This window comes from Engystomops pustulosus, chromosome 9 (genome assembly GCF_040894005.1).
Source record: "Engystomops pustulosus chromosome 9, aEngPut4.maternal, whole genome shotgun sequence".
NCBI classification, from domain to species: domain Eukaryota; kingdom Metazoa; phylum Chordata; class Amphibia; order Anura; family Leptodactylidae; genus Engystomops; species Engystomops pustulosus.
In genome coordinates this window covers 5209813-5281901 of record NC_092419.1, presented here as the reverse complement: position 1 = coordinate 5281901, position 72089 = coordinate 5209813, and the positions used below count along the sequence as shown (strand labels likewise).

General features: G+C 47.7%; 1 protein-coding gene across 1 annotated transcript; it reads left to right on the top strand.

Annotated features, from left to right (window-relative positions):
- Window positions 1-29370: 29370 nt before the first annotated feature.
- PPP1R14A (protein phosphatase 1 regulatory inhibitor subunit 14A) lies at window positions 29371-55002 on the top strand. The gene is made up of 4 exons (XM_072123870.1): window positions 29371-29998; window positions 48783-48863; window positions 51828-51860; window positions 54220-55002. Exons 1-4 carry the CDS (start codon window positions 29807-29809, stop codon window positions 54328-54330), a joined length of 417 nt encoding a protein of 138 aa, XP_071979971.1. The 5' UTR covers window positions 29371-29806; the 3' UTR covers window positions 54331-55002.
- Window positions 55003-72089: the final 17087 nt, after the last annotated feature.

Here is a 72089-nt window from a genome sequence, read left to right as displayed (position 1 = left end):
CCACTAGAGCGGCACTGCTGAGGCATCATAGAGTTTCATTAGGTGACGGTAGGAAGAGACACGATCTGCAGTTCCTCTTCCAGTCTGTGTATACGGAACACTGGAAATATCCGGCCACATTAGAAAATCCTGCAATAGTGTCCCTGTAATAATACAATTATTATTCATAACTATAGATACATGACAAAATAAATCAATGAATAAAAGTAGAAGATAAAATCTAAATACAAGAACAAAAAAATATCAATAAAAACTAGTCAATCAAGTTTGAAATTGAAATGAAGGAGCTCTGGACTGTTTGGATATTCTCTGGACCGCACCCAGGATATATTCCGGAGGAGGAAACTAATTATGGGATGTCGGGTGCACACAACAAAGGTGTTTGCCAAACATAAGATAATGAACTCATCTATCCCAGGCCCAATCTGCTTTTATTTTACTTTCTGCTTAATCCAAAGCAAAGGAATGGGATAGTCTCCTCAACACTATATATATCCTACCCAAAACACTGCACACCCCACCTAATGCCCTAGTCACATGACCATATTTGTGGCTGTGATAGAGACCTATGGCACCCAGTCATGGTGTGGTGAGCAGACAGTGGGGCACATTCACTTTTAAATTTACAGTTGCGATCCGGCGGTGCGTTGTCCGATTCGGATCTGCCGGGATTGACTAAGATCGTGCGCCGATATCCAGCAGGTGTCACAGCTGCGCCGACGTCCGCCAGAGTTCACCTTCTTCGTCCCGATGTATGTGAGTGCTGATCTTGCGACACACATCACTTTTTAAATATCATATTTTTTCCGAATCCATCAGGTTGTGCGACAGCCACGCCCCCTGATTTCTGTTGCGTGAAAGCGTGCGCCAAAAACCCGGGGCAGTTCGCCGCAAAACGGAAATCATCAGGAAACCCGAGGAAAGTGCATCCGACGGACCCTTAGTAAATGAGCCCCAGGGTGTCAGTGCACCGTGACCGAGGGGTGAGAAGCACTTACCCCCGACCCTTCTCTCCCCAGCTTTTCCCAGGATCTGGTCCGACGAACACACGGTCGTGTGAATGTGACCTATGAGGCAATAGTTGTAGAGCCAACAAGCAGCTGTAATGGTGAAGTTTGGAGGCCATGTGCCACATATAATTCCGGTGACTTCTCCTGTGGCAGGGTGACCCTGGGGCAGGGGTGTGACTGCTACATTTGCCTTTCTTTCCAAGTGTCTTGTTTTTTTGCGGTACTGTCCCACAAAGTGGTTTGCCAAGTCCGCGGGTGTGGGTGCGTATTGGGTGTTCCTGTGAGGAGGTGGACCTTCCATCTTCTGATTACTAAGGGTTGGGCTGCCCCATCGAGGTACCAGTGAGGCCATGCTCTTAAGTCAGTAATATCTGGTGTCTTGATCTACAATTCAAGCAAAGGAGAATGAAATATGATCATATGTGAAGGTTTATCAGGTCGGAGTATACATGTTGCCTGTGGGGGCATCACTACTGCAGGCTCCATATGATGACTGGAGCTCAGACTATAGAGAGGGATCACCATGGTTTTATAAAACAGGGGTAGTTAGCTGGTTTAGTTTTGGTGGGGAAAAAAATTCCCTCCAAAAATGGTGTCCATCCTGTCCTTGGTTCAGCCAAGCTGCCGGTTGGTCAAAATATTTGACCTATAAGGTTCTGTCCCCAGGAAATTCATCCAATGGGGTTAGTCACCAGGGGAGAGTCACTGGATGGAAGCAGGGGCAGGTGATTTGGGGCAACTAGTATATATTTGTCTTATCTCATAACAACTGTGTCACAAGTGCCCCTGCAACACCCATTTGCCTCCCTGTGCCCCCTCAGCATTGCCGTGGGCTCACTCACCTGTCCGCGATACAGCGCTGGTCCCACGATCCGGCACGCGCGTCCAGCCTCCTAGGGCATGCACGTTTCTTGAGATTTAAAGGGCCAGCGTGATGCTAATTGGTGCTGGCCATATGGCAATCTAATAAGTGGCCAGCCTCTTCCCTCATGCCCCCGCCGGATCTTTGTGCCTCGTGCCTCAGGGAAATCTTGTCCCTTATGCCTAATGTTCGTCTTGTGATCTCGGTTCCATCCCTGACTATGCTCCTCTGCTGCCTGCCCTGACCTCCTGCTTTGCCTTTGATGTTGATTCTGTGCTGCCCGTTCTGACCTCCTGCCTGTCCCCAACTACGATTCTGCCTGACGACTCTGTACCTCACCTTGGCTGCCACCGCGGACAAAGTCATGCCTGTGGAGCAACCTTGTGGTACCACGCCGCAACAAGTCCAACCCGCTTTGCGGTGGGCTCTGGTGAAAATGCAGTGGTCCGGTGGGTCCACTACCTCTGAACCCAGAAAAACTGGAAGTCTGGACCTGTGACACCCCTGCTGCCCTCCTTATTTCTTAATCTTTTCTTGAATCTTTCTGTTGTCATGGCCTTCTTGGCTTTCAGGACTTTTTTGGTATTTCTATGCTGAAATTCCAAACAACATACTTTAAAAAAAAAAAAATCTGAAATATGAGTACTTGTTTTTTGCTGTAAGAGTCGTATTTTCCAGTGACCTCAATTTTAGAGTAAAATAGGAAAAAATTATCAATCCTTTCCTGTGGAGGAACAAAATAAAACAGCGATTCCACTTCTGGTAACATCTACAGTATAAAACAGGAGAAGAAAATGACTCTGTAGGTCAGTGCAATTACGTAGATACCAAACATGTACAAGTTTTCTTATGTTTTACTACTTTAGCAAATAAAGGCGCCTTTTGGGGGAAAATTCATATATTTATGTTTCATCACAGTCTGAGAAATACAACTTTTTAATTCCTCAATCAAAAATCATTAGTAGGGCCTGTTTATTGCAGGATAAGATCATGTATAGTTTAATAGTATTTTGGGGGAACAACTGAAATTTTCAATCACTTTTTATTACAATTTTATAGGAGGTAGAAATCTCTAAAATGACAATTTTGAAATAGTTTTTAAAATATTTTTTATGCCCTTCACAGTTCAGGGATAATAACATGATGTCCTCTTAGCCGAGGTCACTACTGACGCGGCAATACCCGTTCTAAGGGGTTTTTCTCATTTATTATATTTTTTAACCTGTTATATACTTGCTTATGAGGAAATGAGTGATTTTTGTGTGTTTTTTTAATTTACTTTTTATTGCTTAAAGAGGACCTGTCACCCCATTTATCGGCACTAGGAGATGTTACTAAGGTAAGCCGCTCCTAGTGCTTGATCAAACGCTGCAGTGTTAGAGTGATAGCGTTATCGGAAACCTCCTATCTAACACTGCGGCGGGGTAGGATGTAATTGTCGGACAGCTCGCAAAGCTGTCCGAGGTATTCATGAGGGGGCGGGGTTGGGGCGTGACTAGCGCGCGGCAGTCACTGCCGGCCTATGGAGCGAGCGGGGCGGTCCGGGGTAGAGGCAGCGCTTCGGACCGCCCCCTCATGAATACGTCGGACAGCTTTGCAAGCTGTCCGATGATTACATCCTACCCCGCCTCAGTGGGGGTTTCCGGTAACGCTATCCCTCTAACACTGCGGCGTTTGATCAAGCACTAGGAGCTGCTTACTTTAGTAACATCTCCTAGTGCCGATAAATGGGGTGACAGGTCCTCTTTAAAACGTTGTTTATTATTTTTTTATTACTATCCCACCTCTAGGGCTCGTTTACTTGGGATAACTTGATATCTCTCTTACTTCTGTAATGCAATGTATAGTAATTGTTAGTATTACTCAGCAGGACAATTATGCTCGTCCTTAATGCTGCAGTGTACCACGGATTAGGAGGGGGAATACTCGTCCTATGTCGTCAAACTGTTTCCCGTTAAAATGATGAGTTTGATGATTTGAATTCATGCTTTGAGCTTATGGTGTTAGCGTTATGTTAACTTCAGCTTAAAATTATTATGATGCTGAGATTATTACAATGTTATTTTGATGTTAAATAATACATTTTGTGGCCAATTGATCCACCATCAAGAGTCGTTTACTTATTGTGTGAATGTCATCAATTGTTCTTGTATTGTTGTATCTTTCCAGTAAATTTGCCATATAATCCCCTTTGCTAATCCCCATGACGGGAATAATAATGACAAAAGGATTTTGGAGCGGATCCTATATGTTGTGTGTATATATATATATACATATAGGACGTCCTGCGCTATGGTTTAATCATGTCAGACACGTTGTATTAGTCACCCTGTCTAAGTGTCATTATCTGACGTCACACTTTACAGGCTAACCCCAGCCTGCAGGGGAATAAGGTTATACTGCGGTCAATTTCTACAAACATCAGGCAGAGAATTCCAGTCCTTTGATATTACCATAGCCTTAGTATGTCACTGATTCACCACCAGTGATGACCGGCAAGGTTCAGAAAATGCTCAGCACTCTGTAAGGCATTTTACTGGGATTAGTGTCCGGCTCCAGGTGTAGTGGACCCACTGGACCACCGCGGACGATGACGTAAGCCGACACCTGAGACCAGAATCTAAGCGGCACCCAGTTTTCACCAGAGCCCACCTTGAAGTGGGTTGGACTTGCTGAGGCGTGGTACCACCAGGTCGTTCCACAGGTGCGACTTTGTCCATAGTGGCAGCCAAGACGAAGTACAAAGACGTTAGGCAGAATCGTAGTCGGGGAAAGGCAGGAGGTCAGGACGGGCAGCACAAGATCAGAGTTGGGGACGTAGCAACAGGTCAGACAGGCAGTGGAGGAGCGTAGGCAGGAACGGAACCGGCGTCACAATGGGAAATCACAAAAACAGCAAAAGCTTTCTCTAAGGCACGAGGCACGAAGATCCGGCAGAGCGTACAGGGAGAGGCTGATTTATATAGAATTCTGGGAAATGGCCAGTGCCAATTAACGATGTGCTGGCCCTTTAAATGTTCTGAAGCCGGCGCGCCCTAAAAGACGGGGACGAGCATGTACGGCCGGAGGACCGGAAACAGGAGCAGGGACAGGTAAGGTAACAGGACAGGGCAGGTAAGAAGGGCACATGGAGGGGCATGGGTGAGCCTGTGACTCGAGATAGGGGTCGTGGGAGCAACCGTGACAATTAGAAAGGATTTCTTTACAGTTGCCCCATTTGGGGATCTACCTATAGTCTTGATCTGATAGCTATCTAAGGCTCAATACATGAGTAGACGTGTGCTGTGAGCCTCAAGCCGGCTGGAGAAGGAGGGATGAATGCTGGTCAGCCCTCCCCTCTCCATAGGAGTCTCAGCAGCTGTGCCGAGCAGTTGATCAGGGATAGGATCTGCCCTATGATTTGCTAATTGCAGACGTGTACATGGAGTGTAAGGTGTATGACGATATTTGCCCCACCAGTGCTCTTTTAGGCTTCATGTACACAGCTGGGTGAAGGAGAGGAGGGGTGAGCTCTCCTCACCCCTCTCCTCTCTATTGAAAGCTGTAGGGCTGCTTTCCGGCTCGGTCACAGTGTGGTGAGACAGTATAACAGCGCTATAACCTGGTGCCATAGACCTTTTTTGGGGCTGTGATCACAGAGCCCCATTTTTTCATGTGCATGAGGCTTTACTCTGTCCTTTCCTGTATTTTAAGTGTTATCCTGACATCCACAAGTAGGACAATAAAACGTGGCAAAAAGGAGATGGAGTCCAGACCTTATAGCCGACCCCATAGATCATAGATATTGTACCTGTTCTACACTCTCTATATTCATATCATAGTTTATATGGTCTCATATGGCACAGCCCGGCTAAACTTGTCTCAAGGGCTCCGGAGGTATAGACCTAACAAATATCTCCTGTAAGGACACAGTAACCACTAGTGATGGAATTAATCCAACAAATAGATTCCTAGCGGTGAGTGAAATAAGGGTCATCATAGTTCAGTGACTTCATCTCTCCCTGGGAAGTGTCCAAGAATGACACAGTTTGAAACATTCATTATATAATGTATAATATAGTAACAGTGTAATTCTTAGATTCTCCTATGGGGGTGCTGTAGGGAGATTGAACGCTCGGTGTAAAGGTCTTCTTCATGTTGTAGCTTAGGAAACCAGTATTCTGCATATTTTCACAGTAAAGGTTCATCCTCTAACCCCTAGTATATTATAGGCAGAGTCGAAAACTGGACTTTATGTTGTCAGACTCGGTGTTGCTGTTACTGTAGATGTGACAATATTTTCTGTGTCCAGGAAAGTTCTGAAGCCGCGCACAAGGAAGTTTATGAGTCGTTTAAGATTCAGCCCAGCAACAGGCACAGAGGGTGGAAACCCGTCAGTCCGGTTATTCTGTGAAGCTCCCAAAGAAAGGTCACTACAAGCAGGTTTATCATTAACCCTTTTACTGCCTGACGCCGTGACAATAAGAGCTCCTGATTGGGTGTAATCCACTGAAAAGGCTTTGTGAATGCAGAAGTGGGGACTGAGTGATTAGTTTAGCCAAATTCCACTTGTTGGTCTTAGTTTCGGGGCCCTGAACTGATCAATGATTGGTTTCAGGATGAGACCGGGAAACAGGTTTGATCTTCGTTGTTCATTGATACACAGTCAGTTACATTCTAGGCAGAGATACAGGGGACTTGCCATAAGGAGGTCTCCTGGGCAGTGTCTATGGGCATCTTGTTACCCTTGAGTGCTGAGTAGCAATAGTTTGCCCAGTTGCTACATATGGCAAAACCGTATTTGGTTATGGTTATCCCAGGGTCAGACTTTCTAGGATTTTCCTTGGAAACCTCATAATTGTCATATGACTTACATAATGCAAATGTTGGCACTGACTCGTCACTCAATCGCCTAAATTGTGCCCAGTAGTTAAGCTTAGATACAGTGTGGCCTATGGAAATGTTGCTTTAAAGGGAACCTGTCAGCACATTTGCACATATACAGCCTATGGAGCTCTATTCACTGACTGACCCCCTTCTTTTAGCTAAAAATTGTTTCGCTTACATCCACATAAATCACCTTTTATCTTACATTCCCTGGCATCAAAGGGGGGCGTGTCCTCTGTGACTGGCCCCTCCCATCTACTCCTCCTTATGCTTCCTTACTGGTCACAGTTGATGTCATGTGCCCAGAGTGATATCATCTCAGGTCCTTTAGACTCTTAATAATAGCAAACTGTACCCCATGCTTGTGTCTGACCACATGAAGTCACAGCAGCCTCCATGGACTTCTACTCCTCCTCATCCTCTATTAAGGCTGCTGTGATCTCATGCAACCACATACATGATGTACAGTTTGCTATTGTTAGAAGGTTAAAGGACCTGCAATGATGTCACTGGTCACATGTCATGAATGTAACATAAGGCACCGTGTAAAAAGATTGACACAATATTTCCCATCTGTACATAGAGATTTATATGTCTGAAGCTGAATATTAGCAGACGGTCCCTAAGTACAAGGAGGCAGAGCAGGGATTTGAAGAGGCACAGAACTGTCAGTCAGAATAATGGGAGAGAGAAGAGTCACAGACACCAGAGATGAGTCACAAAAGCTAATTTGCATATCAGAAAAACATCTGTAATTAAGGTACAGTTCCCCACTGGCAGCTAATTTTAGGTGATATAGGGAGGGCTTTAACCCTTTATCAGCAGTCATTGTTAGTCATGGGGGGCAAAATCTGGTGACAGGTCCTCTTTAAGACAGTTCATGGTTGGGCCTGTCTGGTACCTGTAGGACATTAAATAGGGGGGCGCCGTCTTCTAGATTCTTGGGAAATAGCAGGTGATTTTCAAGGACATATTGGGGCAGATTTACTTACCCGGCCCATTCGCGATCCAGCGGCGCGTTCTCTGCGGTGGATTCGGGTCCAGGCCGGAATTCACTAAGGTAGTTCCTCCGCCGTCCACCAGATGGCGCTGCTGCGCTGAAGTCCGCCGAGTTCCGCCGGAATGCCCTGAAATTCACCGGCCTATTCCTAGTGAAGGTAAGTGCAATTTTCGCAACACATTTTTTTTTTTAAATGCGGCGATTTTTCCGAATTCGTTGGGTTTTCGTTCGGCCACGCCCCCCCGATTTCCGTCGCGTGCATGCCGGCACCGATGCGCCACAATCCGATCGCGTGCGCCAAAATCCCAGGGCAATTCAGGGGAAATCGGCGCAAATCAGAAATATTCGGGTAACATGTCGGGAAAACGCGAATCGGGCCCTTAGTAAATGACCCCCATTATCTAGATATCACTGATAACACTAACAAAAGAGAAGTAATTGTAAGCTCCTGGAATTGGAGAAGCCGGCGATCTCTGACCTACAGATTCTGGCTACTTTCTTCCTAAAAAATGCTCCACACGTGACCATGCAGCATTGTGACCACACGCAGCTCCACACGTGACCATGTCTTGTTCCAGTATTACAGCTCAGCTGCATAGAGATGAATGGAGCCGAGGGTGCGGTCACATGTTCAGTTTTTAGATACAGTTATTGAAGCCAAAAGCAAAATGTGTGAGAACATATAAGTGAGTGAGAGCCGCTGCTCCTCTCCTGATTTGGACATCAAGAGCGGCATCTGAAAACCTGATCGAGTGACTGCAGCGGAGGCTGTAATACCATGCACTGCCCATAATCTGCATGCTTTCCGATCCCCAGACAACCCCTTTAAGTATGTGGGTGATATAAATATAGAGACAGATCCAATTCTCAGCTTCTTTTCGATTTCTTAAAAGTGAATGTTACAGTTGTTTCAGACAGTGTCCGCACTTTGCAATCATTGTGACTGGCAGAAAAAGTTTCAAGGTCGTGACGACGTGGTCACAAACCCAGCGTACTGGGGCGGGTCTCGACCCGATCGATTATGCATTTCTATAGAAACACATGCAATCGGTAACCAGAACCCAGTGGGGCTCATTTACTAAGGGTCCACAGTCTGCTCTATCGTCGGAATACCGAACGATTTCCGATGTGCGCCGCATTTATGAAAGGATTTTGGAGCACATGATCAGACTTTGGCGCAAAGGCACCGGCTTTCACGCAACACAAATCTGGGGCAGGCCGTCGGACAATCTGACGGATTTGGACAACGCACGGGATTTAACAAAGCAATTTGTGTCGCAAGACACGCACTTACATGCATGCAGGAACTCGGGCACACGAGCTACGTTAATCGCCCCGGACTTCATCTTCGTCGGACAGTCCGTATCGGGGATCGCGACAGGACCGGGTAAGTAAATTTACCCCAGTGTCTTGCAATAAAACAATGCAGGATCTGGCTACAGAACGCATATGCAATCGGGCCGAGGCCACACCCTGAAAGCCCGGCCCGTCACATTTCCTATAGCCTCTGACGGATAACCAGGTCCGAGTTTGCGCCTATCTGATCTTGAAACGCCAAGATAAACGTGTGGGATCAGGCAGCGAGGTGCAGAGCGGGGGTTGGGGGGTCTGCATATATTTTCAGGTGATGTAGCCGGAGCACCTGTGGCTCATCTACATATTTTTAAAAAGACATTTTCTGCACTTATCTGGACGTTCCTGAAGATAATGAAGATGTTTCCATCCCCTGGAGTAAAGGAAGAGCAGGTAAGTATTCTGATTGGTAGGTTACTGGTGGTAGATTCCTTTAAATTTGTTTCATACACATTCGCAGCTTTGCTGAAAGTAGATGTGTAGGAAATGGAGATAAGAAGAGGATTGGGCAGGTGAATTTCAACATGTCTGATCTCCCCCGAGATCAAAGGAGAGATAGATATAAATAGGTGGCGTCCAAATTCAGCGATTTTCATAGAATAAAGCTCCATAGTGGATGACCTATCCTAATCCCATCACAACATTTAGGAAATTGCCAGAAGCCGCTGCATTTACTAAAGAAGATGCCTTCTAATACTGTTGCAAAGCAATGACAATTATGTTGCTATTAAGGGAACAATAAGTACATTAAAGGAGAGGGTCAACATCTGCAAAGAGTTTGCATGTTCTCTCCGTGTTTGTGTGGGTTTCCCCCGGGTCCTCCGGTTTCCTCCCACACTCTAAAACATACTGGTAGGTGATTAGATTGTGAGCCCCATTTTGGACAGGGACTGATTTAGCGAGTTCTGTGCAGCGCTGTGGTATCTGTGTGCACTATATAAATACAGGAATTATTATTATGAAGCTGTTTCTTAAATGGGACTGCAGCTCCTGTTACTCTACTTCCAATAGGAGATATCAGCACTGAGCTATGCTGCCCCCTACTGGATACAATCATTATCACTCTAGCACTATAGAAAAGAATAACTATTGCGATTCCCCTCTGGAGCCTGGAGGATGAGCAGCACTGACTGTGCATGTTGTTAGGTTGATATGTGATGCGTCCTTATATTTCCCAGCTATAAACAATTCTCCAGTACATATAATACCCTCATATATTAATAATATCCTATGTAACACCCCCATATCAATTTCACCTTTATATTAAAATGTTCCATATACAGTAATGCCCCCCCCCCTTCATAATTGTTCTATATTGTCCTTTTATATAAAGTCCCATATACACTCACCGGCCACTTTATTAGGTACACCTGTCCAACTGCTCGTTAACACTTAATTTCTAATCAGCCAATCACATGGCGGCAGCTCAGTGCATTTAGGCATGTAGACATGGTCAAGACAATCTCCTGCAGTTCTCCCGAGCATCAGTATGGGGAAGAAAGGTGATTTGTGGCCTTTGAACGTGGCATGGTTGTTGGTGCCAGAAGGGCTGGTCTGAGTATTTCAGAAACTGCTGATCTACTGGGATTTTCACGTACAACCATCTCTAGGGTTTACAGAGAATGGTCCGAAAAAGAAAAAACATCCAGTGAGCGGCAGTTCTGTGGGCGGAAATGCCTTGTTGATGCCAGAGGTCAGAGGAGAATGGGCAGACTGGTTCGAGCTGATAGAAAGGCAACAGTGACTCAAATCACCACCCGTTACAACCAAGGTAGGCAGAAGAGCATCTCTGAACGCACAGTACGTCCAACTTTGAGGCAGATGGGCTACAGCAGCAGACCACACCGGGTGCCACTCCTTTCAGCTAAGAACAGGAAACTGAGGCTACAATTTGCACAAGCTCATGGAAATTGGACAGTAGAAGATTGGAAAAACGTTGCCTGGTCTGATGAGTCTCGATTTCTGCTGCGACATTCGGATGGTAGGGTCAGAATTTGGTACAACAACATGAAAGCATGGATCCATCCTGCCTTGTATCAGCGGCTCAGGCTGGTGGTGGTGGTGTCATGGATCCATCCTGCCTTGTATCAGCGGCTCAGGCTGGTGGTGGTGGTGTCATGGATCCATCCTGCCTTGTATCAGGGGGTCAGGCTGGTGGTGGTGGTGTCATGGTGTCTTTGGGCCCCTTGGTAACACCACAGCCTACCTGAGTATTGTTGCTGCCCATGTCCATCCCTTTATGAGCACAATGTACCCTGTAACATCTGATGGCTACTTTCAGCAGGATAATGCGCCATGTCATAAAGCTGGAATCATCTCAGACTGGTTTCTTGAACATGACAATGAGGTCACTGGACACAAATGGCTCCACAGTCACCAGATCTCAATCCAATAGAGCATCTTTGGGATGTGGTGGAACGGGAGATTGGCATCATGGATGTGCAGCCGACAAATCTGCGGCAACTGTGTGATGCCATCATGTCACTATGGAGCAAAATCTCTGAGGAGCTTCCAGCACCTTGTTGTATCTATGCCACGAAGAATTGAGGCAGTTCTGAAGGCAAAAGGGGGTCCAACCCGTTACTAGCATGGTGGACCTAATAAAGTGGCCGCTGAGTGAATATTGTGCTCCTTATATAATGCCCCTATAAATACTGTCTTCCTTTAAGTTAGGCTTCAATATAATATAAATTCCCCTTTTATCAATCATGACCATGAATCTAATGCCTTCTATATATATATACTGGATGTAGAGAATAAAGGGGTTGGCCACTTTTGCATAAATCCCTTCTATTAGACAGGTCTCTGCAGGTACCGGTGTCATTGCCTCCCTTGAAAGCTGCAGCCTTTCCCTGCCCTCTGCATACTGTATATAGACACAGCTTCCCCTCTCTCACTTCTCTAGGTCATATACATATAACATCTCCCACTGTATCTTTCTTCTAACAGTCCTTTCTCACTGACAGAGACAGGGAAAGGGGGAGGGAGCAGGATGACTCATACTCTCCTGCTGCAGCTCCTTCTATTCAGCAGAGCTCAGACATCTAAACAAAGAATCATGGAGACACAGCAGAGAAGTAAGTAGCAGGAATACTGAATCACTTGATCAACATTCAGAGATTATCCATAAGGCAGTAAAGGCACATGGGCAACTTCTGTAAAAGAGTGGCCAACCCCTTTAAAGAACACAACCAGGCGAGGAGACTCCCATGTGCTTTAAATAGGTTATTTAGCTGCTGTAGTTAAAATACAACCTTTGCTAATCTTTGATCGTCCATGGATCACGTGAGCTGGTGTCCATTGTAACCCTAATGAACAGAGAACCTGGTCATCCTTGCTTGTCTATCTCTGTCAGCGCCATAAACAGTGAATGGGGCGACAGCGTTTCCAACCCGCTGCTCTGTTCTTTTGGGGGTATAACAGGGGTACAATGGGCGCATGTGTTTGTCATCCAAGAGAATCCAAACAATGGATAGGGGAAAATTCTTATGACTGGGAAACCCCTACAAGCCAAGTTACATTTCTGAAATAGAAATACATTTTCACAGTCCTGCTGCTACTAACAACACCATAGAAATGTATGGTTACACGGATAACCAGGGCTGCTAGCCATTTGGTCAAAAAGTCCCTTAATCACTTATCATACTCCTTCCTTCCATCCCCTTTAATCTGCATTTTACACCACTGAATTTCCTCTTGCTGTCAAGATGAACATAAGCTCAAATCCCATAGAGGTTCTATGCAGAGGGCAGTAGTCAGGCACAGCAGGTAGGTCTCCTCCCAGCAGCTCAGAGTGGACTGCAAATTACAGACGCAGATGGCTGGGGAAAACAGTGCGCCATGTACAGCGGACTACTCACACAAGGCGCGCTGCAGGCTGCGTTACACCTTGAGGATCCTGTAGGGTACGTGGGCATCACAGCAGGGCTGGGCGAGGTATTTTAGTGCATTGCATTGTCACGCACTGTTTTTCCCCTTGTTTGCTTTAGTCTAAAAAATACATTTTTGTCACAAACTGCAGCAGCAGAGATTGTTTATAAAAATGTGAAAAATGCTTTGAAAAAATATTGTGGTGACTCATCTCGTGATGAATTATGGAGGACAAAATGTGAATTACAGCCTGAGAAAAGAATAAAACATGTAAAAAAATTACTGTATATACTGGAGAATAAGCCGAGTTTTTCAGCACAAAATTTGTGCTCAAAAACCATAACTCGGCTTATACTCGAGTCAAGAAAAAAATTGAAACTCCCCCGTAGGTCCTATGCTTGTTTCGAGGCTCCAGTGCCGCCTCGGGTCCTTTGGATCCTCTTCGGGAAGTTCCGCTCCTCTCTGACTCCTCTTCAGGACGTTCTGCTCCTCTCCGGGTCCCCTCGCGATGCCGGCGGCTCACAAACAATGATGTCATGCCAAGCGTGAAGACCCGAAGAGGAGCAGAATGTCCTGAAGAGGAGCGGAAGAATAAGAGGAGGACCCAAGGACCCAAGGCAGCAGCGGAGCATCGGAGAAAGGTGAGTACAGTGTTATTTTTTTTTCCTACTACAGGGGCTGGGCAGGCTGTATACTACAGGGGTTGTGCATGCTGTATACTACAGGGGCTGGGCAGGCTATATACTACAGGGGCTGGCAGGCTGTATACTACAGGGGCTGGGCAGGCTGTATACTACAGGGGCTGGGCAGGCTATATACTACAGGGGTTGTGCATGCTGTATACTACAGGGGCTGGCAGGCTGTATACTACAGGGGCTGGGCAGGCTGTATACTACAGGGGCTGGGCAGGCTATATACTACAGGGGCTGGGCAGGCTGTATACTACAGGGGCTGGGCAGGCTATATACTACAGGGGCTGGCAGGCTGTATACTACAGGGGCTGGGCAGGTTGTATACTACAGGGGGCTGGCAGGCTATATACTACAGGTGCTGGGCAGGCTATATACTACAGGGGCGGGGCAGGCTATATACTAAAGGTGCTGGGCAGGCTGTATACTACAGGGGCGGGGCAGGCTGTATACTACAGGGGCTGGGCAGGCTGTATACTACAGGGGCTGGGCAGGCTGTATACTACAGGTGCTGGGCAGGCTATATACTACAGGTGCTGGGCAGGCTATATACTACAGGGGCTGGGCAGGCTGTATACTACAGGGGGCTGGGCAGGCTGTATACTACAGGTGCTGGGCAGGCTGTATACTACAGGGGCTGGGCAGGCTGTATACTACAGGGGCTGGCAGGCTGTATACTACAGGGGCTGGCAGGCTGTATACTACAGGGGCTGGGCAGGCTGTATACTACAGGTGCTGGGCATGCTGTATACTACAGGGGCTGGGCAGGCTGTATACTACAGGGGCTGGGCAGGCTGTATACTACAGGGGCTGGGCAGGCTATATACTACAGGGGCTGGCAGGCTATATACTACAGGCTGGCAGGCTATATACTACAGGGGCTGGGCAGGCTGTATACTACAAGTGCTGGGCAGGCTATATACTACAGGGGTTGGGCATGCTGTATACTACAGGGGCTGGGCAGGCTGTATGCTACAGGGGCTGGGAAGGCTGTATACTACAGGGGCTGGGCAGGCTGTATACTACAGGGGCTGGGCAGGCTGTATACTACAGGGGCTGGGCAGGCTGTATACTACAGGGGCTGGGCAGGCTATATACTACAGGGGTTGGGCAGGCTGTATACTACAGGGGCTGGGCAGGCTGTATACTACAGGGGCTGGCAGACTGTATACTACAGGGGCTGGCAGGCTGTATACTACAGGGGCTGGCAGGCTATATATTACAGGGGCTGGCAGGCTATATACTACAGGCTGGCAGGCTATATACTACAGGGGCTGGGCAGGCTGTATACTACAGGTGCTGGGCAGGCTATATACTACAGGGGTTGGGCATGCTGTATACTACAGGGGCTGGGCAGGCTGTATGCTACAGGGGCTGGGAAGGCTGTATACTACAGGGGCTGGGCAGGCTGTATACTACAGGGGCTGGGCAGGCTGTATACTACAGGGGCTGGGCAGGCTGTATACTACAGGGGCTGGGCAGGCTATATACTACAGGGGTTGGGCAGGCTGTATACTACAGGTGCTGGGCAGGCTATATACTACAGGTGCTGGGCAGGCTATATACTACAGGGGCTGGGCAGGCTGTATACTACAGGGGGCTGGGCAGGCTGTATACTACAGGTGCTGGGCAGGCTGTATACTACAGGGGCTGGGCAGGCTGTATACTACAGGGGCTGGCAGGCTGTATACTACAGGGGCTGGGCAGGCTGTATACTACAGGGGCAGGGCAGGCTGTATACTACAGGGGCTGGGCATGCTGTATACTACAGGGGCTGGGCAGGCTGTATACTACAGGGGCTGGGCAGGCTGTATACTACAGGGGCTGGGCAGGCTATATACTACAGGGGCTGGCAGGCTATATACTACAGGCTGGCAGGCTGTATACTACAGGGGCTGGGCAGGCTGTATACTACAGGGGCTGGGCAGGCTGTATACTACAGGGGCTGGGCAGGCTATATACTACAGGGGTTGGGCAGGCTGTATACTACAGGGGCCGGGCAGGCTATATACTACAGGCTGGCAGGCTATATACTACAGGGGCTGGGCAGGCTGTATACTACAGGGGCTGGGCAGGCTGTATACTACAGGTGCTAGGCAGGCTATATACTACAGGCTGGCAGGCTATATACTACATGGGCTGGGCAGCCTATATACTACATGGGCTGGGCAGCCTATATACTACAGGGGCTGGGCAGGCTGTATACTACAGGTGCTGGGCAGGCTATATACTACAGGCTGGCTGGCTATATACTACAAGGGCTGGCAGGCTATATACTACAGGGGCTGGCAGGCTATATACTACAGGCTGGCAGGCTATATACTACAGGGGCTGGGCAGGCTGTATACTACAGGGGCTGGGCAGGCTGTATACTACAGGTGCTGGGCAGGCTATATACTACAGGGGTTGGGCATGCTGTATACTACAGGGGCTGGGCAGGCTGTATGCTACAGGGGCTGGGCAGGCTGTATACTACAGGGGCTGGGCAGGCTGTATACTACAGGGGCTGGGCAGGCTGTATACTACAGGGGCTGGGCAGGCTGTATACTACAGGGGCTGGGCAGGCTATATACTACAGGGGTTGGGCAGGCTGTATACTACAGGTGCTGGGCAGGCTATATACTACAGGTGCTGGGCAGGCTATATACTACAGGGGCTGGGCAGGCTGTATACTACAGGGGGCTGGGCAGGCTGTATACTACAGGTGCTGGGCAGGCTGTATACTACAGGGGCTGGGCAGGCTGTATACTACAGGGGCTGGCAGGCTGTATACTACAGGGGCTGGGCAGGCTGTATACTACAGGGGCAGGGCAGGCTGTATACTACAGGGGCTGGGCATGCTGTATACTACAGGGGCTGGGCAGGCTGTATACTACAGGGGCTGGGCAGGCTGTATACTACAGGGGCTGGGCAGGCTATATACTACAGGGGCTGGCAGGCTATATACTACAGGCTGGCAGGCTATATACTACAGGGGCTGGGCAGGCTGTATACTACAGGTGCTGGGCAGGCTATATACTACAGGGGTTGGGCATGCTGTATACTACAGGGGCTGGGCAGGCTGTATGCTACAGGGGCTGGGCAGGCTGTATACTACAGGGGCTGGGCAGGCTGTATACTACAGGGGCTGGGCAGGCTGTATACTACAGGGGCTGGGCAGGCTGTATACTACAGGGGCTGGGCAGGCTATATACTACAGGGGTTGGGCAGGCTGTATACTACAGGGGCTGGGCAGGCTATATACTGCAGGCTGGCAGGCTATATACTACAGGGGCTGGGCAGGCTGTATACTACAGGGGCTGGGCAGGCTGTATACTACAGGTGCTAGGCAGGCTATATACTACAGGCTGGCAGGCTATATACTACATGGGCTGGGCAGCCTATATACTACATGGGCTGGGCAGCCTATATACTACAGGGGCTGGGCAGGCTGTATACTACAGGTGCTGGGCAGGCTATATACTACAGGCTGGCTGGCTATATACTACAAGGGCTGGCAGGCTATATACTACAGGGGCTGGCAGGCTATATACTACAGGCTGGCAGGCTATATACTACAGGGGCTGGGCAGGCTGTATACTACAGGGGCTGGGCAGGCTGTATACTACAGGGGCTGGGCAGGCTGTATACTACAGGTGCTGGGCAGGCTATATACTACAGGCTGGCAGGCTATATACTACAGGTGCTGGGCAGGCTGTATACTACAGAGGCTGGGCAGGCTGTATACTACAGGGGCTGGGCAGGCTGTATACTACAGGGGCTGGGCAGGCTGTATACTACAGGGGCTGGGCAGGCTGTATACTACAGGTGCTGGGCAGGCTGTATACTACAGGTGCTGGGCAGGCTGTATACTACAGGGGCTGGGCAGGCTGTATACTACTGGGGGCTGGCAGGCTGTATACTACAGGGGGGCTGGCAGGCTGAATACTACAGGGGGCTGGGCACGCTGTATACTACAGGGGGCTGGGCAGGCTGTATACTACAGGTGCTGGGCAGGCTGTATACTACAGGGGCTGGGCAGGCTGTATACTACAGGGGCTGGCAGGCTGTATACTACAGGGGCTGGGCAGGCTGTATACTACAGGGGCTGGGCAGGCTGTATACTACAGGGGCTGGGCATGCTGTATACTACAGGGGCTGGGCATGCTGTATACTACAGGGGCTGGGCAGGCTGTATACTACAGGGGCTGGGCAGGCTGTATACTACAGGGGCTGGGCAGGCTGTATACTACAGGGGCTGGGCATGCTGTATACTACAGGGGCTGGGCAGGCTGTATACTACAGGGGCTGGGCAGGCTGTATACTACAGGGGGGCTGGGCAGGCTATATACTACAGGGGCTGGCAGGCTATATACTACACTCTGGCAGGCTATACACTACAGGGGCTGGGCAGGCTGTATACTACAGGGGCTGGGCAGGCTGTATACTACAGGGGCTGGGCAGGCTATATACTACAGGGGTTGGGCAGGCTGTATACTACAGGGGCTGGGCAGGCTATATACTACAGGCTGGAAGGCTATATACTACATGGGCTGGGCAGCCTATATACTACAGGGGCTGGGCAGGCTGTATACTACAGGTGCTGGGCAGGCTATATACTACAGGCTGGCTGGCTATATACTACAAGGGCTGACAGGCTATATACTACAGGGGCTGACAGGCTATATACTACAGGCTGGCAGGCTATATACTACAGGGGCTGGGCAGGCTGTATACTACAGGGGCTGGGCAGGCTGTATACTACAGGGGTTGGGCATGCTGTATACTACAGGGGCTGGGCAGGCTGTATACTACAGGGGCTGGGCAGGCTGTATACTACAGGTGCTGGGCAGGCTGTATACTACAGGCTGGCAGGCTATATACTACAGATGCTGGGCAGGCTGTATACTACAGGGGCTGGGCAGGCTGTATACTACAGGGGCTGGGCAGGCTGTATACTACAGGGGCTGGGCAGGCTGTATACTACAGGGGCTGGGCAGGCTGTATACTACAGGGGCTGGGCAGGCTGTATACTACAGGGGCTGGGCAGGCTGTATACTACAGGTGCTGGGCAGGCTGTATACTACAGGTGCTGGGCAGGCTATATACTACAGGGGTTGGGCATGCTGTATACTACAGGGGCTGGGCAGGCTGTATGCTACAGGGGCTGGGCAGGCTGTATACTACAGGGGCTGGGCAGGCTGTATACTACAGGGGCTGGGCAGGCTGTATACTACAGGGGCTGGGCAGGCTATATACTACAGGGGTTGGGCAGGCTGTATACTACAGGGGCTGGGCAGGCTATATAATACAGGCTGGCAGGCTATATACTACAGGGGCTGGGCAGGCTGTATACTACAGGGGCTGGGCAGGCTGTATACTACAGGTGCTAGGCAGGCTATATACTACAGGCTGGCAGGCTATATAATACATGGGCTGGGCAGCCTATATACTACAGGGGCTGGGCAGGCTGTATACTACAGGTGCTGGGCAGGCTATATACTACAGGCTGGCTGGCTATATACTACAAGGGCTGGCAGGCTATATACTACAGGGGCTGGCAGGCTATATACTACAGGATGGCAGGCTATATACTACAGGGGCTGGGCAGGCTGTATACTACAGGGGCTGGGCAGGCTGTATACTACAGGGGTTGGGCATGCTGTATACTACAGGGGCTGGGCAGGCTGTATACTACAGGGGCTGGGCAGGCTGTATACTACAGGTGCTGGGCAGGCTATATACTACAGGCTGGCAGGCTATATACTACAGGTGCTGGGCAGGCTGTATACTACAGGGGCTGGGCAGGCTGTATACTACAGGGGCGGGGCAGGCTGTATACTACAGGTGCTGGGCAGGCTGTATACTACAGGTGCTGGGCAGGCTGTATACTACAGGGGCTGGGCAGGCTGTATACTACTGGGGGCTGGCAGGCTGTATACTACAGGGGGGCTGGCAGGCTGAATACTACAGGGGGCTGGGCAGGCTGTATACTACAGGGGGCTGGGCAGGCTGTATACTACAGGTGCTGGGCAGGCTGTATACTACAGGGGCTGGGCAGGCTGTATACTACAGGGGCTGGCAGGCTGTATACTACAGGGGCTGGGCAGGCTGTATACTACAGGGGCTGGGCAGGCTGTATACTACAGGGGCTGGGCATGCTGTATACTACAGGGGCTGGGCATGCTGTATACTACAGGGGCTGGGCAGGCTGTATACTACAGGGGCTGGGCAGGCTGTATACTACAGGGGCTGGGCAGGCTGTATACTACAGGGGCTGGGCATGCTGTATACTACAGGGGCTGGGTAGGCTGTATACTACAGGGGCTGGGCAGGCTGTATACTACAGGGGCTGGGCAGGCTATATACTACAGGGGCTGGCAGGCTATATACTACAGTCTGGCAGGCTATACACTACAGGGGCTGGGCAGGCTGTATACTACAGGGGCTGGGCAGGCTGTATACTACAGGGGCTGGGCAGGCTATATACTACAGGGGTTGGGCAGGCTGTATACTACAGGGGCTGGGCAGGCTATATACTACAGGCTGGAAGGCTATATACTACATGGGCTGGGCAGCCTATATACTACAGGGGCTGGGCAGGCTGTATACTACAGGTGCTGGGCAGGCTATATACTACAGGCTGGCTGGCTATATACTACAAGGGCTGGCAGGCTATATACTACAGGGGCTGGCAGGCTATATACTACAGGCTGGCAGGCTATATACTACAGGGGCTGGGCAGGCTGTATACTACAGGGGCTGGGCAGGCTATATACTACAGGCTGGCAGGCTATATACTACAGGGGCTGGGCATGCTGTATACTACAGGGGCTGGGCAGGCTGTATACTACAGGGGCTGGGCAGGCTGTATACTACTGGTGCTGGGCAGGCTATATACTACAGGCTGGCAGGCTATATACTACAGGTGCTTAGCAGGCTGTATACTACAGGGGCTGGGCAGGCTGTATACTACAGGGGCTGGGCAGGCTGTATACTACAGGGGCTGGGTAGGCTGTATACTACAGGGGCGGGGCAGGCTGTATACTACAGGTGCTGGGCAGGCTGTATACTACAGGTGCTGGGCAGGCTGTATACTACAGGGGCTGGGCAGGCTGTATACTACTGGGGGCTGGCAGGCTGTATACTACAGGGGGGCTGGCAGGCTGAATACTACAGGGGGCTGGGCAGGCTGTATACTACAGGGGCTGGGCAGGCTATATACTACAGGTGCTGGCAGGCTGTAAACTACAGGGGCTGGGCAGGCTGTATACTACAGGGGCTGGGCAGGCTGTATACTACAGGGGCTGGGCAGGCTGTATACTACAGGGGCTAGGCAAGCTGTATACTACAGGGGCTGGGCAGGCTGTATACTACAGGGGCTAGGCAGGCTGTATACTACAGGGGCTAGGCAGGCTGTATACTACAGGGGCTACGCAGGCTGTATACTACAGGGGCTGGGCAGGCTGTATACTACAGGGGTTGGGCAGGCTGTATACTACAGGGGCTGGCAGGCTGTATACTACAGGGGCTGGCAGGCTATATACCACAGGTGCTGGCAGGCTGTATACTACAGGGGTTGGGCATGCTTTATACTACAGGGGCTGGCAGGCTGTATACTACAGGGGGCTGGCAGGCTATATACTACAGGCTGGCAGGCTGTATACTACAGGGGCTTGGCAGGCTGTATACTACAGGGGGCTGGCAGGCTATATACTACAGGTGCTGGGCAGGCTATATACTACAGGGGCGGGGCAGGCTATATACTACAGGTGCTGGGCAGGCTGTATACTACAGGGGCGGGGCAGGCTGTATACTACAGGGGCTGGGCAGGCTATATACTACAGGGGCTGGGCAGGCTGTATACTACAGGTGCTGGGCAGGCTGTATACTACAGGGGCGGGGCAGGCTGTATACTACAGGGGCGGGGCAGGCTATATACTACAGGGGCTGGGCAGGCTGTATACTACAGGGGCTGTGCAGGCTATATACTACAGGTGCTGGCAGGCTGTATACTACAGGGGCTGGGCAGGCTGTATACTACAGGTGCTGGGCAGGCTGTATACTACAGGGGCTGGGCAGGCTGTATACTACAGGGGGCTGGCAGGCTGTATACTACAGGGGCTGGGCAGGCTGTATACTACAGGTGCTGGGCAGGCTGTATACTACAGGGGCTGGGCAGGCTGTATTCTACAGGGGGCTGGCAGGCAGGCTATATACTACAGGGGGCTGGCAGGCTGTATACTACAGGGGGCTGGGCAGGCTGTATACTACAGGGGCTGGCAGGCTGTATACTACAGGTGCTGGGCAGGCTGTGTACTACAGGGGTTGGGCATGCTGTATACTACAGGGGCTGGCAGGCTATATACTACAGGTGCTGGCAGGCTATATACTACAGGTGCTGGCAGGCTGTATACTACAGGTGCTGAGAAGGCTATATACTACAGGCTGGCAGGCTGTATACTACAGAGGCTGGGCAGGCTGTATACTACAGGGGCTGGCAGGCTGTATACTACAGGGGGCTGGCAGGCTATATACTACAGGGGGCTGGCAGGCTATATACTACAGGGGCTGGGCAGGCTGTATACTACAGGGGGCTGGCAGGCTATATACTACAGGGACTGGGCAGGCTGTATACTACAGGGGCTGGCTGGCTATATACTACAGGGGCTGGCAGGCTATATACTACAGGGACTGGCAGGCTATATACTACAGGGGCGGGGCAGGCTGTATACTACAGGGGCTGGGCAGGCTGTATACTACAGTGACTGGGCAGGCTGTATACTACAGGGGCTGGCTGGCAGGCTGTATACTACAGGGGCTGGGCAGGCTGTATACTACAGGGGCTGGGCAGGCTGTATACTACAGGGGCTGGCAGGCTGTATACTACAGGGGCTGGGCAGGCTGTATACTACAGGTGCTGGGCAGGCTGTATACTACAGGGGCTGGCAGGCTGTATACTACAGGGGGCTGGCAGGCTGTATACTACAGGGGCTTGGCAGGCTGTATACTATAGGGGCTGGGCAGGCTATATACTACAGGGGCTGGGCAGGCTGTTTACTACAGGGGCTGGGCAGGCTATATACTACAGGGGCTGGCTGGCTATATACTACAGGGGCTGGCAGGCTATATACTACAGGGGCTGGCAGGCTACATACTACAGGGGCTGGCTGGCTTTATACAACAGGGGGCTGGAAGCTGTATGCTACAAAGGGCTGGCAGGCTGTATTCTACAGGGGCTGGAAGGCTATATACTACAGGCACTGGCAGACTATATACTACAGGGGGCTGGCAGCTATATACTACAAGGGGATGGCTGGCTATATACTACAGGGGCGGGGCAGGCTGTATACTACAGGGGATGGGCAGGCTGTATACTACAGGGGCTGGGCAGGCTGTATACTACAGGGGCTGGCAGGCTGTATACTACAAGGGCTGGGCAGGCTATATGCTCCAGGGGGGCTGGCAGGATATATATTACAGGGGCTGGGCAGGCTGTATACTACAGGGGCTGGGCAGGCTGTATACTACAGGGGCTGGGCAGGCTGTATACTACAGGGGCTGGCAGGCTGTATACTACAGGGGCTGGGCAGGCTGTATACTACAGGTGCTGGGCAGGCTGTATACTACAGGGGCTGGCAGGCTGTATACTACAGGGGCTGGGCAGGCTGCATACTACAGGGGGCTGGCAGGTTGTATACTACAGGGGCTGGGCAGGCTGTATACTATAGGGGCTGGGCAGGCTATATACTATAGGGGCTGGGCAGGCTGTATACTACAGGGGCTGGCTGGCTATATACTACAGGAGCTGGCTGGCTTTATACTACAGGGGGCTGGCAGCTGTATACTACAAAGGGCTGGCAGGCTATATACTACAGGGGCTGGAAGCCTATATACTACAGGCACTGGCAGACTATATACTACAGGGGGCTGGCAGCTATATACTACAAGGGGATGGCTGGCTATATACTGTGACCAATGCATTTCCCACCCTTGGCTTATACTTGAGTCAATGGGGGTCATTCACCAAGGGCCCGATTCGCGGTTTCCCGACGTGTTACCCGAATGTTTCCGATTTGCGCCGATTTTCCCTGTATTGCCCCGGGATTTTGGCGCACGTGATCAGATTGTGGCCGGGGGCGTGGCTGAACGAAAACCCGACGTATTCGGAAAAACCAACGCATTTAAAAACGGAAAATCTGTCGCGGAGCTTGCATTTACCTTCACTCAGCCGGCCTCGGTGTATTCCAGTGCGTTCCGATGCTTTTCAGCGCAGCAGAGCCACCTGGTGGACGTCAGAGGAACTGCCTTAGTGAATCCTGGCTGGACCCGAATCCACCACAGAGAAGGCGGCGCTGGATCGCGAATGGGCCGGGTAAGTAAATGTGCCCCAATATGTTTTTCCAGGGGTCTCGGCTTATTCTCAAGTATATACGGTACTTGTAAAGTTTCCATGTGTGATAAATGAGCTTATAGATGTAATCCTTGGAGTCCCTAAATTGTCCCTAATAGACTCTATGGGGCTCATTTATAAGGATTTCTACGCCACAAAATTGGCGTAGAAGCCCTGAAATGATTGATAATGCTAACGTATTGCTAGCACTTGCGGTTATTTTCCCCTTCCCGGTGCGTTGAGGGGCTTGAATAGGAGCGCGACCGACGCGGGAGTGGACTGGCACAGGTCGCTCCTATCCCCGCACTGATGCACTCTCTGCAGCCAGAGACTTTTCCCGGCTACGTTGGTGTTATCATTTAACATGGGTGAGTGTTGGCTTTTCATACCATTTGGTCAGAGCAGTAGGGTCCGGCGTCCCGTACATATATACCATTCCTGTTATGATTTGGAACACCCTTCATTCTGTTACCTCGTTGTGATGTATTACCTATTACTATATAACTATATCTTGTTTGCACCTTATGTAGCAGTAACTCACTGTCTGCTTCAGATTGATCCGCTGCTGTTTAATGCCTTTTATAAAATTGTCACAATAAAAGTTACGATTATTAATTCTTTCCCTTGGTCTTGATTCTTCCCATTATTGGGATAAAGTAGACATTATATTCTGGTTCTTTAGACCGGGGCTTGGTGTTATTATGGGTATTTAGGAGCCAATTTTAGGCCAGTAAAGTATAATTACTATATTGCATTATAAAAGTGTCTTGTCCTATCCCGGTCATTATTGTTCAAAATTTGATACTAATCATTTTTACTGAGCAGCAGCAGCAGCGACAGTGTAAGCAGGATTACAGTCTGCTGCTTAGTAACAATGCAGGAACTCCCTACATCATAGATCACTATCATCTAAGCAGTTCTGTCCCCAGCAGTGATGTCACAGGACTCTGCTCTAAGGCCCCTTCCACACTAGCGAGTGTGATGCGATGAACTCGCATCACACTCGCAACGCAAGCTGCCGGGAACGCACGGCCCGAACGCTGCACCGCGGGAGTGAACTCAGCATGTCAGTTCACTCCCGCGGTGCAGGGTTCGGGCCGTGCGTTCCCGGCAGCTTGCGTTGCGAGTGTGATGCGAGTTCATCGCATCACACTCGCTAGTGTGGAAGGGGCCTAAGGCTGATCATGTCTATGGGATAATTATTAGTTAATTAACACTTATACATACAGAAATAACGTCCCAGTAACTTATTATCATTATTATTACTATCAAAGCCTCAGTGGAACCCAATAAACCACATTGTAAATGAATGGGATCAGCTGATCACCTTTAACCTCTCAATGGTAACAACACGGCATCTCGGTTTCCTTCTTGTGACGATAGGGCAACATTGTTTCTCTATAGTTCATTCACTACTATGGAAATTACAGGAATGCTATAGCACGGCCCGAATGGCTGATAACTTGTGTCTACTATAAAAAGGGAGGGGGGGGGGGGGAATGAAAGGGGGCATTATAAATGGGGGCTGCAGAGAAAGGAAAAAGTGGCACCATAAAGTGGGGCTGCAGGAAAAAGCACATTTGGGGTTACACATATGGGATATTTGCAGGGCAAACTAATTTTTCCAGGGACCATGGTAAGCGGGTACCCGACCTGGTAAAAAATGTTGGGTGCAGCCAGTCCCCGGATACATAAAGATTGGGTACCACTGCTTTGGAACTAAGAACGGTTTGAGGGTACGTTCACATGTTTCGTTTTTCAGATGTAGTTTTTTAAGCAGGTTTGGATCATATCATGAGAACATATCATTGACAGAAGCAGTTTCTCTTTTTTTTCACTCCACTCCTGATTTGGCATCAAAACCTGCATCTGTAAATTGAACATATGAACGGACCCTTGAGGCTGCAGATCTGCCAGGACACAGGGTGTAATATTAGTACTGCACCACAAGATGGCGACACAAGAACATATTCAAAAGATGCAAAATTCAGCACTGGATTTATTGGATTTTTGCTGATTATGTGAAGATCAGATAGAATGGGGGTCATTTACTAAGGGCCCGATTTGTGTTTTCCGGACGTGTTACCCGAATATTTCCGATTTGCGCCAATTTTTCCTGAATTGCCCCGGGTTTTGGCCCATGCGATCGGATTGTGGCGCATCGGCGCTGGCATGCACGCAACAGAAATTGGGGAGGGGGCGTGGCCGAAGAAAACCCGACGGATTCGGAGAAACATCCGCCGCATTAAAAAAAAAAAGTGTCGCTGGATACACGCTTACCTTCACCAGGAATAGGATCGTGAACTCCAGCGGGCCTCGGCGGACTTCAGCGCAACAGCGACACCTGGTGGACGTCTAAGGAACTGCCTTTGTGAATCACCGGAAGACCCGAATCCACCACAGAGAACGCGCCGCTGGATCGCGAATGGACCAGGTAAGTAAATCTGCCCCAATGTGTTACACTACTATTGTTACATTTCATCCTTCCAATGATTGTTTGGGCTGAAACCATCTATTCTGATCAATTAAAGACTAATTTATACTGACATCTTTAGGACTAGACATTTCTTTGGATCCCAAATATAAATCCAAAAGAAAAAAAGGCGTTACAGCTTATCCCCCTCCTCCAAGTCCTGCAACTGTGTCCTCACGGGAGGCAGACACCATCACTGTGCACGGATGTACTCATGAGACTCCAGGGTATCTGTACTGGTTTACGTATAATTCGGGTCATTCAGCAATGTGTTCAAAGTTTTCAACTTTATTTTTCAAATGTTAAAATTTATACGAAAAAGTGCGTTAGAGCTATCGCGTTTTGAGCCCTCACATGGCTCTTAGTTGTAGCCTGACTTAGGTGTCATATCCGGCATCCACATATACTACCAATAATAATTAGTTCTCATTAACTTCGGAATGTAGCTAAGGGCAGAGTCGCACTGATAACATAGAAACAATGTAACATTCTGTTGGTGCTAACGTCACAAGGAGGAAACCGTGATGTTGTGTTGTTACCATTGTATAGGAGAGGTTACAGGTGATCAACTGATCCCATTTATTTACAATGTGGTCTATTGGGTTCCACTGAGGTGCGCAAATGGTGCTGCCAGATAGGGGGCCCAAACCCATAGTGAAAAAGGTATAAAACCCCCTATTGGAGCAGCCAGGATTGATAAATTCCACTTACGTTTATTATACTGTATGACTATGGCCGGGGTCGGCTCCAGCTCTCAGTAGGCCCCTGGGTGACGGAGCCTCAGTGGGCCTCTGTGCAGTGATCTCACAATGCGGCATTAACAATTCATTTCCAAAAATATTCACTAGTTCATCATTCCACTGCTCATTTCAACTGCTTAGATGATAGTGATCTATGATGTAGGGCAGTGATGGCGAACCTTTTAGAGCCCGAGTGCCCAAACTAGAACCAAACCTACTTATTTAAATGCAAAGTGCCAACATTGCAATTTAAGTGGTAACATGTTGCTACCTGTTTTGTCAAGACTTTTAATTGTATCAGCGTCCTGAGGACACAAAAACAGTTTCAAGAAAGAGGATAAATTCAGATTATCATTGCAGATTCCTTCCAGGGCCCCCTGAACAGGAAGAAATGCGGGGCCCAGAGCAGGAGCTGCAATAATAACGCAGCCTTGTCTGCACCTCCTTGCTCCTCCTATAGTCCAAGGCTGCTAAGCATGTGTAGCTTTAAAATAGCACTGGTCACAGCATGTCCTGGGTGGCCAGGGACAGTAGGAGGAGGTTTTGAGTCCTGTCTGGAAACTCTGTGCTGGGGTGATGGCCTGGGTGCCCACAAGGAGTGCTCAGAGTGCCACCTCTGGCATCTGTGCCATAGGTTCGCCATCACTGATGTAGGGAGTTCCTGCATTTTTACTAAACAGCAGACTGTAATCCTGCTTACACTGTCGCTGCTGCTGCACGACTCTGCACCGAACCAACAACGGCAGTGTGAATCTGCCCTTAGCTCCAACCCAGGGAGCACAGGGAGCACAGACAATGGCGCTGGGTCTTGGCGAAGAAACAACTTTATTTCTTTAAAACTTGATTGCTTATTATGTTCACAACGTGTTTTGTATTGTAGATGTTTGAAGCCGAAATGCTTTGTGAACATAATAAAGGATCAACTTAAAAAATAAATAAATAAAGTTGTTTCCTCGCCAAGACGCAGCGCCATTATACGAGAAAATGTTCTGCATGCTCCCTATCTCCAGCAAGTCCAACATTCCGGGTGAACGGACCTGCGTCTCGCGGCCAGCAGCGTCTTCAGCTACCTCTCTCAAAGGATCGCTCCATCACTTGATATGTCTAAAATCTAACGTAATAAGGTTAGAGTCCGTTTTTCGCCATCTATTGTAAAGAATACACTTGAATCTTTTGCGCCTCTTTTTCTCCCTTGTACCGGTCCACCCTGTACGGTTGGAGAGCATTTCCAGTTGATCATACCTGACCCCAGTTTTCATAGCTCCAACCCAACCATGATGAGCGAAGTTAATGAGAACTGGTTTCTGTCTGATTTTTTTCCTGTGTGCACATATTTAGGGAGATACATTGCTGCTTCTACTCCAGTTTTATAAAGTAGAAGCAGTGAAATTAGTGCGCAAGAATTTGCGATTGTAGTAGTGACTATGCCACCCCCTCGCAGTGTGGGTGTGGAGGGTTGTAGAGGGGCGCGTCTCTTTGTGGTTACTGATGTAGTATTGCCCGGCCGCTATTATATGGTGTATGATAATTATCCCCCATTATATCTATCTATTGATTGCTCTATCTATCAATCTACCTACTAGAGATATATTTATCTAATTTGGACCAGAGATCAATACATTCATGTCCAATCCAAAACACTGGGGACCCCCTAAAGCATTGATCCTCTCTGAATGGGGGAGCGAGAGGTATACAGCTCCCTGCTCTTTAGCTGTATACTGTATTGGTGTCCTTAGGACGTCAGAGTGTCGCCCCCTGATCCAAACAATTGATAGGGTTTAAAATTGGTAAACTGACCCTTGGTAGTAAAGAGAAATTGTGTAACCTCAGATCAAACATTCACCCCTTTATCAGGAATCATTAGTCAATGGAGGGTCTGCACAGTTTTTATAGTGTAAAAAGCAAAGAATCCGCTTGATTTTCATTGCCTTTATGTGATACATTCATTTATTTATTTTGTTTAAATTTGTAACTTATTGAATACATTATTTTTATTTAGATTTAATAAGATACATTTTGTGCAATGTAAATGTTCAGATGGCTGCTGTGAAAAGACAGGGAGGGGGAGGTTGATATTGAATGGTCTTTGTACATGGGAGGTCTGTGTCTCATTTGCACATGGGTGAATAGCTGGAAGGCTTGGAGGCACAATGCTGAGAGTTTTACAGGCGCCCCTCCCTCCCTCTCTGGCTGGAGGGATTGGTGCAGGATTGTGCTGTGTCAGTCCAGAGAGGTGCTGCTGGATTGTGCACTGTATCTATAGGAGCAATGCTTGTAGTGGACCCCAAGATCACAACCCCCCAGGACTGAGACTGCAGCCAAGGACACAACGCCTCCTGCCCCATAACCTCTTTGTATGACGCAGGATCCTTTCTGGTGCACGTGGAGACACCAGGTCTAGGAAATATAACCAGAAAAGGCAATTTAGAGGTTAAAACTGAAAGCCATTATAACCTATGTGTGTTACATGTGATCAGATAAGAACATAGGACTGACCAGTATTTTTGGATTTGGTGACACCACCACCGTCCCCAGCCTCTGCTCCCCCACCCGACACCAGGACTTTCAACAATGGCTGCGAATAAGGTTGGAAAAAGACTGATCAATAAAACCCATTCCCCATCCAGGAACAGGGATTCGGGACAAGCCATCCAGAGGAGACAAGCCCGGGTGACAGTCAAGTATGATCGCAAGGAGCTTCAGAAGAGGCTGGATGTGGAGAAGTGGATAGATGAGAGCATGGAGCAGCTGTACCAGGGCAGGGTGAGTGCTAGGGGTGCAGTCATGTAGGGGAAAGGGTGCAGGAGTACAAAATACTGCTCGGAGGTTGGTAAAATCATATATCTAGTGTTATGGCAGAATAATATCTCCTCGGTTTAGTGTGAATTAACTTTTTATCCATTATTTGACGCCTAATCTCATTATATTACGGTTATCATCAACGAGGTACAGAAAAATAAAGCGTTAAAAATCTTTAAGCAAATTTCCCCATAGACAACATACATTGGATTGCATGTGCGTCTGCACGGACCCCCCACGATCAGACATAGGGGATAGACAGGGATAGCATATGATTATATCTATGTACACATATGGATATTACTGTGAAATATTTTCTGTAAATGCACCGATAAATCCTTGACTGCTCTGGATTTGGTCACAGTAAAGATACAGGGATTGTCACAAAATGTTTGTGTACACGTGTATATATGTCTGGGTATCATCAGGCCCAACACAAGGGGGGGTGACTCTATTATCACTGGAGGTGCTAATGACTCGCACCCTAATTGCATGTATTTTACCCAACGTTGTGAAGAGGGAAATGAACATTCTCCTACATTACCTCTGGGTATCGATTTGGCATTATTCTTACTATTTGTATACTATAGGATCGTATAGGTCACTATATGTATAGAGAGAGGTGAAGGAGTTATTATAGATCTTATGATAAGGTTTGTCTATTAAGCACCTACCAGCCCCTAAAAACCCAAACTACAAGAGTTCTGTGATACCAGGTCCCATTATAGCCGGCACAACCACCGCTAAATCCAGCAATGTGAATGTAAATTGACCAATGTAGACAATGAAGTGGCTGCCGCTCTCATCCAATCCCCTCATCTAATATTTAAGGATTGGTCATCAATACTTGGGCTAGTGATGGGAGTGTCAGCCTTCCCCCTCCCTATCTGATATTGATCATCTATCCTGTCGAACCCTTTTAATATTGCCATATACATTAGCTGAAAATGGACAATTTATAACCATTGATAACTCTTAATCCAGGTCATGTGTGCATCCTATAGAAAAAGTAGGCAATTATGTAAATAAGATGCCAAGGACCTATACAGTGTCCCATAAACAGTTCCCAAATTCTATGAAGAACTCATGTAAGGGAGTAGAGGGTCAAAGTGCAGTGATTGATCCCTTTAACATAATATTGCGCAATCGCTGAAGCCTCAGGGCAGGAGGAAATGTCTCCTAAATAGTGGCCCTCGTGACATTGGGAAAGTGGCTGCTCTGTCCCATGAGTCATTGACAACTCCCCTGAAGAAGAAGCAACGGAACAAAAATACCCAACACTCACATGACCCATAACTGCACACTTATCAGATCTGTGCATCTGTGCTGCCATCACGTGACCGGTTGGACAATAAAGGTGGGTTGGATGACGACATTTAAAAATTCCTAAAATATTTTAGGTTTTTTATCATACAATATCACCAATAACTTTCCAAAGATATACTTTTACGTCCAGTCGTTGGCAGGGTGGGGGAGGGGGTTGTAGAGGACACTGGAGCTGACACCTCTACACACACGGATGATGCTGGCCGCATTATACAGCAGACACCCGCTTCCAAGGGTGATGCCACACATGGCGTTTTTGGTCCGTTTTTGGCCGTTTACCATGCATTTGGCTGCTTACAACCTGTTTATCTATTAAGATAATTGGGAAAAACCGACTAAAAACGGACCAAAAACGGACCAAAAACGCCATGTGTGGCATCACCCTAACAGATCTGGCCCTGATTGTGACTATTAACGCCTTGGATGCGGTGGTCGAATCTGGTGCGTCATCAGAAAGTCATAGGAAGTGGCAACTGCAAAAGATCGATGGCTCAAAGACCAATAATCACACGTCTTCTATGACACCCTGAAAAAGGAGGACCCCATTCCTGAGAGATGGTGGGCCAGTTCTGTCCAGTTTGAGTTAATCTGACTTCTAAGATGTATGGTCATCTATGTGACCTTCTATGTGTCAGATCTTGCCCGTCCTCCTCCCCAGACTTGGATTTATACCCATTTTTGGTCTGATTTGAGCTATTTTCAGTAAAGTTCGTCCTGTCATCATGTTCTCAGCTGTAAAGTGTTTGGCACCAGAACCTCCCGGATCCCACTGGGCTAATGACAGCCGTAGTAATTGTACTGACTACTGAGGGAGCTGAGTGCTTTGTGCCAGACGCAGGGGGCCTAGTCAGAAGCTAAATATACTATAAGATCCTATTATGTCGCTTCAGAGCTGCCCTATGTCTGATTATACAGGGGACAACCAATTATAGGGGGGGCGCTCTATAGACCCCAAATAGCACATAAATCTGGAACATTGAATTGTGACCCACCTGGTCCCCAGTGCTGTAACCGGAAGCATCTATATATGTGCTATCTATTATACTGGAGATCATGCTTTCCTATAGAAGACTATGGGGCTCATTTACTAAGGGTCCGAATCGCTCACTTTCGTTGGGTTTTCCGTTTTGCACCGGATTGCCCCGGGATTTTGGCGCACTCGATTCGATTTTGGCGCAATCGCGACGGCTTTCACTTGACAGAAATCGGGGGGCGGATTCGGAAAGACCTCAGAATTTAGAAAATAATTTTTGTCACAAGATCAAGCACTTACATGCACCAGGACAGAGAAGGTGACCTCGGCACAATGACACCTGGTGGATATCGGGTCCACGGACCTTAAATCCCGGAAGACCCGAATCCTAGTCGGAGAACGGGCCGCTGGATCGCGACTGGATCGGGTAAGTAAATGTGCCCCTATATCTGACACTAAAGGCCTATCCTATGGAAAACCGGCCCCACCCCTCCAAACAATAAACCTGACCACAATACATTATCCTCTATATACACAGCAGAGCCATATCTCGCTAATTATTTGAGGCACATTTACTTACCCGGTCCCGTCGTGATCCCGCTGCGCGTTGTCCGACGAGGATTCGGAGCAGCCGCGATTCACTAAGATCCGTGCTCCCCAGTTCCTGCAGGTGTCGCTGCTGCGCCGAGGTCCGCCGGAGTTCACCTGCTCCTTCCCGGTGCATGTAAGTGCTGATCTTGCGACACAATTTGTTTATTAAATTCCGTGGTTTTTCCGAATCCGTTGGGTTGTCCGACGGCCACACCCCCCGATTTCTGTTGCGTGCAAGCCAGCGCCGATGCGCCACAATCCGATCGGGTGTGCGCCAAAGACCCGGGGCAATTCGGCGCAAAACGGAAATATTCTGGAAACCTGACGAAAGTGCGGCGTTCAGACCCTTAGTAAATGAGCCCCAATGTGTCCAGAATATGTTTCATTGACCAAATACGACAGAATATTTCTCCCTTTGTCTTTGCTCGGGTAATATTCCCATTCTCTATATCCGTCTTCCTTCATTACTGGAGACTCTGGAAGGATTAGGACACAGGGTGTGACTCAGGTGTCACATAGATTTGTGGATAGACTTTCAGCAGATGGGATTTTTTTAAAAGGAATCTCTTGTCCAATATTGATCTTGTATGATGGGTGAAGGGCATTGATTACCATATCAGCCCCAGAGGGGGACAGACCTAAAATCCTGGATTGGTGTTGTATATAGACAAGAATGTACATATATTGTATGTACCATATTTTTCGGACTATAAGGCGCACAAAAAAATCCTTTGATTTTCTCAGAAATCAAAGGTGCGCCTTATAGTCCAGTGCGCCTTATATATGAACCGTACTTACAGACAACAGCTGCCTTGTACTGTGCACAGGTCTGCCACCTGCTGGTCATTCATCCTTATAATCCGGTGCGCCTTATAATCCGGTGCGCCTTATATATGAACCGTACTTACAGACAACAGCTGCCTTGCACTGTGCACAGGTCTGCCACCTGCTGGTCATTCTTCCTTATAATCAGGCGCGCCTTATAATCCGGTGTGCCTTATATATGAACCTAGACGTTTTGGCAGGTATTTAATGATGGTGCGCCTTATACTCCGGTGCGCCTTATACTCCGGTACATATGTAAGAAGTAAATCCACTGGGCTTTGGAGTGACATCTATACCATATGTTTCTGTGTACATCACTATGCAGGATTTATATACAGTAAAATATCTTTAAATCCTCTATATTAAATCTTGTCTTTTGAGAGGACCACTCTCCAGGAGACTTTCTCACTATAGTTTTTGGGAGCTCCAGAAATCTTTGGAGGACCCATAAGGTTTCTCTTCCCCCATAAAAATAGACCAATAATTTAAAGGAAATCTACCATCAAAATCAAACCAGGGACATTACTTATAGATCCAGGCACCAGGACTGTGGGAATCTTCTTATATTTGTTATATTTGCTCCTGCACAGTGTAACAGCCTGTGAAGCTACAGAACGGAGGGCTAGGGTAGCGCTAGCTTATTAGCATCATTGTGAAAGTTGATTTTTGTAGGAATGAGGCCATGGATAACAAATATAAGGAGATTATCACAGTCACGGTGCCTGGATCTATGAGTATGGTGGATTCTTAAAGTGGATTTTTTTAAAACCATATATTATAATTAGGGGGCCTTGGAAAGATTTTGTATTGGGGTCTTTAGGAACATCCAGATCCGTGATAATCCCATTAATGTGTCTGGTATTGCAGCTCAGTCCTGAGAATGTGTAACATCATATTCCCCTGTAGTAGTCCTGGGGACCTCGGCAGGGCAGTTGTTCCAGACATCTTGGAGAACTAGGATGTGGATGGAGTCGTGTTCACACCATCCTGTCTCCTTGTGTAATCCCAGATCAGTTCTCTGTAGGGGGTCACATTATCAGGACACATCATGTCAGATAGTTCTTAATGATGTTGTCTTGGATGTTAGGGGTAGTTGTCCTGTGGCAGAATACATGACTTTAATTTTTGAAAACCTTTTACATTGCATATTTCTAAAATACAGTGATTTGCTTGTCGTCTCTGTGGGGTGTAATCTCACTGTCAGAAGACCCTAAGGACAAGTCATTTATAATAATTCTATATTTATATGGCGCACACAGATTCCGCAGCGCTGCACAGAGGTTGTCAGATCAGTGCCTGTCCCCAATGGGGCTCACAATCTAATCAACCTACCAGTATGTTTTGGAGTGTGGGAGGAAACCGGAGGAAACCCACGCAAACATGGAGAGAACATACAAACTCTTTGCAGATGTTGGGACAAGTCGTTCAGCGTCGGCCAGAAAATATCATCATATTCTTATTCAGATCTATTCACCTCCATCGCACAATATTTCTTGTGGTCGGATTATCCGTTCTCACTCCCTTCAAGCTGATGGGTTCCCTGCTCCATCTTCTATTTCTGACTCTCCCAATGACTTGAATGGAGTGACGGTGCGACCACTGTTAGGACAAAGAAAGTGAGTGAGACACAAGTCAATAGACTTACATTCTTATCATGTAATCTGCACCTATAAAGTATTAGAGCGGCACGGTGGCTGGGTGAGTAGCACTTCTGCCTTGCAGCGCTGGGTTCCTGGGTTCTGGTTCCATCCAGGGTCAACATCTGCAAAGAGTTTGTATGTTCTCTCCATGTTTGCTCCGGTTTCCTCCCACACTCCAAAACATACTGGGAGGTTTATTAGATTGTGAGCCCCATGGGGACAGGGACTGATCTGGCAGCTTTGTGCAGCGCTGCGTTATCTGTGTGCGCTATATAAATAAAGGAATCATTATTATTTAAGACATTCCTGGAGAGATTTATCAGAAGTGCCCATGGCAACCAATCAGAGCTCAGCTTTCATTTTCCCACAGCAGTTTACAAAATAAAAGCTGAGCTCTGATTGGTTGCCATGAGCAACTAGACCAGTTTTACCTCAGACACTTCATGATAAATCTCCCCTTCCATTTGTAGGAGAATTTTAGATGGGAAAAACATTTCATCTAGTTACTTTCACAGTCAATGAATAATTTGGATGAAATAATACAGACAATTATCCTCTCAGCAAAGACTTTTCAAGTTTCATGTATGTGATTGGCCCGGCTGGTAGTACATTTTTAGGCCATGGTCTCAGGAACAAGAACATTCTCTGCCGCCATCATTGTCAATATTCTTCTTTATTGCAGACTCCATGATGTGATTTAGTAAAATTCTGCAGTTTTATATCATATTCCCTGCACATTGCCCTGTGGGGGGCGCAGTCCGGGTCCTTCTATATGACATATTCCTGCACATTGCCCTGTGGTGGGCGCAGTCCGGGTCCTTCTATATGACATATTCCTGCACATTGCCCTGTGGTGGGCACAGTCCGGGTCCTTCTATATGACATATTCCTGCACATTGCCCTGTGGTGGGCGCAGTCCGGGTCCTTCTATATGACATATTCCTGCACATTGCCCTGTGGTGGGCGCAGTCCGGGTCCTTCTATATGACATATTCCTGCACATTGCACTGTGGTGGGCACAGTCCGGGTCCTTCTATATGACATATTCTTGCACATTGCCCTGTGGTGGGTGCAGTCCGGGTCCTTCTATATTCCTGCACATTGCCCTGTGGTGGGTGCAGTCCGGGTCCTTCTATATGACATATTCTTGCACATTGCCCTGTGGTGGGCGCAGTCCGGGTCCTTCTATATGACATATTCCTGCACATTGCCCTGTGGTGGGCACAGTCCGGGTCCTTCTATATGACATATTCCTGCACATTGCCCTGTGGTGGGCGCAGTCCGGGTCCTTCTATATGACATATTCCTGCACATTGCCCTGTGGTGGGCGCAGTCCGGGTCCTTCTATATGGCATATTCCTGCACATTGCCCTGTGGTGGGTACAGTCCGGGTCCTTCTATATGGCATATTCCTGCACATTGCCCTGTGGTGAGCACAGTCCGGGTCCCTTCTATATGACATATTCCTGCACATTGCCCTGTGGTGGGCGCAGTCCGGGTCCTTCTATATGACATATTCCTGCACATTGCCCTGTGGTGGGCACAGTCCGGGTCCTTCTATATGGCATATTCCTGCACATTGCCCTGTGGTGGGCGCAGTCCGGGTCCTTCTATATGACATATTCCTGCACATTGCCCTGTGGTGGGCGCAGTCCGGGTCCTTCTATATGACATATTCCTGCACATTGCACTGTGGTGGGCACAGTCCGGGTCCTTCTATATGACATATTCTTGCACATTGCCCTGTGGTGGGCGCAGTCCGGGTCCTTCTATATAACATATTCCTGCACATTGCCCTGTGGTGGGCGCAGTCCGGGTCCTTCTATATGACATATTCTTGCACATTGCCCTGTGGTGGGCGCAGTCCGGGTCCTTCTATATGACATATTCCTGCACATTGCCCTGTGGTGGGCACAGTCCGGGTCCTTCTATATGACATATTCCTGCACATTGCCCTGTGGTGGGCACAGTCCGGGTCCCTTCTATATGACATATTCCTGCACATTGCCCTGTGGTGGGTGCAGTCCGGGTCCTTCTATGTGACATATTCCTGCACATTGCCCTGTGGTGGGCGCAGTCCGGGTCCTTCTATATGGCATATTCCTGCACATTGCCCTGTGGTGGGCACAGTCCGGGTCCTTCTATGTGACATATTCCTGCACATTGCCCTGTGGTGGGCACAGTCCGGGTCCTTCTATGTGACATATTCCTGCACATTGCCCTGTGGTGGGCGCTGTCCGGGTCCTTCTATATGACATATTCCTGCACATTGCCCTGTGGTGGGCGCAGTCCGGGTCCTTCTATATGACATATTCCTGCACATTGCCCTGTGGTGGGCGCAGTCCGGGTCCTTCTATATGACATATTCCTGCACATTGCCCTGTGGTGGGCGCAGTCCGGGTCCTTCTGTATTCCTGCACATTGCCCTGTGGTGGGCGCAGTCCGGGTCCTTCTATATGACATATTCCTGCACATTGCCCTGTGGTGGGCGCAGTCCGGGTCCTTCTATATGACATATTCCTGCACATTGCCCTGTGGTGGGCGCAGTCCGGGTCCTTCTATATGACATATTCCTGCACATTGCCCTGTGGTGGGCGCAGTCCGGGTCCTTCTGTATTCCTGCACATTGCCCTATGGTGGGCGCAGTCCGGGTCCTTCTATATGACATATCCCTGCACATTGCCCTGTGGTGGGCGCAGTCCGGGTCCTTCTATATGACATATTCCTGCACATTGCCCTGTGGTGGGCGCAGTCCGTGTCCTTCTATATGACATATTCCTGCACATTGCCCTGTGGTGGGCACAGTCCGGGTCCTTCTATATGACATATTCCTGCACATTGCCCTGTGGTGGGCGCAGTCCGGGTCCCTTCTATATGACATATTCCTGCACATTGCCCTGTGGTGGGCACAGTCCGGGTCCCTTCTATATGACATATTCCTGCACATTGCCCTGTGGTGGGCGCAGTCCGTGTCCCTTCTATATGACATATTCCCTGCACATTGCCCTGTGGTGGGCGCAGTCCGGGTCCTTCTATATGACATATTCCCTGCACATTGCCCTGTGGTGGGCGCAGTCCGGGTCCTTCTATGTGACATATTCCTGCACATTGCCCTGTGGTGGGCGCAGTCCGGGTCCTTCTATGTGACATATTCCTGCACATTGCCCTGTGGTGGGCACAGTCCGGGTCCTTCTATATGACATATTCCTGCATATTGCCCTGTGGTGGGCGCAGTCCGGGTCCTTCTATATGACATATTCCTGCACATTGCCCTGTGGTGGGCACAGTCCGGGTCCTTCTATATGACATATTCCTGCACATTGCCCTGTGGTGGGCGCAGTCCGGGTCCTTCTATATGACATGTTCCTGCACATTGCCCTGTGGTGGGCGCAGTCCGGGTCCTTCTGTATTCCTGCACATTGCCCTGTGGTGGGCGCAGTCCGGGTCCTTCTATATGACATATCCCTGCACATTGCCCTGTGGTGGGCGCAGTCCGGGTCCTTCTATATGACATATTCCTGCACATTGCCCTGTGGTGGGCGCAGTCCGGGTCCTTCTATATGACATATTCCTGCACATTGCCCTGTGGTGGGCGCAGTCCGGGTCCTTCTATATGACATATTCCTGCACATTGCCCTGTGGTGGGCGCAGTCCGGGTCCCTTCTATGTGACATATTCCTGCACATTGCCCTGTGGTGGGCGCAGTCCGGGTCCTTCTATATGACATATTCCTGCACATTGCCATTGTGGTGGGCGCAGTCCGGGTCCTTCTATATGACATATTCCTGCACATTGCCCTGTGGTGGGCGCAGTCCGGTCCCTTCTATATGACATATTTCTGCACATTGCCCTGTGGTGGGCACAGTCCGGGTCCTTCTATATGACATATTCCTGCACATTGCCCTGTGGTGGGCGCAGTCCGGGTCCTTCTATATGACATATTCCTGCACATTGCCCTGTGGTGGGCACAGTCCTGGTCCTTCTATATAACATATTCCTGCACATTGCCCTGTGGTGGGCACAGTCCGGGTCCCTTCTATATGACATATTCCTACACATTGCCCTGTGGTGGGCGCAGTCCGGGTCCTTCTATATGACATATTCCTGCACATTGCCCTGTGGTGGGCGCAGTCCGGGTCCTTCTATATGACATATCCCTGCACATTGCCCTGTGGTGGGCACAGTCCGGGTCCCTTCTATATGACATATTCCTGCACATTGCCCTGTGGTGGGCACAGTCCGGGTCCTTCTATATGACATATTCCTGCACATTGCCCTGTGGTGGGCGCAGTCCGGGTCCTTCTATATGACATATTCCTGCACATTGCCCTGTGGTGGGCGCAGTCCGGGTCCTTCTATATGACATATTCCTGCACATTGCCCTGTGGTGGGCACAGTCCGGGTCCTTCTATATGACATATTCCTGCACATTGCCCTGTGGTGGGCGCAGTCCGGGTCCTTCTATATAACATATCCCTGCACATTGCCCTGTGGTGGGCGCAGTCCGGGTCCTTCTATATGACATATTCCTGCACATTGCCCTGTGGTGGGCACAGTCCTGGTCCTTCTATATAACATATTCCTGCACATTGCCCTGTGGTGGGCACAGTCCGGGTCCCTTCTATATGACATATTCCTACACATTGCCCTGTGGTGGGCGCAGTCCGGGTCCTTCTATATGACATATTCCTGCACATTGCCCTGTGGTGGGCGCAGTCCGGGTCCTTCTATATGACATATCCCTGCACATTGCCCTGTGGTGGGCACAGTCCGGGTCCCTTCTATATGACATATTCCTGCACATTGCCCTGTGGTGGGCGCAGTCCGGGTCCTTCTGTATTCCTGCACATTGCCCTGTGGTGGGCGCAGTCCGGGTCCTTCTATATGACATATTCCTGCACATTGCCCTGTGGTGGGCGCAGTCCGGATCCCTTCTATATGACATATTCCTGCACATTGCCCTGTGGTGGGCGCAGTCCGTGTCCCTTCTATATTCCTGCACATTGCCCTGTGGTGGGCGCAGTCCGGGTCCTTCTATATTCCTGCACATTGCCCTGTGGTGGGCACAGTCCGGGTCCCTTCTATATGACATATTCCCTGCACATTGCCCTGTGGTGGGCGCAGTCCGGGTCCTTCTATATGACATATTCCTGCACATTGCCCTGTGGTGGGCGCAGAGCTGCTCCTTCTATATGACATATTCCTGCACATTGCCCTGTGGTGGGTACAGTCCGGGTCCTTCTATATGACATATTCCTGCACATTGCCCTGTGGTGGGTACAGTCCGTGTCCCTTCTATATGACATATTCCTGCACATTGCCCTGTGGTGGGCACAGTCCGGGTCCTTCTATATGACATATTCCTGCACATTGCCCTGTGGTGGGCGCAGTCCGGGTCCTTCTATATGACATATTCCTGCACATTGCCCTGTGGTGGGCGCAGTCCGGGTCCTTCTATATGACATATTCCTGCACATTGCCCTGTGGTGGGCGCAGTCCGGGTCCTTCTATATAACATATCCCTGCACATTGCCCTGTGGTGGGCGCAGTCCGGGTCCTTCTATATGACATATTCCTGCACATTGCCCTGTGGTGGGCACAGTCCTGGTCCTTCTATATAACATATTCCTGCACATTGCCCTGTGGTGGGCACAGTCCGGGTCCTTCTATATGACATATTCCTGCACATTGCCCTGTGGTGGGCACAGTCCGGGTCCTTCTATATGACATATTCCTGCACATTGCCCTGTGGTGGGCGCAGTCCGGGTCCTTCTATATAACATATCCCTGCACATTGCCCTGTGGTGGGCGCAGTCCGGGTCCTTCTATATGACATATTCCTGCACATTGCCCTGTGGTGGGCACAGTCCTGGTCCTTCTATATAACATATTCCTGCACATTGCCCTGTGGTGGGCACAGTCCGGGTCCCTTCTATATGACATATTCCTACACATTGCCCTGTGGTGGGCGCAGTCCGGGTCCTTCTATATGACATATTCCTGCACATTGCCCTGTGGTGGGCGCAGTCCGGGTCCTTCTATATGACATATCCCTGCACATTGCCCTGTGGTGGGCACAGTCCGGGTCCCTTCTATATGACATATTCCTGCACATTGCCCTGTGGTGGGCGCAGTCCGGGTCCTTCTGTATTCCTGCACATTGCCCTGTGGTGGGCGCAGTCCGGGTCCTTCTATATGACATATTCCTGCACATTGCCCTGTGGTGGGCGCAGTCCGGATCCCTTCTATATGACATATTCCTGCACATTGCCCTGTGGTGGGCGCAGTCCGTGTCCCTTCTATATTCCTGCACATTGCCCTGTGGTGGGCGCAGTCCGGGTCCTTCTATATTCCTGCACATTGCCCTGTGGTGGGCACAGTCCGGGTCCCTTCTATATGACATATTCCCTGCACATTGCCCTGTGGTGGGCGCAGTCCGGGTCCTTCTATATGACATATTCCTGCACATTGCCCTGTGGTGGGCGCAGAGCTGCTCCTTCTATATGACATATTCCTGCACATTGCCCTGTGGTGGGTACAGTCCGGGTCCTTCTATATGACATATTCCTGCACATTGCCCTGTGGTGGGTACAGTCCGTGTCCCTTCTATATGACATATTCCTGCACATTGCCCTGTGGTGGGCACAGTCCGGGTCCTTCTATATGACATATTCCTGCACATTGCCCTGTGGTGGGCGCAGTCCGGGTCCTTCTATATGACATATTCCTGCACATTGCCCTGTGGTGGGCGCAGTCCGGGTCCTTCTATATGACATATTCCCTGCACATTGCCCTGTGGTGGGCGCAGTCCGGGTCCTTCTATATGACATATTCCTGCACATTGCCCTGTGGTGGGTGCAGTCCGGGTCCTTCTATATGACATATTCCTGCACATTGCCCTGTGGTGGGCGCAGAGCTGCTCCTTCTATATGACATATTCCTACACATTGCCCTGTGGTGGGCGCAGTCCGTGTCCCTTCTATTTGACATATTCCTGCACATTGCCCTGTGGTGGGCGCAGTCCGGGTCCTTCTATATGACATATTCCTGCACATTGCCCTGTGGTGGGCGCAGTCCGGGTCCTTCTATATGACATATCCCTGCACATTGCCCTGTGGTGGGCACAGTCCGGGTCCCTTCTATATGACATATTCCTGCACATTGCCCTGTGGTGGGCACAGTCCGGGTCCTTCTATATGACATATTCCCTGCACATTGCCCTGTGGTGGGCACAGTCCGGGTCCCTTCTATATGACATATTCCCTGCACATTGCCCTGTGGTGGGCACAGTCCTGGTCCTTCTATATAACATATCCCTGCACATTGCCCTGTGGTGGGCGCAGTCCGGGTCCTTCTATATGACATATTCCTGCACATTGCCCTGTGGTGGGCGCAGTCCGGGTCCTTCTATATGACATATTCCTGCACATTGCCCTGTGGTGGGTGCAGTCCGGATCCCTTCTATATGACATATTCCTGCACATTGCCCTGTGGTGGGCGCAGTCCGGGTCCTTCTATATTCCTGCACATTGCCCTGTGGTGGGCGCAGTCCGGGTCCTTCTATATTCCTGCACATTGCACTGTGGTGGGCACAGTCCGGGTCCCTTCTATATGACATATTCCCTGCACATTGCCCTGTGGTGGGCACAGTCCGGGTCCTTCTATATGACATATTCCTGCACATTGCCCTGTGGTGGGCGCAGTCCGGGTCCTTCTATATGACATATTCCTGCACATTGCCCTGTGGTGGGCGCAGTCCGGGTCCTTCTATATGACATATTCCTGCACATTGCCCTGTGGTGGGCGCAGTCCGGGTCCTTCTATATGACATATTCCTGCACATTGCCCTGTGGTGGGCGCAGTCCGGGTCCTTCTATATGACATATTCCTGCACATTGTCCTGTGGTGGGCGCAGTCCGGGTCCTTCTATATAACATATTCCTGCACATTGCCCTGTGGTGGGCGCAGTCCGGGTCCTTCTATATTCCTGCACATTGCCCTGTGGTGGGCGCAGTCCGGGTCCTTCTATATTCCTGCACATTGCACTGTGGTGGGCACAGTCCGGGTCCCTTCTATATGACATATTCCCTGCACATTGCCCTGTGGTGGGCGCAGTCCGGGTCCTTCTATATGACATATTCCTGCACATTGCCCTGTGGTGGGCGCAGAGCTGCTCCTTCTATATGACATATTCCTGCACATTGTCCTGTGGTGGGCGCAGTCCGGGTCCTTCTATATAACATATCCCTGCACATTGCCCTGTGGTGGGAACAGTCCGGGTCCTTCTATATGACATATTCCTGCACATTGCCCTGTGGTGGGCGCAGTCCGGGTCCTTCTATATGACATATTCCTGCACATTGCCCTGTGGTGGGCGCAGTCCGGGTCCTTCTATATGACATATTCCTGCACATTGCCCTGTGGTGGGCGCAGTCCGGGTCCTTCTATATGACATATTCCTGCACATTGCCCTGTGGTGGGCGCAGTCCGGGTCCTTCTATATGACATATTCCTGCACATTGCCCTGTGGTGGGCGCAGTCCGGGTCCCTTCTATATGACATATTCCCTGCACATTGCCCTGTGGTGGGCGCAGTCCAGGTCCTTCTATATGACATATTCCTGCACATTGCCCTGTGGTGGGCACAGTCCGGGTCCTTCTATATGACATATCCCTGCACATTGCCCTGTGGTGGGCACAGTCCGGGTCCTTCTATATGACATATTCCTGCACATTGCCCTGTGGTGGGCGCAGAGCTGCTCCTTCTATATGACATATTCCTGCACATTGCCCTGTGGTGGGTGCAGTCCGGGTCCTTCTATATGACATATTCCTGCACATTGCCCTGTGGTGGGCGCAGTCCGGGTCCTTCTATGTGACATATTCCTGCACATTGCCCTGTGGTGGGCGCAGTCCGGGTCCTTCTATATAACATATTCCTGCACATTGCCCTGTGGTGGGCACAGTCCGGGTCCTTCTATGTGACATATTCCTGCACATTGCCCTGTGGTGGGCGCAGTCCGGGTCCTTCTATGTGACATATTCCTGCACATTGCCCTGTGGTGGGCGCAGTCCGGGTCCTTCTATATAACATATTCCTGCACATTGCCCTGTGGTGGGCGCAGTCCGGGTCCTTCTATGTGACATATTCCTGCACATTGCCCTGTGGTGGGCGCAGTCCGGGTCCTTCTATATGACATATTCCTGCACATTGCCCTGTGGTGGGCGCAGTCCGGGTCCTTCTATATGACATATTCCTGCACATTGCCCTGTGGTGGGCACAGTCCGGGTCCTTCTATATGACATATTCCTGCACATTGCCCTGTGGTGGGCGCAGTCCGGGTCCCTTCTATATGACATATTCCTGCACATTGCCCTGTGGTGGGTGCAGTCCGGGTCCTTCTATATGACATATTCCTGCACATTGCCCTGTGGTGGGTGCAGTCCGGGTCCTTCTATATGACATATTCTTGCACATTGCCCTGTGGTGGGCGCAGTCCGGGTCCTTCTATATGACATATTCCTGCACATTGTCCTGTGGTGGGCGCAGTCCGGGTCCTTCTATATGACATATTCCTGCACATTGCCCTGTGGTGGGCGCAGTCCGGGTCCTTCTATATGACATATTCCTGCACATTGCCCTGTGGTGGGCGCAGTCCGGGTCCCTTCTATATGACATATTCCTGCACATTGCCCTGTGGTGGGCGCAGTCCGGGTCCTTCTATATGACATATTCCTGCACATTGCCCTGTGGTGGGCACAGTCCGGGTCCTTCTATATGACATATTCCTGCACATTGCCCTGTGGTGGGCGCAGTCCGGTCCCTTCTATGTGACATATTCCTGCACATTGCCCTGTGGTGGGCGCAGTCCGGGTCCTTCTATATGACATATTCCTGCACATTGCCCTGTGGTGGGTACAGTCCGGGTCCTTCTATATGACATATTCCTGCACATTGCCCTGTGGTGGGCGCAGTCCGGGTCCTTCTATATGACATATTCCTGCACATTGCCCTGTGGTGGGCGCAGTCCGGGTCCTTCTATATGACATATTCCTGCACATTGCCCTGTGGTGGGCGCAGTCCGGGTCCTTCTATATGACATATTCCTGCACATTGCCCTGTGGTGGGCGCAGTCCGGGTCCTTCTATATGACATATTCCTGCACATTGCCCTGTGGTGGGCGCGGAGCTGCCTCTTCTATATTTTTGCACGTACATTATATGAATAATTCATGGCGCCCCCAGCACTCAGCGGCTTCTCCGGGACGTCTATCATTCATCTTCCTGTGAGCTTGGATGGACATTCTGTGTTTGTGACATTAATCAGTGTCCCTGGAGGAGAACAACCCCCCCTCTAAAAGTGTCACCTCCGTCCTCCGGGGGCCTCGTCTCATTATCTAATAATTGGGCAGCTGCGTCCATCTCTGTTATCTGTGGTGGGACACAGTGACCCGTGCAGGGTGGTTACAGATTATAGATGTTTACCCTGAGTCCGGCCTTTTTACCTCTTGTATAATGTGTATCTTTACCTTATGTTTATGACATGATATAGAGGATAGACGTCAGCGGTGATGAGGATTCAGTCTTTATATGCAGTGATGGATGATTGGATGTGGAACTATCAGATTTCTGTTGTTTTGGTTTTTGTAAAATGTGTTTTGTTACATAAAGAAGGAAGGGAACCCGTCAGGGGGTTTTCTCCACCTTATACCGGACCAGGCGGGTGCAGCAGCAGGTAGTGACCTTTACTATGGGGAATCTCTGAAAGCTTTCCCTCATGTAATATTTGTCACGCTGACAATTTCAAGGGTGTTTCCATCTAGACTGTTTATCATGCATAAAAGACAAAACCCCTTCAGTGCTGGACCTATTTTTAATTCTCCGCCTGACTATGATTAAGATTGTGCAGACAGGGCCACATCTGTCACATTAAGGAAAGTGAAATCACAAGCTCTAAAAGACCTGTCCCTAAAATGTTTATTATTTTCTGACCCTATTTGTATTTTCTTTCAAATGACTCGGATAAATCCTTTAAGGATCTTAAAGGGACGGGGCCACCAGATTTTACACCACTAAACAAAGGAAACCCTCAGGCAGGAAATGAAATGTCATTTCTATCATTCCCACATTTATGTTCAAATTCACCCTTGTAGCTATAAATCGTTAGATATAAAAATACATATGCAAATGAGCTCAGAGGAGTAACTTTTAGAGTCACTTCAGATGCCCCCATCTTGGGCTCTATATTCTGGTATCATATAAATGGTAATGGTATCATTGGAAATGCGAGTTGCAGACAAGTATCCAATTCCTACCAATGGATCATCCGTTCTTTAGCTCAGAGGTGGGAATTGAAAGATGGGACTTCTTATCTTAAAAATGATACCAGAAGCTCCTATGTCCTATAGACCCTGAGATAGGGGCATCTAAAGTGATTCTCCCTCTTCAGCCTCCAAAAGTGACTCCTCTTAAGCAAAAAGTGAATTTTATACATTCAAATGAGCAAGATTGCACATATAAGAGGGAATTCTGGAAAGGATCATGTCATCCCTTCCCGAGGGGCCCGGTAATTTAGTGTAAAAGTCCCTTTTTAACCTGTTATAGTCTGTTGGGCTTCATTGTCTTATTGATCCAGGGACTGACTGATATATGACGGGGTCTGTAATTGTCTGCAGTTTATAACCATATTTTATGGGTTACTTGTGTTGTGCACAGATGTATCCGGGGTCAGGACTGCATCAAACCTCCATTACAATATAGTCCATGTCGGCTGAGATCTGTCTCTATAGTCACATAGAACGGCTTTGTATTTATACGGTAAACTAAATATATTCCCAATAATTTCAGGGTTTTGTAAGGGATCTACGGCCGATCCTCAGTGTGGGGGAGATTTATCATTGGGCCGGCTCCTTCGGACACTTCTATGTCTGTCTTTGGAGCGTCACTGTCCGCCACTGGCTGTGACCCTTTAATAAATGTTCTTATGCTCTATTTATCATTGGTTTCCAGGGCTTTTTGTGGCATAAAAAAGTCTCAAAGTCGTCAAATTCAGGGTTTTTGATACTTTTTGCTGCTAAAAAGTCTCTCAGGACTACATACACCTCTTCATTAATCCGGCCTAAACATAGAACTACTGCTAGTGCTACATCGGGCAAAGCCAGATTCATGACCTGAGACTTTTGCAAAAACTTTCACACTTACTCCAGTCCCTGCTGGTCTATGAGCTGAGACTTTTTATGCATTTTGAGACTTGAGACCATAAGAACATTTAATTCACTTTAATGAATCTGATGGGTAGCGGAGCTCCAAAAATAGACATAGAACTGACCCAAGGAGCCGGTCTAATGATAAATAACCCCCTATATGTCTGTCCTATCCTCAGAGGTTGGACCTCCATTAAGTATATACTCAAATGTGTCGTTACTGGAAAAACCCCCTTTTCTTGAAAAACGCTGGGGGGGGGGGGCAAGTCAGAGGATGGGGAAAAAAGAAAGTGTACCGATCCTGCCCCGACCCCTACATCACTCCTGTAGTCATAGGCCAAAAAGAGTTTCCTGAGCCCATGGGATGTCACGTCCTGTGATCCAGGCTCTGAAGACCACAACAACCAGAGAGACATGGGGACACAGGATAAGTGCAGCTTCTTATTTTCCGACCCGAACCCCCAGAATTTCTGTGACATCCCTGTGAAGGGGTTTTCCCACCAATGACTCTTTGTAGCATGTACTTGCTGGAGGTCCAACCTCTGCGATCATGAAGGACATGCAAGTTCTCCAAAGTGCCTGGTCAGCGCTTCATTCATATCTATGGAACTTGTTGTGGGTCCTTGTTCTTGTGATCATTCATATGGATCAGAACTACCCTTTTCTCCATTTTGACACTCACATTAGACAGTATTGATTTTCCCAAACCTTGACAATCGCCATGGCCTCTTATGGCACGTAAATATTTCTTTTGGTTTTCCTTCTGGAGGAGAGAGAATTTTTTTCCTGCACCATGGACTCTCTATGATGATCTCCACAAGGAAAACTTTTTCATACTTACGTGTAATATTGTACTAAAGTAAGATGTGGCCGTTGCCTCTCGCTATACGCGTCTTTCTCTTCCCATGATGTCATTTTCAGAATGAGCAGAGCCTCCGCTTCATGTCTCCGGGGTGATAATCCTGAGCTCAGTCTCCGCTCCATCCAGGAACACGACCATTCAGTAATTATTGAGTAATTACCCTATTAGGCGTCTTAGTGGCCCCTTTGAGAACCAGCAGCGATCCTGGAGACACAAAGCGCATAAACCTCCCATTTACTCCATAGTCTCCTCCATTCTCTATAAGGTCCTGGATAGAAGCCATATCACAGCTTTTGCCTTTAACCCCCCGATTTTTCTCCAACTTGTAGGAAATGGACATGCCCGACGAGGTGAATATCGATGATCTCCTGGACCTGGACACAGACGAGGAGAGAAGAAGCAGCTTGCGGGTGAGAAAATGTGCAGGGAAATATAGTGCAGGGTCCATATATACATGTGCCATAGGGGCCCCTATGACTACTAATTGCCCCACACCCAGTGATGAGTCTTTACCCGAGGGACCTGGAGACTTTACGAGGCCCCATGATAAGACTCCTAATCTATTATAGTAAAGTATTACAATGTAATGTATAATCCAAACCCTATAGATCTATAGATATTTACCTACATGTCATCTGGATCCCTCTAGACTTTCTACTGTAATTATACTGATGACCTTTCCAGGATGGGTAATCAGTATTAGATCAGTATATTCACAATGTACCACCATGCAGATGTAATGCAGTATATAGTTTGTGTGATCGGCAGGGAAGAACATAAACTCTCTGCTGCCTGAGGCGACGTATAACATGGCCCCCCCTCCGCCCCATCCTGTAGTAATATATCAGGTTTTGTGTTTTTATAGCGGTGTCTCTGATGCTGACATCAGGTATGAAGAATAACTATTTTAGTGGCAGGACCTGCTTTGTGCATCTGATGCTACCGCCAATTTCCCTGCAAGTGGTGCCGCCTGAGGCAAGAGACTCAGCTCCCCTCGTGGCTGGTGCACCCCTAGTCAGACCCACTAGGGAATAAAGGAAATCTTCCATCAAAATCAAGCATGATAAATCAGAGACACTTGGGCACTGTGACTTTTTATATTTGTTATCCATATCCATCGATATCCTTCCTTCTAAAATCAACTTTTATAAATTTGCTAATGAGCCTATAGGGCTCCTGGGGGTGTAACCAGAGCTCCTTTTCACTGTCTCTTCCTCCCTCCTGCTCTCTCAGCACTTCCCTCCTCCCTTTACCGGCTGTAATGTCACACAGTAGGAGGGGGAGAGGTGCTGATGCACAGTGTAACAGCCTTTGAAGCTACATCATGGAAGGGCACTGACAGAGCACTTCAGACTCGATGACATAATTGGTATTGGAAGCAAGGAGTCCATTGATCCCATGTATAAGAAAATGACCACACTCACGGTGCTAGGATGACCTAATGGGAAAAGCCGTCCAAATCGCTTGGGGGGGGGCGGGGAGGGGGGGGGGGCTTTGGCAAAAAAATGCAAAAACCAAAAAAGGGCATTAGTCCCATGGGGTTCATGAAAATCAGTAAATTGTTAACCTCTTTTTATCCAGCTCTGTCTGTATAGGATATTATCTATTAAAGAGAAATTCAGAAACTATCCAGCGCCTTATAAATGTCTATAATCTTCAGTGTCCATATATCACTGAGGCGCTTGGCCTGGTATATACAATGAGGACATCGGATCCTGCAGGACTCCATTAAACCTTCAGATTATATTAATATACATTATGTTCTTGGCACTTGCACAATTGGAGATCTTATATTTAGCTCATTGTAATTATAATGTGACAAGCGGCAAATACGACAGATTCCGCCTCATTGCCGGGAGGATAATATACAGAGCGAGGCAAAATCCTTGTACTCCACAAACTACGTATCTGATACCCCAGAAAGTAATGGGTGGAGGGGGTCTATCTTTGAGGTTATGTCTAGACCGTGGACACCACATTGGAAGCCGCCATAGAGGATCATGGGAAGGTGGTCATGTAGGAAATCAAAGATGATCCGAAATTGATTCACATAGAAGCGATGGAACGGTTTGTGGCCTCGTATGTCCATTCGTCTTCATCTCTTAGAAGTTTGAAGTGGTGGAGAGTTCTCTGCTGAAAACCTCTTAAAAGGGAGTCCACTCCCCCCCCCCACCCATGAGATAATATCCACGAGCTAATGGCTTCTATAGGAAGGAAAAATCTGGTCAACTAACAAAAGGAAAACAAGGAAGAATATTTCCCAAATACTCCATGGTGCAGCGTTATAGAAAAGGGGCAAACTGGGCATCTGCCTAGGGCCATCATCCGTAGACGTCTCCAAGAGGACCTGCCAAACCCATTGGCCAGTCACTTGTACGACCATTCATATAACGGAGACCCCTACGAAGACCCCACTACTTCCACCCAAATCCAACTCTTTGCATCATCTGAGAGCACCACGTGCCGCTATACGGTTTCCATCGCAATCGGTGCCATTGGTTTAGGCATCTTCTGTGCTTATTACTTTCTCTATGGCAGGTGGGTGGTCCTGGTCTGAAGCTGGGGGAGTAGGTTGCCTTCTAATGATTACTCAGGAATGATGAAGTCTGGATGATGACTGTATCAGAACCGGTGGAGTGACATACGTCAAAGGATGCAAAGAGTCGGAGTCACTGGTGGTGATGAATGGTCCTCTTGGAGACATCTAGCGATGTTGGCCCTAGGCAGATGCCCAGTTTTCCCCTTTTTTTAACGCTGTATCCTGGAGTATTTGGGAAATATTTTCTTTGTTTCCCTTCAGTTAGTTGACCAGATTTTTCCTTTCTATAGAAGTCATTAGTTTTGCTTGTGTATGTTATCTCATGGGTGAGGGGGGGGGGGGGAGCAGATTGACGTTTAGGGGTTTCCAGCAGAGAACTCTCCACCACTTCAAACTTGTGAGAGATTCAGATGAAGTCACAACTGATAAAATTAATCTATGTTTGTCTGTGTTGCTGGGACTTCCAGTGATTGAGTCACATCTTTGATGTGGTCTACAATGAATACTTTCCCACATGGAGCAGATAAGTGGGAAGAGGGGGGACGGAATGGGGGGATGGGGGGCGGCACATAACAGAGACCTAGGACGGGTCTAGTGGCTTTCACTTCTACTCCAGTGATCTCTTTGTAAAGCAGATTATGCATCACATTAACAGCTTTGAATTTCTTTCAAAAACACTTAATTTCCATATCATGTGGTCAAATATTTTTTAGAAAAACCTCCTGCAGCTGCCTATGGGATGGACATCACAGAGAAAATCTTTATCTAATCTTCTGCCAAGGCTTTGAGTCCACTGTTACTGATAGCTTTATGTCTTTTTTCTGTTTGTTCCTAGGTCATCCTCGGTTCTTGTACTAACAGCGCAGAGGTTAGTATTGTAGTCGGTGGAATTTACTGTATTGTTGTTTTGATGGTTGTTTTGCCATTTTACAAGTCTTTACTTACCACCACGGATGTAGCTATGAAGGTAGATCCGGAGGTAGGTTCCTCTCACGTAGAGCAGTATAGACCTTTTTCAGGGCTAATTCTTTCATGGCCCAGAACTTTTATAGATTTTAATTCCACCAATATGCAAATTTTGTAAAGAGGCTACTGGGGCGTGGAGTAGGCGGAGCTGAGGCTATACGGTGCGGCTACTCCACGCCCCAGTAGCCTCTTGCGTTCAGCCTACCAATGCATCTTCAGTGCGCAGCTACGAGGACCTGCGTGCCCTCGTCTGCGAAGCTGGGTTCTGCACATGCGCAGTAGCTCTGGCTTCAGAGCCGAGACTGCGGAGCGGTGGTCTGCGTTCTGCGCATCCGCAGAACCCAGCTTTGCAGACAAATGCACGCAGCTCCTTCTAGTTTCGCGCTGTCAATGGAGCTTGGAGCTCCGAAGGCTCATCTACATAATTTTTCTGCTGAAGTGGGCACACACCGGTATGTCAGTGTACTTGGTTTACAATCCTTCATCCTGGTGGTAGATTTCCTTTAAATCTGGAGGTGTCATTTATAATAAATCCAGTGTATGTTTGGATGTGGGCGGATTGTTCGGGCTGAGTATGTGCTCGGATTATCGTCTTGATGGTTTAGCGTTTGCCTGTGAGATGTGTCTGCTCCGTGTTATATGTCTGAGCCGTTTCCTCCGCCTGGTAATGATAAATCGACTCCTTGTACCCAGAACATAAACTTTTTCCTGTTAAGGGTGTGATTGTAAGTGCAGAACATCACGACGTGACCCTGTCAGCAGAATCTGGGCTTTTAGAGGAAACCACGGTGAGGGCGAAGAGTCTTATTCCTGTTACAACCTCTGTGGTCCTGTCATTCAACAGAACTGTGTATCGTTTGACATTCAGCTACTTAAAGGGATATTGTCATTTAATTGAATGCATCTCCCTTGTAAATATATTTCTTCAATTGGATGTTATTAAAAAAATGTACCCGTGGGAAGATAATGGGGGTCATTTACTAAGGGCCCGATCCGCATTTTCCCGACGCGTTACCCGAATATTTCCGATTTGCGCCGATTGTACTTGAATTGCCCCAGGATTTTGGTGCACGCGATCGGATTGTGGTGCATCGGGGCCGGCATGCGCGCGACGGAAATCGGGGGGCGTGGCCGAACGAAAACCCGACGTTTTCGGAAAAACCGCTGCATTTAAAAACGGAAAATGTGTCACGAAGCTTGCGCTTACCTTCACTCAGCCGGCCTCGGTGAACTCCAGCGCGTTCCGATGCTTTTCAGCGCAGCAGCGCCACCTGGTGGACGGCGCAGGAACTACCTTAATAAATCCCGGCCGGACCCGAATCCAGCGCAGAGAACGCGCCGCTGGATCGCGAATGGGCCGGGTAAGTAAATCTGCCCCAATGTCCCATAAATGTTGTCATGTTGTTCATTAACAATTGTTGTCCTTGGATATGACCACCCCTTCACCCTGGCCACACATGAGCTATTGAGGCACCCAACTACCTGGATTCAGCGATCATTACCAAAGGACATGCAGTTACTCCCGGCCATTTCATGTGCAAAAACTATTTGTTACTCTGGCAACGGTGGTCGTATCCAGGGACAGCTGTCCTCCATTTTTAAGGGACCACATGACTACATTTATGGGAAATTATCTTCAGACAGGCAATTTTTTTTGAATAAGATCCAATTGAAGACATTTATCTATATGGCGATATGTAAATTTTTTTAAGTGGCTACTGGGGCGTGGAGTAGCCGGACATGAGGCAACACGTTGCGGCTACTCCATGCCCCAGTAGCCTCTTTTCTCCTCCTACCATTGCATCTTCAGCACGCAGCTCCTCGTAGCTGCACGCCCGCGTCTGAGACCCCGGCATCTGCAGCGCTCTGCGCATGCGCACAACACCGGGTATTCAGACGAGGGCGTGCAACTACGAGGAGCTGCGTGCTGAAGATGCAATGGTAGGAGGAGAAAAGAGGCTACTGGGGCGTGGAGTAGCCGCAACGTGTTGCCTCATGTCCGGCTACTCCACGCCCCAGTAGCCGCTTAAAAAAATTTACATATTAAAGTTTTCTAAAAGATAGCGGGGGCGTAAGGATTAGCTCTACAAAGGGCTCTCCTCACATCCCATTCATCCACCTACCACCTGCTCTACCTCCATAGGTACAATCGTGGGGGTAGGTTCCCTTTAAATCTTTGCAATGACCATATTAATAGGTTCCTCTTCAATCTGACGCCTCGAATTACTTCAATATTTTCTGAACATCGTCCTGTTTTCCAGGCATTTATCGGAGATCTGCTGGTCAAGCTAAAGGGCCTTCAGAAACAGACGCTTCTAAGGAAGAACGGCCTGGAGATCAGCAACGAGGAGCAGATCCGAGAACACGCGTGACCAAGCCGGAGGTGAGGAGTAGAGGTCAAGCACAAGACAACCCTACAAGTTCAAGATGGATTGATGGATGAGAAGAGCAAATGACACTGAACGTGATGACCCGGAGGTGATAGGACCACATGGGATCATCTTCCAGGTCTGACGCCTGACAAACAAAGGCACAACGTCACCTTCTACATTCTCCATTGTACAATGCGATGGCTCCTCAAGACTCCTGAACATGCAGGGAGACGGCTCACATCTGTATGAAGTATATCATGTGCACACAACATTGAATTATAAAGTGTTACCTTTATTCATAGACTCTACAAGAACATAACCTGGCCCATAGCTTTGTAAGAACAAACTTAGCCAAAGTCCGTAGTCCAGAGCTTCTGTATGAGGAGTTTTATGTCATTATGGGACTTGGAAACCTAATTTTGTGAGTTCATGAAGCTTCTGGGTGGAGACCGAGCAGCTGTGACTCACAGTCCCCTCCCCTTCCATCCAGCTTTCTAGAAAGACGGAATTCAGCTGCAGGAACGAGGGAGGATAATAAGAGCCAAAGTTAGTGGAGAAAAATGAGCTTTTCTCTGATATCACACAGTTTGTTTGTATTTACCTGGACCATTGATTTAGGCAAAGTTTGTTAAAGGGAACCTGTCACCAGGGACCTCATTATCACTAATGACATGTTGCAGAAGCTTATTACGTCTGCAGTGCACATCTGCCTCTCTGCCTTTCCTAAGCATTTGCATTACAATATAATTGTGTGTTATAACTTACCTTGCACCCTAACAAAATTCTGGGGAAGTCCCAGGGGTTGGGCTTTGGTTTGGATGCATTTAAAAAAAACATGTGACTTGTCTGAGCTGCAGGCTGCCTCCATCTTTGTGCTCCTTTCTTCTCCCTCCCCCACTGATGTCAGGCTGACCAGGCTGTGACCTCTGAGAAGGAGCAGGAGGAGGAGCTGTGCAGGAGCACAAAGGTGGGGGCAAGCTCTGAGGAGTGAGCAGCACAGACAAGTCACATGTTGTTTTTTGAACTGCATCCAAACCAAAGGCCAACCCCTGGGACTACCCTAGGATTTTGTCAGGGTGGAAGGTAAGTTATAAAACCAATTATATTGTAATGCAAATGCTTATAAAAGGCAGAGAGGCAGATGTGCACTGCAGGTGTCATGGGCTTCTGTCACCTGTCTATAGTGAAAATGAGGTCCCTGGTGACAGGTTCCCTTTAAAAGTTAGGGACCATTTAACACTTCACAAAGCTCAAGGCAGAATTCATGAAGCGACGTCACTTCTTGGTAGTTCCTCGCACATAAACATTGGCAGGGAATCGAATATTTTATTTCATTGTTGGTAAAATGTTCTGGTCCATGTTGGACAGATGGCCAGGTCATCTCGGGACACGTTCACACTTTCAGATTTTCAGATGCGGCTTTTGATGTCCAAACCAGGAGTGGAGTGAAAAAAGAGGAGGAGCCGCTTCTCTCAATGATAAGTTCTCACCCATCATGATCCACACCTTCATTTGGCTTCAAAAACTGCATCTGAAAAACTGAACATGTTAAAGCACCCTCATGTTTTTCTGGTCAGGTGACCTATCTTGGCCAGTCAGACAGGTGAGGGATACTATTTGTATACAATGTGCCCCACTGTTGCCATTCTTGTTTGAAATTTCGCCTTAAATGGGTATTTTAAGAATTCTCAAGATTACGCAACATCCTTAAAAGATTCCCTTCCAGATATTGTGCTGGATTTGTATTTGTATAATCCGGTGGAGCTTTCATGATCTACAAGACATTCCCAAAACTGACCTCCTCAATGAGATATATTCCTGGCAAAAATGGAAAAAACATCTCTGCCGAAGGACCTCCTATTCCAGACTAGTCCCCGGAGCTTCCAGTTATTCCATTATGTACATGACCACTCAGCTACTTACCGGCCTCAGTGGTTGGCATGTGACCGATGAGGCCAGTGATTGGCCACATGAGCAATGGAGATGTAGTAACCACTTCTGGTCCCACATGGAATGGAAAGTCCTGATTACCAATTATCCGACGGTAAAACATAACGACCTTTAGCCTTTTTTGGAGAGGGGCCAAATTCGAGGACTATTGGAAGTCCCCTGTTGAGCACATGTTCCATAAGCACATACACATAACACATGGCCGATCCTAATATTGGTGGGTCTGACCAATTTTTCTACCATGTATATTGCTCAGGCTACTTATATCTAAGGCTCCATTCACACTGCATTTGTTGGCTCCCTTGGAAGTATCGATGCTCTACAAATGTATCTATCTAGATGTTGTGGAACACCTCATAAAAGCACAGTCAACTAAAAACTAAAAAAAATAAGGTGGCCAAATAACCTGGCCAATCACAGCCATGCCTTTATGGGGCATAAAGCTGCCTGATTGGCTGCCCATCAAGCAACAGTTTGGCTCCGCCCCTCTCTATTAGGCACATGTAGTGTGAACACAGCCTGAACCATAACTTCTTCTCACCACTGGAGCCCCCTGTGTACAGTTTAGCTGTTCCTTCTATTATTTTTAAGTGATTTTTATAGAGTTTTTTCTGCAGTGTTTTTGACAGTGTATTTATCACAAGGTTTTCTTACAGGTCTTAAGAGTTTGGTTCATTTTTATAGACGACTGAATGGAATAAAAAGAGCTCAAGGCAGAGATTGACAATTTTATTGAGACGCATGAATAAAAATCCAGAAATTTTTAGATAAAAGGTCTTTAAATCTTAAATATTTGCCAGATTTCAGACATCACTAGCCGATGCCATGTGTCGGGGTAAAACGGGTTTGATAAAATCCCTGAAAGGAAACTAACCATCCAGCTCTGGGGAGCCATAGGCTATGTGAGGACATGAAAGCAGCTATAGCACCCCCAGTGGACAATTGAAGCATTACACATTCTACATTCTAATCAATGGGTTGTCCATATAATGACTTGAGGTTTTGGGTCCTCCAGAGTGAGAGACTCTCTTTACAGCCACTTTCTGCTCCAAATACTATTGGTTATATACATTAGATATCTGGTGGGTGAATATTTCTTTTCTCGAAATATATTTTGCCTGGTTCTTAGATGCACATGATCTGTTGGTTCCTGATGTCTGAAGATGAGCATTTCATAAACTGACCATAGACCCAGTAAGTCTCAATTTTACACGGTCCAGGAAGTTCTAAGCTTTGACCCTTTTCACCTCTTAAGATTTTCTACTAATTAACCTGTAATATCGGAGCTTATCGTGAGCGTATTTCTACACTTTTGGTACCTTTGTCATATAACATGGATGCCCTGCTTATACTTCAGTGTTAATAAAATGTTTTATGTTACGTTTTTGTCTGAGTCCTTCAGAATATTCGTATTGTGGCTGAACAATATCAAAAGGGAACCCTATAAATCAGCAGATCCAGGTGAGGTGACACAATAGGGGTCATTTACTAAGGGCCTGATTCGCGTTTTCCCGACGTGTTACACGAATATTTCTGATTTGCGCCGATTTTCCCTGTATTGCCCCGGGATTTTGGCGCACATGATCGGATTGTGGCGTATCGGCCCTGGCATGCACGCAACGGAAATCGGAGGGCGTGGCCAAACGAAAACCCGACGGATTCGGAAAAACCGTAGCATTTTTTTTAAAAAAAAGTGTCGCAGGACTCGCACTTACCTTCACCAGGAATAGGCCGGTGGACTTCAGTGCATTCCGGCGGGCCTCTGCGGACTTCAGCGCAGCAGCGCCACCTGGTGGACGTCGGAGGAACTACCTTAGTGAATCGCCTGCAGACCCGAATCCACCGCAGAGAACGCGCCGCTGGATCGCGAATGGACCGGGTAAGTAAATCTGCCCCAATGTTCAATAAGAACTGCCCTGCGCCCCCCATTACTCTCAGGGGCATCGCTATGGGGAGTATCCAGGAAATGGATGTGTTGAGTCCATGAGGGGGTTCATGAGCTCTTCTGCCAAGGACAATATCATTTCCATAGATGCCGCTGTTAGGGGTAGGTTTATGATATCCTCTTTTAGCGTGCGTTGGTTGTGTGTTTCTAATTAGTTAAAGCATGTGTGCACATTGTAAGGAATGACTCAGACAACTACTGATTCAAGTCACACTCATGCTACTGCCCTGGGCAAATCAGCACTGCGCAAGTTTATTTGGTTTCACAAGTCTATATAGAAAAGCAGAAAAAAAGTAGAAGAGGAGGAGCATACAAAGCATAACATATCAGGCATCTTCTTGATTGGAGAGTTTTCCTGCTGTCTCACGCTCACCTGAATTTCCTCAGCCTCAAAGTTTTAAGTGCGCTCTAGGATGCCGTCGCCATCTTAAAATGTATTTTCTGTTACGGTACTTTTTAGGAAAATAAGACAAGTAGAAATGACAGGATTTGATCCAGCGAAGTAGGTGAGGACCCTGCTGCAGGTTTTATATTGGTGTCTAGGAGCTTTGACTTTTCCCTAAAATTGAGCCTGTACATGACCCCCAAATGCAATTAAATGGGTTCTCGGAGTTCATCTTCTATGAGCTACTTGTAGAGACCCTCGTATAATGTTCACCATAAGATTGAATGTTCCAAGACAGGGAAGCAGCACTCCGTAGTAGATAGTAATATTTATTTCACTAGTGGAAAGGATACAACGTTTCAGCTATCTCTATGTAGCCATTTTCAATGCTGAAACGTTGTATCCTTTCCACTAGTGAAATAAATATTACTATCTACTACGGAGCGCTGCTTCCCTGTCTTGGATTCTTGATCGATGGGGATTTTGAGCCAGATCCCCTGAAGCCTGTACCCACACCGGATTATAATCCAGATTACCACAGTGCCACTCCACAAACTTTTGTTTTTTTTGCCATAAGACTGAAAGTTTATATGACTTATTTTCTGTAAATATTAGTAAAGTAAAAACTGGTCTTCGTCTCCCAAATTCAGAAATCGGCAGGAAATTTCCAAAGAAAATAAGATAACATTTACGAGTCTCCTAAAAATCTAGTGATTAGGGTCCCGGCGTAGTTTCCATTTGTGTTAGAGAGACAGATGTGTGGCAAAGATCATTTCGAGGGAATGTCTGGTTATTTATTATCCTACAGAAGGCTTCGAAACAGAGGTGTCCATATTTGGCAATGGCCGTAAACTATGAGATTAACAGAGAACAGGACTGAAGCTTCCTAATAAAAGGCAACTATCGATGTGCACAAAGAAGATGAGACTTTGATGTTCAATAGACCCTACATCCAGAATAAGAGTCCCCCCCCCCCCAGTCTGGAGAACAGGGATCACTCACAGTCACATTGGATTAGGGATGAAAGGGTCCGAGCGGCAGTGTACACGTGTGACCACCAGCACGGTGGTCACACTTGTTCACTGCCGCTCAATTCATTTACTTTATGTGGTGCTGGTGATGAGAAACTGAGTATTGTCCTGGTGGATATCTTACAAGCCCGGTTTGGACCGGCCCACCATGAACCTGAGGATCCTCTGGTGGGCCCTGGCGCTAAACCATTACCGGAACCTCAGAGGTCCAGCAGAAGACAACCCAAATGGGAAACTAGTAGAATGCAATCCCTTGGGGTGATAGACGGTGAGCCCCAGAATAATTTTATCTGGTTGGGCCCAATGGACCCAAGTCCGGTGTTCAACACTTTAATGTACAATTAGTGAATCCCCTAAAGCAGTGGTTCTCAACCTTTCTGTGACCCCGCAATACAGTTCCTCATGCTGTGGTGACCCCAAACCATGCAACTCGCAGTAAAAACACAGTAAAATTGCGGCTCCAATGGCTTTAGGCGACCCCCGGTTTTGGTCGTTCGACCCCCGCTGGGGTCCTGACCCACAGGTTGAGAACCACTGCCCTAAAGGATCTTCCCCCATCTTGGCTGGATTAGTTGTATGTGAATGGGTAACTTTATGCATCTTAAAGGGGAGTTAAAGAAGAATTCCAGGATATCTTTTATTGAGTTCCTATAGATGATCATTATTTGATCGGTGGCTTTCTGACACCCCACCATCCGGCAATATAAAGAGGCCGCAGTACTAGGACAATCAGTCTCCTCATTCCTTACTCAGATCAATGCCACACATTTTATAGTACTTGCTCCTGGTATTGCATTTTCTTCAATCAGACCCATATGTGACCCATGAATATGTAGTCACTGGCTTGTAAACTGATCAGAGGGGACCCTTTCCGATCTGATATTGATTAATTATCCTGATTAACCAGAATCCTGGAAAACCCATTGAGCTGGGCTGATGGTGTTTATTGTTCAGTGGTTCCAGCAGATGAAATTTATTTGGGAACCTGACCCCTAGAAAAAAGGCCATTATTAGGATAGAGGACGGGCCCATCTGAAGAACCTCTTGTACTCTGGTGGTCCACTCCAGCATTGCGGACCGCTCTTTATAAGATCTCTTCTGCTTCTTGATCTACTGCTCTGCAGGTACAGGTCACCCTTGAGGAAATTGGGGCTCATTTACTAAGCGTCTGAGTGCCGCACTTTCGTCGGGTTTCCCGAAAATATCTCCATTTTGCGCCAAATTGCCCGGGGATTTTGGCGCACTCGATCGGATTGTGGCCCATCGGCGCCCACTTTCACACGACAGAAATCAGGGGACATGGCCGTCAGACAACACGACGGATTCGGAAAAAACGTAGAATTTAAAAAACGAATTGTGTCGCAAGACAATGCACTTACATGCACCGGGAAGAAGCAGGTGAACTCCAGCGGACCTTGGTGCAGCAGCCACACCTACTGGATATTGGGCGCACGAATCCCGGCAGACACGAATCCTTGACAGAGAACGTGCTGCTGGATCGTGACTGGACCGGGTAAGTAAATGTGTCCCAATATCTAGGTCTGTCCTCAGTGTCCGTAAGCTTTCGTAAAGGCTACAATAAAATAATTGCAGATCCGCAGCTTCTCCTCCTCTCGTACTTCTTGGGGATGGTTCCTATTGTCCGGATCCCGTTCCCCCCGCTGCTGAGGCCATTGTTAATGTGCCATTGTCTTTCATCCAGGGATAGACATGTGGCCTCCATCAGTGTTTCCCAGTGACAGCCAGCGCTGGCCCGAATAATCTGCAGTTATTCAGTAACAAGAAGCATTCCTTTATAAATACAAACATCTTGTGTCTGGTCGAGACAAACATCACATGATCCGTGCGGACGCGGCCTCGGGGAAGAGACTGGAGAAGTCATAAACACAAACCATGATCCCTCGGCTCCGACTTCTCCTGCATAGAGATGGAATAAACAAGACCAGGATGAGACTAAACCAGCAGAATCCCTCCAGGAATCCCTAATACATCATCCAGGGACACATAATAATGGGGTCCCCATGATGCAAAAGAGGCAGAATAGGATGTTTAGTGCACCCCAATGTTTAATTGTTAAAGATGAAAAGAATCTTCTCCCCTGATTCTTGGTCTGGGTCATCTTTCAACTCTGGGACGGTATTTAATTGCATAATGGGTTACACAACCCCCTGAAAACATGGACGCAAAAAGAGAGAAATTTAGTTTGGAAATTATTTTGGATTCTATTTTCATGGGGTCCATTACAGATAAGATTTATTAGACGTAAATGATTGACACCAAAGGCTTCAGTGCTTTATGTTTTGGGGGTCCCGCGTCTTGATAGGACATTGGGAGCATATCCTATTATTGACTGTACCTACCCAATCATGTATATATATATCCTATTGATTGACTAACATGGCTGAGAGGGAAATGATCCCTTTAATAATTTATTAAAACCAGAATTGGGTTTGGGGTTGCTGAAGCGGGTCTTTTGCTCCCCCAGGCTCGTGTGTCCAGAACCGGAAGCGCTGGAACGATGCAGGATCCAGGGGATGAGCACGATACCCGTGTTGTGCTAGTACATCGGGTATTGTCCAGCTGGAAGTTCTGAGGGTCCCCGAACCTGCTTCCCTCAATCCAAGACCTCCTCACACCATGTGACATCCCATGGATTGGCAGCAGAGCGTCTCTTGGATCACTGGCACTTCCCTCCGGTTTCAGAAACTGAAGACTGGAACAAGGAATCGGAGCACTGCCATGAAGTAGCTTAATATTATAATAATAATTCATTTATGTATATAGCGCACACAGATTCCGCAGCGCTGCATAGAACTTGCCAAATCGCTCCCTGTCCCCAATGAGGCTCACAATCTAATCAACCTACCAGTATGTTTTGGAGTGCGGGAGGACACCGGAGGACCCAGAGGAAACCCACGCAATCACGGAGAGAACATACAAACTCTTTGCAGATTTTGACCTGAATGGGACTTGCACCCAGGTCCCCAGGACTACAAGGCTGTAGTGCTAACCACTGAACCACCGTGCTGCAAGGTTGTAGTGCTACCCACTGAGCCACCGTGCTGCTCCCTTCTTCAAGGTCATTAGGAATTTTTTTGTAATCATATAAATAACAATAAATATTGAAGTAAAAAAGAGGATATATTCAGGTCTGCACCAAATGTATACACAAGGGTAGAAGAAGTTTGATGGATACAGCAGAGTTCCAGGGACCGGTCCATCCAGTGACGGGGGGAGCGAGAGGAAGTTCTACTTTCTCCTGAATATTCCTGTCCTCTCTGGCCCATGTTCTCACTTTCTGTATTTATTTGTCTGCTCTTTGTGTATAATCGTCCAGATGCGCGGATCAGACTCCAACCACCAAATGTAATTATTACCATAAATGGGGGGGGGGGGGGCGCTTTATTTTTGTCTAAACACAACAGGGAAATTATCCGGACTTTCTTGACATCTGCTGAATGTGGTTCCTAATATTGTGCAAACAAAGCAAAGTGGAAAAACGAGTTTTATTTGGAGGGATAGTGGCCCCCATGGTAAGAAGGGCTGGGTCAGGGGCCAGGGGTCAGGGGCAGCTCCCCGGTGCTTTCCTATGTCATATCTGGCTATAAAGACTGAGATTTGTTTCCTTGTACAACCACATGACATTCTGATCACATTTGCATAAATATTTGTAGGTGAGAGGATTCTGGCTACAAGTATCCAACATGATCCCCATCTATCACATCTCTATTATATCCCAGTGTCTTCTCATGGGTCACCAGGGTGACACTCATACACTGACCCCTATGGCTGCACCCTAAGAGCCGGAAGGGCTTTTACAGTTTTAGCATTTCTTCTAGAATTTCTGAACTTTTTGTCAGTGAATTCTTTCAACTCAAATTTAGTTAATATGATCTCATGCAACAAACTTGAAATGAATCTTCCTCTGGTTTTCATATCATAACATTTGTAGACACAACCACTTAAAGGGAATCTGTCAGCAGCTATGACCGAATAAAGCTGCAGACAGTGGTAAGTAGCAGCTCTGGAGATCTGTGTAGACCTAGCATTCTGTGTGTCGGTAGTAGCAGCGAAACTGTGAAAAATAGTTTTATATTCCAGGAGTGTAGCTGGACTTCGCACTCTTGTGCATTGGCATAAGAGATCTCTTCCATGTACTGCTGCACAACCCATCCCTCCCAAGTAACTGCTGTAGTATTCATAGCATAGGGGAGGGGTTGTGCCGAATTGCAGTAAAGAGGTATCATACACATGTGCACCAGGATTGGCCCTAAAATATATTAGAGGAAATACACTTCTTGGAATCACACTTACACTCTAGCGTGTGTCTCCTGAAACAGGATACGTTCTTCCTTTCTCTTCTAATGATCTCGTTTTGGAGAAAATGGTCTTTTAAAAACATGCAAATGAGCCTCAGGGGCTCCTGTCTATGTCACAGAAGCCCCCTACTGGCTAATTATTTAGGTCTCTGTTTGGCAGCCTCCCCAGCCAGGGAGTTGGTGATGTCATAATTTGCAGTCAATAGAGCCAGAAGGGGCTTCTGTGATGTAGACAGGAGCCCCTGAGGCTCATAATAATTTAACAAATGACAATTTTCTCCAAGGCAAGGCCATTATAAGATAAAGGCAAAACAGATCCTGTTTCAGGGGACACACACCAGCATGTACGTGGGCTTAGTGTACAATACTGCATCCCCCGTGGTACATTGCCTTTAAGAATTCAAGTATTTACAGTGTATAGCGGATCTATATAATGGTAATATACAAATCCAAAAGATAAAAAGTCTCACCTCAAAAAAAAGGGTTTTCCCAACTGTCCGACTCCGACAAGGAACTCGCCAGTTCGGATCACCTGATATCTGTGCGACATGGGGCCGAGACCGTGCCCATTACGGTCCCCAAACATCACATTCTTACATTTCGTATTAATTGTCTCTTAAATAATAATGGGATTTATTTTTTTCTGTACGATTAATACTGAAAATACGTGATCCTTAAAATCCGTAGATTATTCAGGTAGTAGAAGCGATGATTATGGAGCTCCATGTGCTGCCATAGTAACACAACGGGGCTCATTTACTAAAGGGTCCGAGTTGCACATTTTCGTCGGGTTTCACGAATATTTCTGATTTGTGCCGAATTGCCCCGGGACTTTGGCGCACTCGATTGGATTGTGGCGCATCAGGGGGCGTGGCCGTCGGAAAAAAAACAGACAGATTCGGAAAACCCAATGAATTTTTTTTAAAAATTGTGTCGCAAGATCAAGCATTCACATGCACTGGGACGAAGAAGGTAAACTCCGGACTTCAGCGCAGCAGCGACACCTAGTGGATATCGGGCGCACGGACCAGTGAATCTCGGCAGAACCCGAATCAATGTCGGAGAACGCACCGCGGGATCGCGACTGGGCCGGGTAAGTAAATGAGCCCCATTATCTTCAGGATGTCACTGATATGATGGATGGGGTGTATACGGGCAGGAAGTCACCTATAGATATAGGAGCGGTGATATTGATTTTCGGGGTAAGTCTCATGTCTGTAAAGTCTTATAACTCACGTAGGATCTATTTATAGGAAACGTAACTACATTCAGATGTTGGTATGGCAGGAATTTGCACTGGTAACACCGGTTCTGCTGGAATCTGCCCAGTGTATGTGGGTCAAAAGATGATCGTTTAACCCTGTCAAATCTACAAAGTTCCAAATATTTAAAACTTCAAGGAAATATTATTATACGGTACAACATGGCGGTATTACTTGAGCACCGTATGGCAGTATATTCTTGGATGTTCATTTTTATCACTTATACAAATGCAATGTATGACATTATCATCCGGACTGTCTACACGGTATAAGCATCGTGCTATTCACACGCTTTACAGAGATAGTAATTGTGCACCGCATTGCGGTATTATTTGTGAACTGCAGCGTAGTATTATTTGAGGACAGTATGGAACATTTGTTTTTATTATTGTTGCATATGATCAGTGATAATTATTTGGGTACTGCATGGTGGTATTATTTGGGTACTGCATGGTGGTATTATTTGGGTTCTGTATGGTGGTATTATTTGGGTATGGCATTGTGGTATTATTTGGGTACTGCATGGTGGTATTATTTGTGTACTGCATGGCGGTATTATTTGTTTACTGTTTGGTGGTTTTATTTGGGTACTGCATGGTGGTATTATTTGGGTAGTGCATGGCGCTATTATTTGGGTACTGCATGGTGGTATTATTTGTGTACTGCATGGCGGTATTATTTGGGTACTGCATGGCGGTATTATTAGGGTACTGCATGGTGGTATTATTTGTGTACTCCATGGTGGTATTATTTGGGTTCTGCATGGCGGTATTATTTAGGTACTGCATGGCGGTATTATTTAGGTACTGCATGGCGGTATTATTTGGGTACTGCATGGCGGTATTATTTGGGTACTGCATGGCGGTATTATTTGGGTACTGCATGGCGGTATTATTTGGATACTGCATGACGGTATTATTTGGATACTGCATGGCGGTATTATTAGGGTACTGCATGGTGGTATTATTTGTGTACTGCATGGTGGTATTATTTGGGTTCTGCATGGCGGTATTATTTGGGTACTGCATGGCGGTATTATTTGGGTACTGCATGGCGATATTATTTGGATACTGCATGGCGGTATTATTTGGGTACTGCATGGCGGTATTATTTGGGTACTGCATGGCGGTATTATTTGGGTACGGCATGGCGATATTATTTGGGTTCTGCATGGCGGTATTATTTGGGTACTGCATGGCGGTATTATTTGGGTACTGCATGTCGGTATTATTTGGGTTCTGCATGGCGGTATTATTTGGGTACTGCATGGTGGTATTATTTGGGTTCTGCATGGCGGTATTATTTGGGTTCTGCATGGCGGTATTATTTAGGTATTGCATGGCGGTATTATTTGGGTACTGCATGGCGGTATTATTTGGGTACTGCATGGCGGTATTATTTGGGTACTGCATGGCGGTATTATTTGGATACTGCATGACGGTATTATTTGGATACTGCATGACGGTATTATTTGGATACTGCATGGCGGTATTATTTGGGTACTGCATGGCGGTATTATTAGGGTACTGCATGGTGGTATTATTTGGATACTGCATGGCAGTATTATTTGGATACTGCATGATGGTATTATTTGGGTTCTGTATGGTGGTATTATTTGGGTACTGCATGGCGCTATTATTTGGGTACTGCATGGTGGTATTATTTGTGTACTGCATGGCGGTATTATTTGGGTACTGCATGGCGGTATTATTAGGGTACTGCATGGTGGTATTATTTGTGTACTGCATGGCGGTATTATTTGGGTACTGCATGGCGCTATTATTTGGGTACTGCATGGCGGTATTATTTGGATACTGCATGACGGTATTATTTGGATACTGCATGGCGGTATTATTAGGGTACTGCATGGTGGTATTATTTGTGTACTGCATGGTGGTATTATTTGGGTTCTGCATGGCGGTATTATTTGGGTACTGCATGGCGGTATTATTTGGGTACTGCATGGCGATATTATTTGGATACTGCATGGCGGTATTATTTGGGTACTGCATGGCGGTATTATTTGGGTACTGCATGGCGGTATTATTTGGGTACGGCATGGCGGTATTATTTGGGTTCTGCATGGCGGTATTATTTGGGTACTGCATGGCGGTATTATTTGGGTTCTGCATGGCGGTATTATTTGGGTTCTGCATGGCGGTATTATTTAGGTATTGCATGGCGGTATTATTAGGGTACTGCATGGCGGTATTATTTGGGTACTGCATGGCGGTATTATTTGTGTACTGCATGGCGGTATTATTTGGATACTGCATGACGGTATTATTTGGATACTGCATGACGGTATTATTTGGATACTGCATGGCGGTATTATTTGGGTACTGCATGGCGGTATTATTAGGGTACTGCATGGTGGTATTATTTGGATACTGCATGGCAGTATTATTTGGATACTGCATGATGGTATTATTTGGGTTCTGTATGGTGGTATTATTTGGGTATGGCATTGTGGTATTATTTGGGTACTGCATTGTGGTATTATTTGGGTACTGCATGGTGGTATTATTTGGGTATGGCATTGTGGTATTATTTGGGTACTGCATGGTGGTATTATTTGTGTACTGCATGGCGGTATTATTTGTTTACTGTTTGGTGGTATTATTTGGGTACTGCATGGTGGTATTATTTGGGTATGGCATTGTGGTATTATTTAGGTACTGCATGGTGGTATTATTTGGGTACTGCATGGCGGTATTATTTGGGTACTGCATGGTGGTATTATTTGTGTACTGCATGGCGGTATTATTTGGGTACTGCATGGCGGTATTATTAGGGTACTGCATGGTGGTATTATTTGTGTACTGCATGGTGGTATTATTTGGGTTCTGCATGGCGGTATTATTTAGGTACTGCATGGCGGTATTATTTGGATACTGCATGACGGTATTATTTGGATACTGCATGGCGGTATTATTTGGGTACTGCATGGCGGTATTATTAGGGTTCTGCATGGCGGTATTATTTGGATACTGCATGGCAGTATTATTTGGATACTGCATGATGGTATTATTTGGGTACTGCATGGCGGTATTATTTGGGTACTGCATGGCGGTATTATTTAGGTACTGCATGGCGGTATTATTTAGGTATTGCATGGCGGTATTATTTAGGTACTGCATGGCGGTATTATTTGGGTACTGCATGGCGGTATTATTTGGATACTGCATGGCGGTATTATTTAGGTATTGCATGGCGGTATTATTTAGGTACTGCATGGTGGTATTATTTAGGTATTGCATGGCGGTATTATTTAGGTACTGCATGGTGGTATTATTTGGGTACTGCATGGCGGTATTATTTGGATACTGCATGGCGGTATTATTTGGGTACTGCATGGCGGTATTATTAGGGTACTGCATGGTGGTATTATTTGGGTACTGCATGGCAGTATTATTTGGATACTGCATAATGGTATTATCTGGGTTCTGCATGGCGGTATTATTTGGGTACTGCATGGCGGTATTATTTAGGTCCTGCATGGCGGTATTATTTGGGTGCTGCATGGCGGTATTATTTGTGTACTGCATGGCGGTATTATTTAGGTCCTGCATGGCGGTATTATTTGGGTGCTGCATGGCTGTATTATTTGTGTACTGCATGGCGGTATTATTTGGATACTGCATGGCGGTATTATTTGTGTACTGCATGGCGGTATTATTTGAATACTGCATAGTGGTATTATTTGGATACTGCATGGCGGTATTATTTGGATACTGCATGGCGGTATTATTTGGGTACTGCATGGCGGTATTATTAGGGTACTGCTTGGTGGTATTATTTGGATACTGCATAATGGTATTATCTGGGTTCTGCATGGCGGTATTATTTGGGTACTGCATGGCGGTATTATTTGGGTACTGCATGGCGGTATTATTTAGGTACTGCATGGCGGTATTATTTAGGTCCTGCATGGCGGTATTATTTGGGTGCTGCATGGCGGTATTATTTGTGTACTGCATGGCGGTATTATTTGTGTACTGCATGGTGACATTATTTGGGTACTATATGGCGGTTTTATTTGTGTCCAGGATGGTAATATTATTTGAGCACTGTATGGGAGTATATTCTGAGGCACACGCTCTGTATGATGGACAGTTTATTTGTGGTAATAACAATCTAATTATTACATCATCTTTATAATGATTTTATTTCAGCACTATATGGCAGTATATTCTGAGAACTATACATTTCCATTACTGAGGCCTATGTTCTGTATGATATTATTACTGTGTACATTAAGATTAAGATGAGGGGATAATCTCTCAATGTTGTGCCCCCCTCATTCCTATGTAGGGGCGACAATCCCTCACCCCCATGTGCAATAGCTGAGGCTAATGGGACATTACGGCCGCTCTCCTATCAGCATTGGGCATCCATGTTAGACCCGGCATCCATGCTTGTTGAAGTGATCTTTTTTGGGGGTTAGCCCTTCATTATGTACCCTGGGCAGTGGCTCCTTGATGTATTTTAAGGGTTAACTTCTCTTGGAGAAAGTTCTGTAGCATCTTTACTGCTAACGATACAAGAGCGCCCTCTACTGGAGGATCGTGATATTGTCTGTTCTATGTTTTCTTACATAAATGTTAGATTTTAAGATCATTTTATTCCATTATATGAGACATATGTATATATATATACACCTATAACCATTTGTATATGTCTATCTATGCCCAGAGGGCACATTGCAGGCAGGGTAGGGTATGGGAGATGGCAGGGTGCTGGTGATAGAGGCTGTGCTGTAACTAGAAGCAGGGAGGTCGTATCCTATACGGAGGTAATTAGTGCAGTGACTATGGGAGTAACTGCTGTAGTGGAAGAAATCAAGTATTGTTTTTTTTGGGGGGGGGGGGCAGCTACACTTTCCTGTTAAACAAGATATGTTTCTGCATCAGTGTAGCTACAGCATTCTCAGGGTATGTTTACTTATAATGCATCAAATCAAATGGTAGATTTTAGATTTAGCAGCAGTATTTGGTTTCCACTATTCTACTCCAAAACAAAGAATGCATAATAGCATTATCAGAAATTATGGAGGTGTGAACATGATCTTACTTGGTGTGAACCACTGGTGGAACTACCACACTATCTACTATGGCTTGTAGTGGGGAACCTGGTCAGGCTTCTGGGTGACAGCCAACTCTATGGTGCAAATATCATACCTCCCAACATTTGTGAAAGGGAAAGAGGGACAAAATGGCGGCACGCGTAGCGATCCCCCTAAGCCACACCCCCAATCACTCCCTGGCCACGCCCCAAATTTTAGCCATATTATAATAATAAAAATGATCTCAATAAAAATAAATATATATTATCCTCATTGGGATTAGAACCCAGAACCTGCAGTGTCCATGTATAATAATGTCACAGTGCCCCAACCAACTGAGCTATGACCTCAGTGATTAACAAGGTGTGGAATTTTGGTAACTAAGAACCATGACTACTGTTACACTGTGACACAGATTTACTGCCTTGGTATATAGGGAGGGATCTTCTCAGAGATTATTGTAATTATGGAGATTATTATTATTATTATGGAGATGATTATTATAATTTTTACCATTATTAATAATCATCTCCATAATAATAAAAATAATAAAATGTATAATAATAATAATAATAGTCTCAATAATTACAATAATAATAATATCACTGCTCTCTGCTAAGCCGACACTTCTCTGAAAAGGATTCCCTGCCCGATGTCTGCTCTGGGGAACCCTAGGAGATGCAGTGACCATATATGGACAGATACTGATCTGAAGCTGATGACGTGGTCCCTGCTCTCTCTGCTAAGCCGACACTTCTCTGAAAAGGATTCCCTGCCCGATGTCTGCTCTGGGGAACCCTAGGAGATGCAGTGACCATATATGGACAGATGGTGATCTGAAGCTGATGACGTGGTCCCTGCTCTCTCTGCTAAGCCCGACACTTCTCTGAAAAGGATTCCCTGCCCGATGACTGCTCTGGGGAACCCTAGGAGATGCAGTGACCATATATGGACAGATGCTGATCTGACCTGATGACGTGGTCCCTGCTCTCTCTGCTAAGCCGACACTTCTCTGAAAAGGATTCCCTGCCCGATGTCTGCTCTGGGGAACCCTAGGAGATGCAGTGACCATATATGGAGAGATGGTGATCTGACCTGATGACGTGGTCCCTGCTCTCTCTGCTAAGCCGACACTTCTCTGAAAAGGATTCCCTGCCCGATGTCTGCTCTGGGGAACCCTAGGAGATGCAGTGACCATATATGGACAGATCTGATCTGACCTGATGACGTGGTCCCTGCTCTCTGGCTGAGCCGACACTTCTCTGAAAAGGATTCCCTGCCCGATGTCTGCTCTGGGGAACCCTAGGAGATGCAGTGACCATATATGGACAGATACTGATCTGAAGCTGATGACGTGGTCCCTGCTCTCTCTGCTAAGCCGACACTTCTCTGAAAAGGATTCCCTCCCGATGTCTGCTCTGGGGAACCCTAGGAGATGCAGTGACCATATATGGACAGATACTGATCTGAAGCTGATGATGTGGTCCCTGCTCTCTGCGCTAAGCCCGACACTTCTCTGAAAAGGATTCCCTCCCGATGTCTGTAGAAGCCATTCTGTACTGTAAGTTCAGACTTTCAAAGTATTTACTATGCGGACACAGCGCCGGGACACAGCGCCGGGACACAGCGGGACCTGGGGGGAAAATCCGTGACAATCTCATAGCTGCCCGTGATGCGGGGCAGAGGTACGAAAAACGGGAAAGTCCCGTCAAAATCGGGACGGTTGGGAGCTATGCAAATATATCGGGTACGGAAAATATTCAGACACCTTTTCAACCTTTGTTTCATTGCAGCCAATTGGT

Coding starts and splice junctions, on each gene's coding strand:
- PPP1R14A (XM_072123870.1), top strand. CDS start 29,807: ATGGCTGCGAATAAGGTTGGAAAAAGACTGATCAATAAAACCCATTCC. Junction 29,999..48,782: donor AGCAGCTGTACCAGGGCAGG/GTGAGTGCTAGG, acceptor TCCAACTTGTAG/GAAATGGACATGCCCGACGA. Junction 48,864..51,827: donor AGAGAAGAAGCAGCTTGCGG/GTGAGAAAATGT, acceptor GTTTGTTCCTAG/GTCATCCTCGGTTCTTGTAC.